The following is a 72,089-nucleotide window of genomic DNA, read 5'->3' as shown; positions in this document are numbered from 1 at the left end:
TAAATGAAATTTAATTTAGAACTTAAATGAGTTGCAATTATTTTAGATTCCTGAAGAATGGGGGCATAACTATTTCATAACCATCCACTGTACACCAGACATGTATTAGTTACTTTTCATATTGTATCTCATAGCCCAATTAGCTCATTGTATTGAAGAAGAAAATAGAGAATCAGAAAAGTAGTAATTTACCAGAAAGGTAAGCAGAATACAGACTTTATAAATAGGAGTGTTGCAATTAGATTGCTAGGTTCAAAATCAGCTCAACAAATAAAGACCATATGAATTAAAGAAAGTTCATAATACCTTTGTGTCTAATTTTTCTTATAAAAATGGTTTGAAAAAATAATGCTTACTTCACCAATTTGAAATTAAATATACAAATACATATGAAGGACTTAAGAAAGTACCAGGCATTTCTCAAACATATCATATTTAATGACAAGCAAGAAATGTTAGTCATTATAGTAATGAAAGACCGCATAGCTAAGTGGTGACAGAGTAGGGAATTAAACGTCATCAGCCATTTCAGAAACCCTCCATGTGCCTCATTCGTAATCAAAGCCCCTTCTTCCCTTCACAGGTAACCAGCATACTGGTTTCCAAAAAAGCAGCTTCCTTGGTATATACGTGGTTTTAGCATCCAACTATGGATCTATTGATAGTGTAATTTAGTCTTGTCCATTTTTTAAACTTGATATATCTTACATGTTTTTAACATATAAGCTCTCCTCCCAACTCTTTCTTATTTCTACAATTTATCTATTGAAGACCCAAGGCTTTGTGACCTGTAGATTTCACCACAGTCTAAATTTTGCTAGTTACATATTCATGGAATAGTTTTCCATGAGTCTCTGTCCTCTATGTTTCTTATAGACAGCTGGATCAAAAAAATTAACTAAAGTCAGATTTAATCATAATGGTAAGATTATAGGTGATACTGTGTTCTTTTATCCAGGACATATGATACTTGGTTGATACTACTAAAACATGTAATAGAAGCAATCATGCATAAACTCTAAAGCCATTACTTCATTGAGGAATTGCAAGATGATGGTATCTAACCCTATCATTAGATTTAAATTGTTAGTTGGCATAATTTCATAAGGAGCAATGTTTCTTCACATAATACTTGAGTAGTATTTATAAAGGAGGTATAGAGGAAATGTTCTTTTTCATTGCTTATCCTGTTTTCAAAATAATGTGTTGGTCCATCATGCTCAGAAGAGGACTAATTAATTTAACTTGTCTTCTTAGTATCATTATGACTTGATGAATTTAAAAATATTTAGTGATTTCTATAAATTGCAATCAACCTTGCTGAAGCTTAAATTTTGTCATCTTATTCAAGGGGACCCTCATAAGTATAGCTCTGTCTTCTGTGGCTTATATCAATTATCTCATGCTACACATAAACAGTTTCAGCTAATGATGCTACAACCACTAATTATGATTATTAAAAACACTGAAGTTTTTATTGTTTCATTACACTGTCTTCAGTTTCCCCTTCTATACACCCCCATACAAGTGTTATATACTTACTATTTTCTTTGTAACCCTTGTTTGGTGTTACGTTCTATGTATATCTATATTACCAGTGCTCATGTTGCAGTCTTGCTAGTTATTTTGTTGTCTGCAGCTCATTATTTATTAGACTTCTAAAGAAGGATTAATGGGAAAAAATTCTCTGAAATGTTGCATGCTTGTACCCTTTATACTTAATGTTGTCAATTTTTCTGGACATAAAATCATCTTACATTTTTATTTTTTTATGTTTTAATTTTTCTGTTGTTCAGTTAGAGTTGTCCCCACTTTCCCCCCATTGTTTTCCCCTGCCCTGCCCACTGCCCCTTTAAATATTTTAGTCTATACTTTTTTCCTAGCATAAAGTATTTCTTTTGAAAAAATCTGATGGGATTCTATTGTCTTCCTGCACACATTTTAAATCATGTGTTGTTTGGCAAAGTGACCACGGGATTTTTTTTCTCCTTCATTGAAGTCCAATAATTTTACTAGAATATGTCTTGGTCTTGTTCATTTGGGAATGATATTCTTAAGTATGTGCAGTGTTCTTTAACATGTAGCTTGATTATTAATTACTATTACTATTATTTAAAGGACATTTTCTTGACTTACAGTAGAGTTTTATTACTTGTTTTAATCCCTGGTTTTGGTTTTTTATGTTGGGGATTTCTGTTATCCATGTGTAGCATGTTGATTTATCTTCATTATTTGTGACTGTCTCTTAAATCTCTTTCTTAAATTTCTTCCCATATTTTATTTTTAAAATTTTACTTTGTCTCACCTCTTTTGAATCTTTTAAAAAATCCTATATGTTTTATTTTAATAAATTTTATTTATCTCACCATATTTGCCTTTCTCACAGAGCTTATCTGAGACATTCATTTTTCTTATATTAATGTCTTTTCCCTTTGAATGTATCATCTTCCATGTCTCCAGTGACTAGAACACTAAACAAGTATTTATTGAGGGAATGAACAAATAAAAGTTTGAATTGATGACCTTTTCATTAGTACATGTAAATATCATCATGTCATTTGAATAAGTTTCTGATTACAATTGTAAATATCCTAAAGTTAATCCTTAATTTATGATAAACCAATATTACCTTAGAATGGGAATGCTTTGTTTTTATTTTTAATTTTATTATATAATATATACATGTAATTGCCTATACATAAGAATGCTCTCAAAATTTAGTAAGAGGAGAATCTGAAATGGTTTTGACCTGAAAAAGACTCTTCCCTTTCACTACTTGCCCTGCTCTGATTTTTTCTTTTCTGAGTCAGTCACTTCAGTCACTGAGGCCTGTAGGGAGGTCTATGGGCAGTCAAGGTGAGTGTGGCTAACGCCCTGGTGTCAGCTTGAATCCCGGCAGAAGGTTCCAGTGCAGGTTGTTTTCCTTGTGGGATTCCTGGGTGAGACTTCTAAGGCTTCTGGTGGTGCATGAAGGGATGAGGCACACACATACATGCATATGTGTGCATCGTTTAATGTAAGAATATTATAATTATAATATGCCTGTGCAAACAGGGTTCTGGCAAAATCATGTTTAATGTTCAGAACATTCTGTAAAGCCAGATGCTGGCTCTGATAACCCACTCTACCAATTTCCGTGTACATTACTTTAAATGAGCTACATATCAATTTACATCTTCATTTCTGTATTTATTTCCTATTGCTATTGTAACAAATTAGCACAAATTCAGTGCCCTAAAACACCACACATTTCCTGGTACAAGTCTGAGGCTAGAAGTCCTGCAGTCAAGGTGTCAGCAGAGCTGCGTTTCTTCTGGAGGTGTTAAGGGAGGAGACATTCACCCGCTGTTTCCAACTCCCCCTTCTGGAGGGAACCTTCATGCCTGCTTTTCTCCGTTTCCACTGCACACTGTGCAGCGGTTTCGACTGTCTCTCTGACTTCTGCTTCTGTCCTCACATCTGCTTCTCTGACTCTGACCCTCCTGCTTCCCTCCTTAAGGATTCCTCTGATTACCTACGCCTGGCTCACCTTGGCAGTCCAAAGTAATTTCCCTGTATCAAGATCCCTAATATCTGCAAAGTCCCATTTGCATTTAGGTAACATAGAGCAGTGAGCAAAAGTAGTTTTATAGTTGTGAGTTTTCTTGAATTATTTCTATTAATTATTGTGCTATTTATTTGTATTTTCTCTCTTCTTCTTATTATTGTTATTATTTTGTATTCTTATTTATGATTTATCTTTTAGGTAATGATGGCTGGTAGTTTACCTATTCTTGCCCACTCCTATGTTTACAATTCCAGGGATTGAAATGTGGACATCTTTGGGAGGTCATTATTCTGTCTACTATAGTTTTTTCTTAATGAGGATAATAATTAAATTGGCTTATAGGATTGCTGTGAGATTCCAGTGATTTACTACATGTAAGACACTTAGAATCTGACTCATAATAATGCATTAATGTAGTAATTTGTGACCTGTTGGGGTTTGTGGGTGTTGTGTATGAGTGTAACACATTACATATAGAATTGAGGAATGTGTGTAGATGTCAGTGTGAACTTGTTTGTCTAGAAGTGTTTCTGTGTTTATTTATGTATCCGATGAGGTTGTATCTATGTGCATGGATATGCCCATCTGAAGCTGGGGGTATTTGTCAGGTGGGATTCTATGTAGGTGGGCTGATTGGCCCTGGCTTCTGCTTCTGTGTGAAGCAACCAGGGAATAATGAATCTTCATTATGTGTTTTAGGAGGTGAAAGGCAGCCTGTAGCTTCTGTATCATCTCACACCAAGAGTAACCACTTCACTTTCCATCTTTGCTAAGAACCAGGCTATTTCAGAGACCATCCTGACTCACAAACAGCAGAGACTCATTAAACAGTATTCTCTGATAAAAAGAAGCAAATTTCTGAATACTGAAAGAAAAAAATTTGTATAATCATGCATTTTCAAAAATCAGTCATTTATTAATCCAAGAAACATTTACTGTTTTTCTGTTTGTCATTTCTAAAATAATTTCATGTTTTTAGTACTAACAATTTAATAGTTTCCTCTCAAAATTCTTTTAAAAAGGTAATTCATTTAGAATATTCTGGTTAATAATGTAAGAAAGATTTTTGATTGTTGTATACAAACTAGTTACTTAAAAATAAGCCTTTAACAAGTGCATTACTCAGATTAGATTTGTTTTAATTTTTCTGCCCTTCTGGGTCTCAGACAGGGTTTACTGTGAGGATCAAAAGAGAAAATTTATGTGAGAATCCTCTGTCCAAAACAAGTATAGAAGCAGCTTATATTTCATGTTCTCTGGGACTTGTGTGACAATGGAGTACACATAGCAATAAAAAAAGCTAAATTAATGAAAAAAATCAATGCTTATGTTACAGATCCTTTAAAATTACATGTTGAAAATTCCCTCAAATTGTTCTGGAATCCAGTATTTTTGCCTGCTGACTGCTTTGTCCTGACAACTGCAATCACATTGTCACATGATCATGTGATCACATGATCACTCATACCACAATACTCATTGACTGACTCAAAATCCAAGGTGTGACGATCCTAGAGTTGAATGACCAACTCAAGAAGAAAACCAGTTGTTATTATGATGGAATGGTCTCAGGTCTCTCTATATGTTGAGGGTGGCAGAGCTGCCCTCAGGGTCTGTAGTCAGACTCAATGTTCTATTATTTTTCCTTAAGCTATTATGGTTAATTGCATTGAACTTCTAAAAATACCACCAGTGTGCTAAAAAGAAAAAGGAATGCTCAGTCTCACTCACAGTGAGGAAGAATACCAATTTTAGAGGTCAACACAGTGTCCCCAGAGAGGGAAATCAAAAGTTAGATATCTGTAGGACTTTGGGGTCTGGGGCATTAATGAATATATTATTCTTGAATCATTTAGTTGTTATAATTACAAACACCTAATCTTGGTGGTTTAAATGTACAGGTATGGTATAATTTAATTGGTAAATAATTGCATTTTTCATAATTTTGTCAATTAGACATTTTAATTCTAATTTTTAAATTTAACTTTTCATCACAGGTGCTTATTTAATTAAATTTTTACAGTTATTGTCATAGAAATATGTATACTAATTCTTAATATTAGATTTATAAAAGTGTGTTTGTGTATAGACTCCTCTGAAATGTTATTAAAGCTAAGAATTTTCTCTCTAGGAAAATGCAAATACATACAAAATACTACAAAAATAATTTCAAGGAGGTCAAGGTGTTTCTGAGATTCATACATGAACATTTTTGTAATGATTTTATTTAAGGATAAAACACTAGAGAAAGAATCATTAAAAATTGAGATTAAGGGAGTATGTCAACACTATTATCACATTTTTTCAAAAGCTTCCAATAGTAAGAAATTTACCAAGCAGAAAACCATAATAATTAGAGGGAGACAAAATTACTTTTTTTTTCAGACATAGTAATTATGCACTCAATCCCAAGAGAATCTTGAATTCTGAAAAAGATTAATATTAATAAATTCACTTAAGCATCTAGATACAAATAATATATGCAAAAATTAATAGCTTTCTCATATCCCAGCGATAACTAGGTCAAAGATATAATAGCAAAAAGATAGTATTCCATTCAAAATATTAATGAAAAATGTGAATGCCCAGGAATGTATAATAAGAAACGTGCAAGAATTATATAAAGAAAGCTACAAGCTAAAAAGTTGACTGAGAGATGTAAAAGGGGATTTTAATAAATGTAGTGGAATAGTATACTCTTGTAAAATAAAACAAAATGGTACAAAGATAATAATTCTTCAAAATTGAATCAAAGCTTAATAAAATTTGAACTAAAATTCTGATAACTTCTTGTTGTAACTCAAAGACATATTTCTTAAATTAATATAAAATTAAAATAAACTGAAAAAACTATGAGCTAATTAGAAACATTATGTTAAAGATTGCAGATATCCTGTCTAACATAATACCATATTTCATACAACTATAACAATTAAAACAGAATGAACAAAGTGGGTACTGGCAAAAGAACACAGAGAGACCAATGGAATTGAATACATAGCCTTGAAATAAAACATACTACAACGTGATCAATTATGTTCTTTGAAATTATACAGAAGGCCTCATTATTCTTTAAAAGGGGGTTGATTTTGAGAAAGGGATTAAATTTAAGTGATTTTGGAAAAGTTTGGATAAACATAATTTAAATTCTATATGTTAATACATATGGAACTATAGACTTACATAATATAAATTTCTAAAAAGGAATACAATTAACAATTTTTAGAAAACGGAGATATTACTTGTAAAGAATCTTCCAAGATGTCCATTTAAACATTTAAAATAATGAATTTCTGTACAACCATACAAATCATGAATATCACTGAAAAATGAAAGGGTAAAGTTAGAACAAATGTGAAAAACAGAAGGTTACTGTCCATAACAATCTAACTTTAATAATAATGAGAATAAATGCATTATTATGTACTTACTTTAATCAAAACAATAATCCCAAATGCATAAATTTCTAAAATTTAAGTTAACTACCCTATAAGCCTAATTTAAAATACTTAATGAATAAAACAAAACAAAATAAAAATGCAGCTAGAGAGATAGAACTTTTTAATAGGAAGAGAGTTGGTGGCCAAATAGTATCCAATGCTAACCCAAAATTGGTATTGGATATCTCAGGAAGTTTTGAAATTTTGACATTGTTGATGTCCTCTAAGAAAACAATCTCAGTTTAAATGTTAGAAAGAATGATAGTTGGTAAGTCTTTTGCTCTTGGGAAGTTTGGGGAACAAGATAGCAAACTAGCATATAATGCTGGCTTTTTTGCCTAGAATTTCTAAAGAAGTAATAAGATTCCAAAGAAAATTGATCCTAAAGCCATGTTCACTAACAGACATTATGGGTGTCTCTTGGGGAGACAACAGTGATTGTGGAAAATGGTACCCTAAAACTGAAAGTGGCTGAGGAAAACTTACTTGATGTGTCCCTTTGTTTCTTTGACATAGCCCTGTGTATAATTAAACTGTTTAGGGCTGTGTTGACTCCATCAAATGAGAAATTTCTGTTTAAGAATGCCATAGACAAAGTTTAAAGATTGGTATTAGACTGGATGAATATATATTTTTAAATGTCTAAAGCTAATGAGGTATTAATATACATATTGTACATGCTAATCCTTTGTTTTTCTTAATTAAATAATCATTCTTTATTGTTATTTTATTACATTGTCCCAATTTTCCCCCTTTGCTCTCCTCTGCCACCCCTGCCCCCACTCCACCAGTCAATTCTGACACCATTGACCACGTCCCTGGTTCAGTCATACATGTTCTATGTCTAGTCCCTTCCCCTTCTTTCCACCATTATCCCCTCTCCACGCCCTTCTGGTCACTTTCAGTCTACTCCATATATCCATGCCTGTGGTTCTATTTTGTTCATTAGGTTATTTTGTTCATTAGATTCCTCTTATAGGTGAGATCATATGCTATTTATCTTTCACTGATTGGTTTATTTCCCTTAGCATAATATTCTAAATAACAGGGAAAAATTATAACTCCCAATATAAAAATAGGCAAAGAAAATGAAAATGCAATTCATAAAAAATACTCCTGAAAGACATGTAAGTGCTCCATCTCACTGGTAACCAGAAAAAAAAAAGTAAATCAGACAAGGAAATGCCATTTATCACTGTTGACATTAGTAAGCTAGATATTGGTATCTGTGGTAACTATGTGAAAAACAAGGACCCTCAAGCAGTGCTAGAATATATGCAGATGTAACCATTACAAGAAAAGAAATGGAAAGAAGGAAGGAAGGAAGGAAGGAAGGAAGGAAGGAAGGAAGGAAGGAAGGAAGGAAGGAAGGAAGGAAGGAAGGAAACCATAATTTAGAGATTGTTCTAACTGTAATCATTGTTGATCTTGCTATTATAACATTATAATTCCAGTCAATATTGGTTGTGGAAGGGGATAACATTTTGAATTTTTTCTTTAAGTTTCTGCATTTATCCAGGACTTTTTTGTTGTCAACACAGTTACCTTTGTCATCAACATTACTGTCATCATCATCCCCATCATCATTTCTACATATTGACTTTCAAAGTAAAGCACAATTCCTATGCAGATATCATATTTTCATCAAACTTTTTATGAAATTTTATTTAATATTTAGAGGTAACTTCTATAACAAATAAATCAGGTTTTTTGTTTTTCTTTTTATAATGGCATCAATTTAATATGTAATATGCCGAGTTTATTTCAACATGGCCTATTTGTATAATGGAGTTTAGTTTTCTTACGTTGGTAATTTTACAGAGATAACCTAGTAGAGGAACAAAGACCTATCAAAGAGATGGTTTGCCTCATTCAGTGTTTATATCTCTGTTTTGTTTAGGTTAAATATCAAGATGTTTAGGAAAAGTTGGTGAATTCTCATCATGATCATATTGATATGATAAAAGCTGAGTAGAAATGCATTGATATATTTAGATACTTAAGTTTGATCTCAGGCGCTGAAGAAATACCATGAGATTTCAAATGAGTGAATAAATAAGTGGATCTCAAAGTAAGTGAGTAGATTATTATTTTGTGACACCAGGGTTTGACAGACAACAGTTTGTTTGTTTGTTTGTTTAGATAGGCTCACCCTGAAGAACCAAAAGATAACCTGGTTACCACAAAGTTCATATAGAGACTTCAGTGAGTTGAATATATAACCTGGGAAAATTTCTAATTTACATTAGTTTTTTTAATGTTATGGTTTATAATCTTGTTATTAACTAGTAAAACCCTAATTTTATCCTTAATTCATATAAACTTGTTCTCAATTTAACTATACTAAGAACTAAAGTAGCACTTCAGAAATATAATTTCTTTTATGCTAAAAGAACATCTGTTAGAATTGATAAAGGGCAGGCCATTTCCATGTCATGACAATATAGAACTATACTCCCTAATCATAACATATTTAGGTGGCACTTGAGCCTCCTATATCAGGAGTAAACAGCCTATGGATTAAAAGCTGTGTTTATGGTTTTATGTCATAAATAAATCTACCTTCAGAGTTTATAGATGTATAACCCCCTGGGTTTTATGCATGAAATTATTAAAATATATGTGTTAAATGAAAATGGATTTACATTTTTTACCTAGTCATATGGCTTCCTGTCTCAATGTTCTTGGGTGTGTGTATTTGTGTGTAAATACTTTTGCACTAAAATTATTTCTATTACAATCTTCACTGGATAAATGACAGAATTTGGGCTCAAAGAGTTTAAGAACTTTGCCTAATGTATTAGAGATAACAAAATCAGTCTTAAATCACAGTCCTCTTAATTTCTAGTCCACTAAGTCCTCTCTATTTTTTGACTCCAACATTGTACCTGTAAATTAAGGGATACATTGACCTTAATATAGATAATGATTAAGCTCAAAAACTTATTTTTTCTTGAGCACCACTTGGTGCCAATGAATGTGCTCAGAATTGGTAGGACAACAATGAGTGAGACATTACCTTTTCTCTAACAACTATACTTTTCCCTGCAAAAGAGAAGCATTTCACAATGTAATATAATGATAATATTATTATTAATAGTAAAGATAAAAATAAAGAGAATCATAACTAACATTTTTCAGTGCTTTGTGATAGTAATTCCTATATGCTTTGTTTGTAAACTAGATAAACTAAATAACTCAGTTTATCCTTACAATATCTTATTAAACAGGTATTCAATCTCATTTTCTTCTGGTTGTGTATAAGAAACTGTCTCCCTGTGGTTAAAAAAATATTACCTAAGTAAGTGGCAATGGAATTATTCAGCTGAACACTATTTTTTCTGGACCTTAACTTGAAACTATTATAAAGTATTATACTTCATAATAATTGAAATACTTAGTTTTATACAATTTACATTGAGGAGTATTTAACAATTAAGGAGAAACGATCTCAGGAATACTTCATAGAAAAAATAAAGATAAAATAGGTCTTAAAGCATGTGTTTAATAGGGTATACACAAGGCAGATGAGAGTACTGTACTTGTGCAGAAACCACACGGTGAAGAAAAGCATCAACCTGTGAAAATACATGGCCTTGTGGCATTAAGTTCCATGACAAGAGAGGATGTCTGATTCACGCGTTAGTAGATCTCCAGTGCATAGAATGGATTCTAGGTTATTGGTAAAGGGCGTTAGGAGCAATAAACACATACCACCAAATTTTATATTTTGAGGCATAAACAAAATTTTTGATATGGCACATTAAAGTTTGCACTGCAAGGATAATCTGCTAAATGATTTGAATATTATATTCTGTCTTAATTAAATACAATTTGAAAAAAAATATTTTTTCTCAAAGCTTTCTCTCCCTACCCATATATACCAAAATAAATTTAATGAAAATACCAACCATATACAAATAAAGCCTTTACGATCTAAAATTCTCACTATGCTATGCAGTTTTGCAGGTTCTTCAGAGTGAATGTTCTTATATAACTACTGGAATTTTTGAGGTTCTATCTTACATATTCTCCCTACTTTTTATTTTATATTTTTATTGTTGTTCAAGTATACTTATCTCCATTTTTCCTCCCATGAGTCTCCCCCATCCCATCCACACCCACCTCCCATCCTCAGTCCTACCCCCTTTGGCTTTGTCCATGTGTCCATAAATGTTCCTTGATGACCCTTCTCCTTCTTTTCCCTGTTTTCCTCCTCCCTGCTTCCCTTTGGTTACTGTCAGTTTGTTCTTTATTTCAATGTCTCTGGTTATATTTTGCTTGCTTGTTTGTTTTGCTGATTAGGTTCCACTTATAGGTGAGATCGTAGGGTATTTGTCTTTCACTGCCTGGCTTATTTCACTTAGCATAATGCTCTCCACATCCATCCATGCTGTCACAAAGGGTAGGAGCTCCTTCCTTCTTTCTGCTGCATAGTATTCCATTGTGTAAATGTACCACAGTTTTTTGATCCGTGAGTTTACTGATGGGCACTTAGGTTGCTCCAAGCACTTGGCTATCATAAATTGTGCTGCTATGAACATTGGAGTGCATAGGTTCTTTTGAATTGGTGTTGCAGGGTTCTTTTTTAAAAAAAATATTTTATTTATTTATTTTTTTAGAGAGGGAAGGGAGGGAGAAAGAGAGAGAGAGAGAGAAACTTCAATGTGCGGTTGCTGGGGGCCGTGGCCTGCAACCCAGGCATGTGTCCTGACTGGGAATCGAACCTACAACACTTTGGTTCACAGCCTGCGTTCAATTCACTGAGCTACACCAGCCCTGACTGGTGTTTCAGGGTTCTTAGGGTATAATTCCAGCAGTGGAATTGCTGGGTCAAAAGTCAGTCCCATTATTTTCTTTTTTGAGGAAATTCCATACTGTTTTTCACAGTGGCTGCATCAGTCTGCATTCCCACCAACAGTGTAGTAGGGTTCCCTTTTCTCTACAACCTCACCAGCACTTTTTGTTTGTTGATTTGTTTATGATGGCCATTCTGACCAATGTGAAGTGGTATCTTATTTTGGTTTTAATTTTCATCTCTCTGATGACTAGTGATGCTGAGAATCCTTTCATATGTCTCTGGGCCCTCTGTATGTCCTCCTTGGAGAAGTGTTTGTTCAAGTCCTTTCCTCATTTTTTTTCAAGTGTACAATTTTTTTAAACATAATTGGTCTATATTATTGTGTTTTCATTATCCAAAGTTAAGTCTTTTTCTATCAATAATTATATTGTCCCTTCTCTACCCCCTTCTCTTCTTTGGTCATCATACATTTTCTTTATGAGGTTTTTGTCTGCCTATTGTTTTCATTTTTTATTGTTATTCAAGTACAGTTGTCTCCACTTTCACCCACAACTCCCCCCAACCCCAGATATCCCCACCTCCCAACCCTGATCTCACCCCATCTTGGTTTTGTCCATGTGTCCTTTATAGATGTTCCTGAAAACCCTTCTCCCTTTTCTTCCCATTATCTCCTCCCACCTCCCCTCTGATTACTGTCAGTTTGTTTTTAATTTCAATTATCTTCCCCCATTTTTAATTGGGTTGTTTGTCTTCCTGTAGTGGAGTTGTGTGAGTTCTTTATATATTTTGGAGATCAAACTCTTGTCCAAGGTATCATTGGCAAATATATTTTCCCATGTCGTTGGTTCCCTTTTCATTTTGCTGATGTTTTCTTTAGCCATGCAGAAGCTTTTTATTTTGATAAGATCCCACTTGTTTATTCTTTCCTTTATGTCCCTTGCTCTAGGGGTCCCTTGCAATAGGTGAAAATATAGCTGCATAGAATATCTGAAATTTTCTTGCCTATGTTCTCCTCTAGGACTTTTATGGTATTGCGACTTATATTTAAGTCTTTTACCCATCTTGAGTTTATTTTAGTGTATGGTGTAAGTTGTTGGTTGAGACAAGAAAAATAAAGTACCTAGGATTAAATTGAACCAAGGTGGTAAAAGACCTATACTCAAAAAACTACTCAACACTGAAGAAAGAAATTAAAGAAGACACAAATAAATGGGAGCATATACTGTGTTCAGGGATTAGAAGAATTAACATCATCAAAATGTCCATATTACCCAAAGCAAATTTTATAGATTCAACACAATCTCTATTAAAGCACTAATGACATATTTAACAGATATAGAACAAACATTTCAAAAATTTATATGGAACCATAAATGACCCTGCATAGCCACAGCAAAATTGAGCAGGAAACAAAGTAGGAGGGATCACAATACCTGATAACAAACTATGTCACAAGGCCACTGTATCAAAACAGTCTGGTACTGGCACAAGAACAGACACATAGATCAATAGAACAGAACAGAGAGCCCAGAAATAAATCCATGGTCTCTATGGCCAATTAATATTTGATGAAGGAGGCAGGAGCATAAATGGAGTAAAAATATCCTCTTCAACATTTGGAAAGCTGATGAAGTTATATCTCAAACAAAGACAAATCTAGAATATAAGCAATCTAGGTTATCAAACACTTTGTCACATTAAGGAAAATTAATAAATTCTTGATATGAACATAGCTGGGTATAGCAACTTAACTATTATCAATATAGAAACAGGTCCTAGATAAATGACACAAAACCATAATCAATCTTGAGTGGCATACCAATGGTAATTTAAAAATACATTTTTATTAAACTATAATCACTGTGCTTAAAAAAATAAATCATTGTCAGGCCAATGCAGCCAAGGTAATTGAGCAGGAAACTTGTTATCAAGAATTGACCAGGTCAAGTTTGCTAGTGCCATAGTATCACAGGGAAGATGTTACTATTGGATAATCAACACTAACAACTGGCTTTAATACATGTAATTTCCAATAAAGAAGTGTAGTTTCTTAGAGTTCTAGATTTTTGGAGCATTGAGAATACCTAACATGTAAGTGACTTTTGGAAAGTCCATTTTCAAGCTCTCCTTGTCAAAGAGTTGTTGTATAAGGAAGATGTCATTTTACTCCTCTCTGAGAAGGATTTCCAGCTTTATAAAAATTGTTCTTTAAATATGCTCAGCTGTTGATTTCTGTAGGAAAATGCTAATGCTTCAATGATTTTATAATGATTCATGAAAATAAACCTAGGAATAGATGAAACATAAGATAACTTTTATATTCAAAGTCATTAATAGCCATATAGGGAATTCTGAAAGGCCCATTAAAAGATTATTTTAACAAGGCAAATTAATGGTTTCTTCAAGTTTAAAAAATAAACTTGATTAGTTACATGAAAAACTCATTACCAAAAAAATAGTTTTCATATCTGAATAATCGATAATAGGCTGTGTACAACTAATTTAAATCCTTTTTAAATGTAACATATTTGACCTGCCTCTGTTTATAAAATAAATGCAGCTGCTAAATGTGTTTTTATAACAACCAATTAATGTTTGATGGTCCATCAACTTGATCTATGAATTTTGTTGTAAAGAATGCAAGTAAAAACTATTAAACTCATGGTATTCCATGAGGTAGCCAATACTCTTCTGGGGAAAATAATTTGAAATAATTTTTTCTATTTTTATTGCATTTTTTCCATTACCATTTAGTTCCCTTACACCACTTCCCCACCCCAGCAATCATCACACTGTTGTTCATGTCCATGAGTCCTTTTTCTATTTGCTCAACTCCTTCACCCCCTAATCTCCCCTGCCACTAGCTGTCATCTATTCTTTATCTATGGGTCTGTCTCTGTTTTGCTTGTTCATTTTGTTCATTAGATTCCATATATGAGTGAAATCACATGGTATTTGTCTTTCTCTGACTGGCTTATTTCATTTAGAATAATGTTCTCCAAGTCCATCCATACTGTTGCAAAGGGTAAAATTTTCTTATTTTTTACTGCTAAGTAGAATTCCATTGTGTAAATGTCCCATAGTTGTTTTATTTACTCATTGAAGGGTGCTTGAACTGCTCCCATATCTTGGTGATTGTAAATAATGCTGCACTGAATATAGGGGTCCTTATATTCTTTTGAATTATTGTTTTGGGTTCCTTTGGACTTACTCTCAGAAATGGAATTGCTTGGACAAAAGAAAGATCCATTTTTAACCAGAGACATTGAAATTCAAATTAATTTTTGAGATATTTCCATATTGCTTTCCACAGTGGCTGCACCAGTTTGCATTCCCACCAACAGTGCAAAAGAGAGTTGCAATACATCCTTGCCAGCACTTGTTTGTTATTTATTGATAGCCTTTCTGACACATGTGAGATGACATTTCATTGTGTTTTTTATTTGCATTTCTCTGGTGATTAGTGACTTTGAGCACCTTTCCATATGTAGTATTTGGAGAAGTGTCTATTGATGTCCTTTGCCCATTTTTTAATTGGGTTTTTTTTATGGTATTGAGTCTTGTAAATACTTTATAAATTTTGGAATTTAACCCCTTATCAGATGTACCAGTGAATATGTTCTCCCAATTCTGTGGGCTATTTATTTTGTTGATGATTTCCTTCATTGTGCAAAAAATTTTTAGTTTGATGATGTCCCATTTGTTTATTTTTTCTTTTTTTCCCCTTGTCTGGGGAGCTATATCCAATAAAAAAATGAACAAGCCATGTCTGAGATTTTGATGCATAAGTTTTCTTCTAGGATTTTTATGGTTTGTGGGCTAATATTTAGGTTTTTGATCCATTCTGAATTTATTCTTGTGTGTGCTATAAGAAGGTGGTCTAGTTTCATTTTTCTGCCCGTATCTGTCCAATTTTCCTAACACAATTTATTGAATAAACTATTTTTAGCCCATTGTATGCTTTCTTCCTTTATTGAATATTAATTGACTATAAAGGTGTGCATTTATTTCTGGGCTCTCTATTCTGTTCCATTGATCTATGTGTCTGTTTCTATGCCAGAATCATACTGTTTTGAATACTATGGCCATGTAGTATACTTTGATACTAGGAAGAGTGATTACTCCAACTTTGTTCTTTCTCAGGATCATTGTTGCTATGGGGGGCCTATTTTGGTTCCATATAAATTTTTGAAATATTTGTTCTAGTTCTGTGAAACATGTCATTGGAAACTTGAGAGCAATTGTGTTGAATCTACAGATTGCTTTGGGTAGAAAGGATTTTTTTAAAAATGTAATTTCTTCCTATCCATGGACATCATATGTGCTTTCACTTATTTGCATCTTTTCAATTTCTTTCTTCAGTGTCATAATTTTCTGAGTGTAGGTTTTTACATCCTTGGTTACATTTATTCCTAAGTATTTTATTCTTTTTTAAGAAATTGTGAATGGAATTATTTTCTTAGTGTCCCTTTCTGTTAGTTCATTATTGGCATATAAAAATGCAACTGATTTCTAAATATTAATTTTGTATCCTGCTACTTTGATGAATTTGTTTATCAGTTCTAGTAGTTTTTTTTTTTGGTGGGATCTTGAGTGTTTCTATGTACAGTATCAGGTCACCTGCAAATAAAGACTGTTTTACTTCTTCCTTTCCAATTTGGATGCTTTTTATTTCTTCATCTTGTCTGATTGCTGTGGCTAGGACTTCTAGTACTATGTGAAATCAGAGAGGTGAAAACAGACATCCCTGTCTTGTTCCTGATCTTAAGGGGAATGCTTGTAGTTTTTGCCCCTTGAGTATTATGTTGGCAGTGTGTTTGTCATATATACCCTTTATTATGTTTAGGTATGTTCCCTCTATTTCCTCTTAGCTGAGAGTTTTTATCATAAATGATGCTAGTTTTTACCAAAAGCTTTTTTCTGCATCTATTGATATAATCATGTGGTTTTTATCCTTCATTTTGTTTATGTGGTAAATCTCACTTATTGATTTGTGAATGTTGTACCATTCTTGTGTTCCCAGAATAAACCCCAGTTGATCATTGTGTATGACCTTTTTGATACATTGCTGTATTTGGCTTGCTAGTATCTTATTGAGGATTTTAGCATCTATGTTCATCAGTGATAATGGCCTATAATTTTCTTTCTTTGTAGTGTCTTTATCTGGTTTTGGAATTAGGATAGTTCTGGTCTCATAAAATGAGTTTGGGAGCATTTCTTCCTCTTGAATTTTATGAAATATTTTGAAAAGGAGAGTATTAATTCTTCTCCGAATATTTGGTAAAATTCACCTGTGAAGCCATCTCACCCATGTTTTATTTGTTGGTAGTTTTTTGATTACTGCTTCAATTTCACTAGGTGTAATCTGTCTATTCAGATTTTCTGATTCTTCCTGATTTATTTCTGGAAGATTGTATGTTTCTAGGAGTTTATCCATTTTGCCCAGTTTGTTGGCATATAATTCTTCATAATATCTTCTTACAATCCTTTGTATTTCTTTGGTGTTTATCATTATTTCTCCTCTTTCATTTCTGATTTTATATATTTGGGTCCTTTCTTTTTTTTTTTGATGAGTCTAGTTAAAGATTTGTCAATCTTGCTTATCTTTTCAAAGAATCAGCTCTTGGATTCATTGATCTTTTGTATTTTTTTAGACTCTATTTCATTTATTTCTGTTCTGATCTTAATCATTTCTTTCTTTCTACTCACTTTGGGCTTTGCCTCTTGTTCCTTTTCAAGTTTCTTATATGTGAAGTTAGGTTTTTTTAACTTTTTCTTGTGTTTTTGAGATAGGACTGTAATGCTATGAATTTCCCTCTTAGTGTTGCTTTCCTGGTCTCCCACAGATTTTGAATTGTTGTGTTTTAACTTTCATTTCTTTCAAGGTGTCTTGTGATTTCTCCCTTGACCTCATTGTTGACCCTTAATTGTTTAATAACATGTTATTTAGCTGCCATGTGTATGTTTTCCAGTGTTCTTCTTGTGATTGATTTCTAGTTTCATAGCATTGTGAACAGAGAAGATGGTTGATAGGATTTCAGTCTTGTTAAATTTACTGAGTCTTGCTTTGTTTCAGAGCATGTGTTCTATCCTAGGAAATGTTCCATGTGTACTTGAAAAGTGTATATATTCTGCTGCTTTGGGATGAAATACTTTGAATATATCAATTAAATCCATTTGATTTAGTGTGTCATTTAAGGCTGCTTTCTCCTTATTAATTTTCTGTCTGTTAGTTCTATCCATTGAAGTCAGTGGGGTGTTAAAATCCCCAACTATGACTTTATTTCTATTGATCTCTACTTTTATGTCCATCAAGATTTGCTTTACATATTTGGGTGCACCTGTGTTGGGTGTGTACATGTTTACTAATGTTATATCCTCTTGTCTGATTATTCCCTTTATCATTATGTAGTGTCCTTCTTTATCTTTTACTATAACCTTGGGTTTAAAGTCTATTTTGCTGGATATAAGTACTGCTACCCCAGCATTTTCTTTTCCATTTGCATGAAATATCTTTTTCCATCCCTTTACTTTTAATCTTCATGTATCTTTTAATCTGAGATAGGTCTCTTTAAGACATGATATTTATGAGTCTTATTTTCATATCCATTCAGGTACCATGTGTCTTTTGGTTGGAGCACTTAAGCTATTTACATTTAAGGTGATTATTGATAGATATGTATTTAGTGCCATTTTATTATTAGACTGTTTTCCTCTTTTTGGTTTTTTTCCCTTTCTCTTTTTCTTCTTCTTTTTAAAGCAAGCCCTTTTACATTTGTTGCTGTAATGGTTTGGTGTTAACAAACTGCTTTAGCTTTTTCTTGTCTGGGAAGCTCCTTATTTCTTCTTCAATTTTAAATGATCGCCTTGTTGGGTAATGTAGCCTTGGTTATAGGTCCTTCTTTTTCATCATTTTGAATATTTTATGTCACTCCTTTCTGGCCTGAACTGTTTCTAATGAGTAATCAGATGACAGTCTATTTGGTGCTGTCTTGTAGGTTACTACCTGCCTTTCTTTTCTGGCTTTAAGGATTTCTACTTGTCTTTAAGCCTTGTTATTTTAATCATGATGTATCTCATTCTACGCCTCTTTGGGTCCAACTTGTTTGGGACTCCATGAGCTTCCTGGTCTTGTGTGACTTTTTTCTTTACCAGATTAGGGAAGTTTTCATGCATTATTTCTTCAAATAGGTTCTCAGTCTCTTGTCACCCTCTTCTTCTGGTATTCCCATGAGGTGGAATATGTTATGCTTTGTATTGACTAAGATATTTTTAAGCTCTCCTCATTTTAAACATTTGTTTTAATTTTATTGCCCTGTTGTTTTTTTCTCTCTCTTAGCTTCCCAAACACTGATTTGATCCACTGCTTAATCTAACCTACTGTTTATTTCCTCTAGTCTATTATTCATTTCAGGTATTACATTCATAATTCCTGACTGACTTTTTTTTAATGGGTTCTAGGGTTTTTTTTTTATGCTGTTGAGTATTCTTATAGTCATTACTCCAAACTCTCTATGTGATAAATTGCTTGCCTCTGTTTCATCTAGTTCTTCTGGAAAATTCTCTTTTTCTATCATTTGTGGTCTGTTTCTTTGTCTTCCCATTTTGGCTGTTTGTTTGTATTTTCCACCTTAAATGTTAAGCTAATCAGCTGCTAACAACTGATCAGTTGTTAATCTAATCAATCTGTAATTAGCAGCAAGGCTTAAGCATCATAGGGTGGCAAGGAGTAATTCTTGTAGGTGTGGCTATTGATTTCCCTCAGGTTGATGCCAATAAAAGAAGTGTGCTCTGCCTGAGAGAGATGGCTTCTGTGTGTGGGAAATGACTTAGCACAGGAATCCTGGTAGCTGGTCTTTCAGTTCTTTCCTCAGAGCCACTAACCCCAGACTCTCCTCAAGCGTCTCTAGGGTACTCTCTCCTCCCTTTGCTGGCATCCAGGGTAAGTGACTGCAAACAAAGTTTTGCACTTTGGCCTTTAATAGGCCCTCTGTGTCTCCAGCCATCTTTTCCTGGCAGACAGAGACCTTGCTGCTCTCTTCATAGCTGGATGTTATCTGTTTTTTTTTTTTCCTCCTCTGGGGCTATAGGCTGGGAGTCCAGCTTGGGGTTTAGGGCACACACTTCTTAGGGTGAACCCCCTGGATGCTGAAATATCCCTGTTACTCTCAGCTACCTCTGGTGGGAGTTCAGCCATCCCTCTCACATCTCTGCCTTCCCTACCAGTCATGCTGTGGTGTAGTGGTTTCTTTTGTCTGTCCATGGTCATGAGGCTTCTCTAAGTTGATTTCTCAAAAATTTAGTTGCAATTGCAGATCGATCCTGAGAGGAGATTAGTATAGTTTTCAGTTATTCCTCTGCCATCTTGTCAATAACTCAAAATAGTTTTTTTAACTAGGTATGTTTCATTATCTTGCACAATAATATACAGATTAAACACAACATTTCAGAAGTGCTGTTTTTTCGTGAATAGAACCTTTACTCATCTCTTCCTATTTAAAAGTAATGCATACTAATTTCAAAAAATCACTTTAAAATAATGTATGTAATGTGAATAATTTATAGGGGCCATATGTATTTAAGGAGAACAATTTTCTTTTTTGTGTTAGAAAATTGTATACATATATTGGTATAAATGTTGATTATTTATAGTAAGAATATAAATGATAACTTAAAATTTTTCTATTTAATCATGGCTGGAAGGTGGACATTTTTTTCTCTGCCGTCTGAATCCCCATTTTCATTCAGTGAAAACTACAAAAGAAGTAACCCCATCAAGCCAAATAGAAAGCATATGATGTGATCATCAGCAGATGAGAACTCAATAAATTTCTGGAAAACAGTATGTAAACTAAAGTGATAGGTGAAATGAATAAAGTAAGCCACTCTCCAGGATACACATAGCTTATGTGAAAAATGGTTAGGTCAGAAGAAGTCTATACAAAGGGGACTGGTTCTGTTTAACTATGAAACAACTAGACAATTCAATCATCCTACCTACCTTCCTTAATATGAGAACATAGAAAGCATTTTTTTAGTCCCTAGTCAAAAACTATAGGGATTTTCTCTAAAGAAGTTTAGTACACTGTTGGGTCCTAGTATCTGAGTTAACACCTCTGAATTATGTGCTCTTTACCCGGTCATTACCTACACAGTAATGTAGTAGGAAGCACATCAACTGGGCCCTTCATTCTTGCTATGAATACTCAATCAAAACCAGCAGCATAAGAGAAAAATTTTTTAAAACTAAAAAAACAGTTAATTTCATAATGAAAGGAGAAAAATAATTTGAGATAATACACAATATCAACAAAAACAAATACAATTTAAAAGAAAAGGGAACTAGAAGGATTTTTTTGAAGTTACTTTTTCAGAGCAAAGAGGGAAAATATAAAAGAAATAACCCATAGACACAGGCAACAGTGTGGTGATGGCCATTGGGAAGGTGGGTGGTGCAGCAAAGCGGGGGATGTGAGGACATTTATAATAGTGTAAACAATAAAAATAAAGTTAAAAAAAGAAAAAAGAAAATTACTTGGAATTCAGGAAAAAGTGAAACAGCAGTTGGTGAAATATAATTTTAGGGTGACAGCTGTGCTGCTGCAGGCCCCAATGAAAATAGGTCTCAGTAGAGCAGAAGTTTGAAGGTCTAGGAACAAAGGTCTGGGAAATGGACTGGAGACATACATGAAATTTGGGATAGGGTAGATATAGTGTGGATGTGGAGAATTTTCATATTCCTTTGTAAATAGATAAGAACGGCTATTAAAAGTGCAAGAAACAAAATATTTACATGAACATTATCATCTACATAAAATATTAAATATGATTTGAATTTAAATGAATGATGGAAATTAAGACAAAAAATATACTGTTTGGGTATCAGAAACATTTTCTTTAAATGGCAAAAATGCTATGACGGAAGGTTTAAAGAGAAAGAAAGTAATTCTAATGTACCAGTTAGCTTTGCTGTTAAAAATTAACACAATAATTGATACATAATAGAGTATATAATTATAATAAAATTGCATTATATATTTAATATATTATATTTCAATAATATATTTATATAATATTTAATAATATATTACAACATAATTTATATAATACATTATATATGTATATAATATTTTTTAGAATTTGGAGATGAATTGTAGAGAAAGCCAGAAGACAGGCAACAAACGTAGTGAGGATAAATGCAGGAGGAGTTTGTAGGAAAAGGTGGCTGCTTCATGATTTTCATCTTAAATAGAGAAACATTTACCAAAAATGTCTAAAGTAGGTGATGCAAGGAAGACATGTTTAAGCATGTCATTGTATATTTGTGATATTTAAGAGAAGCATACAAATAAATAATGCATTCCACAATCAACCACCACTAGTGCACACTAATATTCCATTGTCTGGATGTACACAGTTTATTTATCCATTCACCTACTGAAGCACATACTGGTTACTTCTAAATTTTTGGCAAGTATAAAAAGAAAGTTGCTATAATCATCTGTGTGCAGGTTTCTGTGTAGACATTAGTTTTCAGCTCTTGGGTAAATGCTAAAGAGTGCAATTACTGAATTGTATGGTAAGCCTATGTTTAGTTCTATAAGAAATTGCCAAACTGTCTTCCAAAGTGACTGCACCATGTTATATATCAATCAGCAATGAATGGGTGTTCCTGCTGCTCTACATTCTTGCCAGCATGTGGTGGTGTCAGTATTTTGGATTTTAACTATTTTAATGATATGGTAGTGATATTTTATTGTTGTTTGAATTAGCATTTCCCTGATGCCATATGAACTTGATCATCTATTTCATGGTTATTTGAGATCTGTATATATTTTTGGTGAGGTATCTTTAGATCTTTTGCCCATTTTAACAAGTGGTTTTAACAGTTCTTTGTATATTTTGGATAGGAGTCCTTTGTCAGATACATGTTTTACAAATATCATCTCTAGGTCTGTGGCTTGTTTTTTCTTTCTCTTGATTGCCTTGATTGTGTCTTTAGTGTTGTATTTCAAAAGTCACAGCCAAACCCAAGGTTGTATAGATCTTCTTCTATGTTATCTTCTAAGAGTTTTATAATTTTGCATTTATACTTAGGTCCATAATCTATTTGGAGTTCATTTTTGTGAAGGACCTAAAGTCTACATCCACATTCTCTTTTTTGTGTGTAAATGACCAGTTGTTCCATCACTATTTTATGAAAAGACTATCTTTGTCCCATTGTATTTTCTTTGCTCATTTGTCAAAGGTAAAAAAGTCTATAATTGTATTGGTCTATTGAATGACATTTTAAAATCTGGTATAACATGCATAATGATCATTTTTACTATATCCTTTGGGGATATTTCTAACTTAATATCTGGGAAAGATTTAAAAAGGAAGAGAAACAGAAAAAAAGTTTTTAAAAATTTAAGTCTAATTTATTCTTACCCTTTATTCTTATTTATTCTTATTTATTCTTATTCTTTATTCTTAAAAATTGCCCACATATGAAATTATTGACTAAAATGTACATAATACACATCACTTTCTGTTCTAAGGAATTATTCCTTGGAGTAAATGCTGGTTAGAATTGTGGTTCCAAGATTATTTTAATGCATAAATTATGTATGTAAAATGTATGCATGAAGTTCCTATTTACTTCATGTTCTTCTAGTTGACACTGATATAAAACAGTAGTTTTCTTGTTTTAAATATCAAATTCTTTTCACTGTTTTGGAGCAAAAAAATACACAATGAGAGCAGAGCTATTGATTCTTGAAATCAAGTCCCTGGATGTAAAAGGAGATTTAATACACACAGTTTTGTAATTAAACTTTTCCAGTTATTTTGCTTTGTTTTTCTTTCCCTGAATTTAACTAGTATAACCTGTCATAGAGTCCAGCATACCTAATACTTGCATTATGTCTTACATGTGATAAAGGGAATCAATATGTAAGAACTTCATTATGAATGTGATTGTTGGGTGATTCTATATCATTAGGATTCAGTAAGTATTCTATATTTACTGGAGATTCAGAAAGTATAATATTATAGAAGCACAATTTATATGCATGACCTAGGTTTATATGCATAATATGCATCAGAACTCAAGTGAGAAAAATGGCAATGAATTATGTCAAATACATATCTATTTTTAAAAAATGAATCAAAGGGGATGCCAAAAATCTAAGTGGAACAGCACTTTCATCCCCCAGCAAGATTTGTTATATTTGATTGAATGATGATTTTTTTAAAGAAAATTTATTTGATTTTAGAGAGGGAGTGAAAGAGAGAAACATCAATTTGATTCTTGTAACGTGCCATGGCTAGGTATCAAACCCACAACCTTGGCACACAGGGACAATGCTCTAACTAACTGAGCTACCCAGTGAGATACCCAGTCAGGACCAATTGTATGATGATTTTATTCTCTCCACTTAAATAGTATTATTTAGTTGTTATTGATGCTTTACATGCCCTTTATTTTATTAATATTTCATTGTCCAATGGGATGTTTTATAAACAATAGGTGATTTCCTTTCCCCCCTTATATTGAAGTTGGATAACAACAGTTCCTGAAGGACTGCTTCAAGTATTACTTACAAATCTGATTGTGCCATGATAAAAATTAGATTTGAATGAGTGATTTCTCTTTCCCACATTTGACAAAGTCGACACAGTTGCTTTTTCTATATTATGTGAAATTACTTTCTCAAAGAGCTTATGTCATCTACATACCCATAGTGCTCAACACAATGTCTGCCTTGAATTTAGAGCAGGAGGGGAACCAAGTGAGCATGCAAGAGATGTTTTGGTGGCCAACCTCACCTTCTCCCATACTTCATGGTAACTTGAAATATCTTTAGGAACTACAACAAAACATGGAATATGACAGACATTATATAATGTATACAAAATAAGATATGTATAATAATACTCTATTTTGGATGTGTAAGAATTTCAGTTTTATTAAACAAGAAATAAAAGTAATAAATTATGAGAGTCAATGAATGGAAACATATATCACTCTTTTATTAGATTATTTAATCCCCTGACATATTTTCCAAAACCTTGATCACATCTCATTGGTGATAGCAAGCATTTCCCCAGGCATCCCCAAGAGGGGAAAATAAACTATCTGTCCAATCTGAAACACAGATTCATTGGCAATAGGAGAAAATTTCAAAGATGGCAGAAGCTTCAAAAAAGCACTGATTATTAACTATCTCATTAGTATCAATAAGTACACTATGGGTATTTGACAAAGCATGCTTTACCCAGTAATTTACTAACCTGTGCTTCTCTGTTCTCCATGTCCTTCTGATGGCTAGGTGTGCATGGCATCAGTTTTCCTGCACTGTCTGGTGAACCTCTGGCTCATTTCACCATATGTAGAGTAGATCTATTATTCATTCAACAAGCAGAGGTCAAACACCTATTTATATCAGGCACGGTGCTACAATAGTGCATCTCTCATGACTGACTGCAAGAGACAGAACTAGTCATGTTTTAGATATCCTCTGTAATTCAATAAAATCAGAGCACTGCATATGATATAATGGGACATTTTTCTTATTTAGAACATGGAAAATTGACTATTTACAGACTGTTTTCTATTAATATTCTACAATGAAAAAGAAACCCAACAAATTGAGAAGAGTGATACTTTCTATATGGTGATATGGCAATATTTATATCTCTAAAATCCCTGTCAGGATTAAAAATACTATTGAGTAAGTTAAATTTCTTAGTATGTTATTAAGGAGAATTTCAAATGTTTGTGTGCAATAAATAAACTCCACAATGAGTATTACTTTGATGACTTTTTTCTACATTTACTTTGTATCTACCATTATAAAAAGGAATAAACATATTTTACCTAAAGTGTTCCTCATTGTGTGTGTGTGTGTGTTTGTGTATATGTGGAGAGAGGGAGAGATAAAGGAATGGACATTTAGAAACTTAAATTTTATTATCATATATTTTCTTTATGCTTATTTATTTGATGAGGGTTTTGACATTATTGTTATTATACTGAAATCTTGGAAAAATTTTAGCACATAAACAGTACAGAAAAATTTTAACAATTAGTGTCTGTTTTCAAATATATGTTCCTCAGCAATGGAAATTTTTACACATTTATTATGACTTCAGGTTGACTGCATAGTGTAGACTTTGAAACAGTTAGGCAAGTTTTATACCAGAACTTTGTAATATAATTTAATATTAACTATTACATGTCCACAAAGTTAAATGGATTATTTATGTAAAAAGCTAGGAAATCATTTGTATCCAAGAAAAATTCACTTCCTTTTGCATATTTCTTCACTAGCTGAGGGTTGGGAACATGACTATTAAGGTTGTTTTGACACCTAAGATGCTCTGATGGTGTGTCTCCTCCCCACTTACACAAACATCTCATTTAGCTGTAGGTTTGTAAGGTAAATGCGACCTTTTGGATATGTGCTGTGGGCTCCCACCAAGAGAAATTATTCTTTATATTAAGTCACAATGCGCGCCATGTTTATAGTCTATAAATTCAGGTACATTTTGTTGCTCAGCTTAAGATTTATTTGACAAACTTTCTAAGGATTTCTAGGGCTCCATTCAAGTATGATCATCTCTCTGCAGCCTTTCCTGCCACCTCCCATTTTTAACCAAGTAATCAGCTTTTTAAAATTTGTTTGGTTTGTATTCTCACTGCATTTTCAACAAATCTCTTCTCTCTTAATGAACATAAGCTACCCAGGGATAATATCTTATTCACCTTTCTGTCTCTAATCTCTAACATAAAATCTGGTGCCTACTATATGCTCATAAATTATTTTAAAAATGAATAATATGTAAATAAGTAACTCACAAGTTATTCCTATAAATTTTCTTTTTAAATGAGATTCTTTAAATCTGTAAATTAAAATTAAAAAATGTGTTTTTCTTTTTTCTAAAAATTAATCTCCATCATAAAATAACTTGATAGAATACTAATTACATACTCTGTGATTTATATTAAATATCAACAAGGAAAGGTTGCTTGTAACTAAGCTTTTTAATTATTTTATTCTGTTATTAAATATTAATCAACTTTAAAAACTGCTGTCGAATAATGTAAATAAAATCTCCTTCAAATTTAAAGTAACTTAGTAAAAGAAGAACAAATGACATTTGCTGGTACATTGTTAGGATAAAGTTACTGACCAGGGGTTAGATGACAATATTACCAGGGATACAGGCTTCATATGTGCTTCCATGTACTATTACACTTATGCCATTTCTTCTCACTCAGTAGTTCACTTCTGAAAGACTGGCAATAAAGCTTATTTTAGCTTGCTGCTTTTCTATGTGGTTTTGCAGAAGTATTTCATAAGTAACACACAAGGTATTCTTTTTTTTTCAAAACATATATTTTATTTTATTATTTTTTTAATCATTGCTCAAATACAGTTTCCTCCTTTTTACTCCCAATCCATTCCCCTTCTCACCCCTCCCCACTTCCCTCCCATTCAAGGTATTCTTTAAAATCCATTGTAAAATGTTTTGATGCCCACTATCAATAATAATGTGCAATATAAATCACTTACTATTTTACATGTTTGTGGTTATTATATATACCATCTATTTGTGTATTTTAAAATGGTCACTTTTTTGCTAAATGTGGAAACTTTTTATTAGATCTGATTGTATTCTATCATAACTAATCCAATCTTACTATTTCCCTATTGAAACTTTCAGAGTTCCTTGCAATTTTTAGTCTGCAAAACATCAATCCAGCCCTTTCATTTCCCAGGTGGCCCCTACTCCTCCCTCAATCCTAGATCCATCGTGTATTTCTTTTGTGCTCATGACAGCAAGACTCATGTCATATTGTTGCCCCTTGTGTGCACAACAGCAAGTCCTATTTGCTTTTTATATCCTCACAATGATCTGGAGAGATGTTCTTACAGGAAAAACAGTTCAGCCAGCATGCTGACCTGGTGAGGAGAAAGCACAATATCTGTTGCTAGAGACTAAGATGCCTGTGTTACATTTTTTATGACTGTCTCCCCAGTACAAAGAAGTTTTTTTTGTGAATGGCAAAGATGTCCTAGGTTTAAGTTGCATTCACCTCATATGGAGAAAATGTTATGTAGTGAGTAAGTGTTTAAATATGTGAGTTATGTATTATGTGAGTAAATATTTAAATACATGCATATAGTTTTTAACAGTTTTTTTTTTTAAATTTGGTACATAGCATATTTTAAATGATCATGAGAAAAATGTTACCCTGCTGTAATGATTTTCAACTTGGTAAATCCAGTGCAAAGAAAAAAATCTTATAATAAGAAAAACAATTACAAATATACAAACTAGATTTTACTATAATTCACCGTGGGACTTCAGGACATCAAGGTGAGTTTGCATTTTCAAAAGTCTGCATGTGACTGAACTATTATTCATCAAATAAAAATCAGTGATCACAAGAGAATTATTACAAATGATCTGATTAAATTAACAATGCTTTCATAAAGTGGTTCCAATTTATCATTGAAAGTATATTAACATATTAAGGACATATTTTGTGCTTTTTAAAAATATCCACGATGTTGTCTAATGGTATGTTTTGGTTACCAGTATATCTGATAATCAAACTATATTTGTTAAATGAAGAACATTCTGTGGCATTAAAATAGAGCAATATGAAAATAATATCTTGAAATCATCATGTCTATCAGGGGTTACCTAAATACAATAAGTGGTGAGAAACTTTCTCAAGTGACTTTCATATTTTGCTAGAACCCTGGTCAAAAAAGATTATTCAAAAACAGCAATGTCTCTACCAACTCTCAACTTATTATTTCTTCCTGGAAAAATGTTGTCTGCTTTAAATCTTGCAAATAAAAGAGCATGAAATTGTCCTATACAATGCCTATGAGATGTCAGCACATAGAAAGTCTTGTGAATCCTCAACACTTGGAATGTCAAAAGGTATGTGATTCTACCTTCTACCTCAAACAACTTTTCTTCATGTCTCTAAGCCTTTCAGAGTAACTTCAACTTTCTGGTCATTGTCCTTCCATTTGATAAGCAGAACATAAAAATAGATGGCATAAAAGTTTGTGCCCAAATCAGAAAATCTGTCAGGACTGAAAAAGCAGGAAGTGACAGAAGGTCAATAAGTTATATAAATGTAAACTGGAGCAAAAATCATTTGAATTTCAATTACTTCTCTATCTTTTAGGCCTGTTTCTAGCGGGTAAAATGTAGGGTATATAAATATATATGTATATATAAATATATATATTCTATGTATAAAAATAAAAATTCCTTTAAGTCTTTACATTTCAGCCCTTCAGTTTGAGAATTCTTTAGTAAGAAATTATGTGTATAATACCAGTGAGATATTTAATATGAGTACTTTAGTTTGTCAGATTTTAGATGAATAAAAAATAGGTAAAAAATATTCGTTGAAAAAGTTGTTTCAAAAAATTATCTAATTTCAGCTTTAAGATGTAAAATAGAGGCAAAAGAGAGGCTTCTGAAGTCTTTCTGCTTGAAATTTGTAAGATATTCTGGGAAAATTAATGTCAGCTTTGTATGTGTATTTGTCTTCTGATAACAAAAGTAGTGAACACTTATAATGAAATTATTAAAAATAGTACTTAAAGAACTTTTAATATTTCAGCAATTCATTTATCTCTGTTCATTAATACTCTGATATATGAAGTCTGTCCAGAAGGTACCCAGCCATATACTATGAATAAAAGAGACGTTTATTGAAAAAGATACAAGAAATATTGTACATAGGACAATGATGCCTCAGTCCACTTCAAAGTAGGTATATTGGGACCTAGCACAATTCTCCCAATTACCATCAGTTGCTCCATCATATTTTCCTGAATCTCATCAACAATCTGAAATCTTTTCTCTTTCAAAGGTGATTTAATTTTGAGAAAAGCCAGAAGTCTGGGGTCCCAAATCTGGCCTGTAGGGGGGTTGAGTTGCCTGGAGAATTTGATATTTTGCCAAAAAACTCTGCATGAGTTGTGATGCAAGAGCTGGTACACTGTGAGGTTAAAGTTATCAATTATCAGTTGCCCACAACTGCAGTCTTATGTGAAGGAATGTTCAAGCTTAACACAAAATTTGATGCAGATTTGTTGCTCTACTTGCTCAGTCAATTGAATGTGACAACCACAAAGTACACATGCTCACTCAACAGCATCTACCACCCCCACTGACTAATGAGTGTAGTCATCATTATTCACACACAGGCAGGCATTCCAATCCACTCTCCTTGGTTGCCAGGTTACATTGATTATATTAACAATATTAACAATATTGACAATAGGTAGACTTTTTTTGTTATATTAACAATAGCTGGAATTTTTCTGGACAGACCTTATGTAGGTGTGTGTATGTATATATACGCTCCTTGAGAAAAATATATATTTGTTCCTTATTTTCCTTTGTGCTATTGTTGTCCATTTTATTGCTTCAGAGGTTATAAACTCCATACTATTTTGTTAATATTTTTAATTTTTAATAGAATTGCCTCCATACCCCCACTTTGCCTGCCTCCTAGTCCCCAACCCCCTTCCCTCTGGCCATCACCACACTGTTGTCCATGTCTATGACTTATGCATATACTATATTCTTTGGCTAATCCCTTCACCTTCTTTCATCTAGTCCTCTCTGCTCCTCTCTCTTCTTACAGCTGTCAGTCTGTTCCGTGTATCCATGCCTCTATCCCTGTTTCTATTTTGTTCATCAGTAAATTTTGTTCATTAGATTGTATGTATAAATGAGATCATATAGTATTTTTTTTTCTGCCTGACTTATTTCACTTAGCATAATAATCTCCTGGTCCATCCATGCTATTGCCAAAAGTAAGACTTTCATCTCTTTTTTTTTTTTTTACAGCTGTGTACTATTCCATTATATAAAGGTACCACAGCTTTTTTATCTGCTTATCTACTGATGGGCACTTGGGCTGTTTTCAGATCTTGGCTATTGTAAATAATACTGCTATAGAGGTATGTGTATTTGTTTTTTTCAAATTGATGTTTTGGGAGTCTTAGGATATATTCCCAGATGTGGGATTGTTGGATCAAAAAGCAGTTCTGTTTTTAATTTTTTGAGAAAAATCCATATGTTTTACACAGTGGCTGCAACAGTCTACATTCCCACCAACAGTGCACTAGGGCTCCCTTTTCTCCACAACCTTACCAGCACTTCTTAATTGATTTATTGATGGTAGCCATTCTGACTGGTGTGAGGTGATAGCTCACTTTGGTTTTCATTTGCATATTTCTGATGATTAGTGAAGCTGAGCATTTGTAAGAGATACCATGATCACTCAGATATATTTTAAAAAATATTTTATGTGTTATTGTATTGCTTTGGATAATTAGGGTTTAATTTTTTATTTCTTTTCTTACTGTGGTTTTTCAAATTGTATTATCTTTTTCTTCTCTTTTAAAGATATATATATATATAACATATATTAAATACACAAATTATTTATAATACATGTCAAACTATAAAGAAAAAATAAAACAAGCTTTTATATGCCTAAATTTTAGTTTAAGAAACAGTATTTTGCTGTGGGACATTTCAGATTAAGCTGTACCATAGACATTTTAGAATGTGGCTATAGAACAGCAGAATTTATGTACACTAACAGTCTTATGACAGCCTTATAAAGACTATCAAATAAAATATTATAAAACAAAAATGAAATTACTGAGGAATATAAAAAGTATGAAGAGGAGCATCAATTAATTATTCTAAAACCCATCTAAAATTTATTTTGAAACTTGCTATATCATATTCATAATGACTTGTCCCTAAATCATTTAGATTTTTATATTGTATCTGTTCCCTTAGTGATTGCCCTTTAAAATATGATGTTTCCCTAAAATGCTTCCATTTTTCAAGGAACAATTTAAATTCCTTGGTATATCTTTTTATTAGTGTATAATAGCACACTTCAAAAAATACATTGAAAAATATCTGGCATGCCATGTTACAGCAATTTTTTATCTTTTTAAGATTTTGTATAGTGATTCCTGCAGCTTTAGAATTCTATATGCAGTTTAGTATCATTTTGCCAAATCACCTCTTGATTGCTTTTAATTCAAAAATTATTTGTGTAAGAACTTTGTGATAATATTCTCCTGATCTTTGACCCAATATTTATTAATGAGACTATATTTAATTTCTAACTCTGTAGTGTATATTGTTTATAAATTTGCAATTAATTTGAGATATTTTACATCCTGCTGGTTCAAGAATGTGTCCTGCATATTAATATGTTCAAATTTCTGAATCTCTCATCACCAATCTTTTAATATGTAGCATTCATTTCATTTTCTAGCTGGCTTTCAAACATCCATCTGCTTTTCTCTAAGTTCACCACCACTTCTCAGTTCCTATTGTTTTTATGGCTTTTACTGAAAGAGCTTCCTAATTAGTCTCTTTTGATCCTCATTCAGTCTCTTCCCTTTCTTTTTTCTCACCCCAACTAAAGTAATTTGGAAGATCTTTTAAACTTTTAACCTATTCAGATCTTTGTAAACAAGAGCTTCTTCAGCAAAGCCTTTTCTGATATTCATGGGTTCTTTAAATTTCCCTGTTTCATTCTTTTATAAAACAATACAGTTATCTTTAATAGCACTTTCCTTAGTTATAATAATATATTGTTTTTTGTTTATTATCATATATTTCCTTCAACAAGACTGTAAACCCCGTGTTTGCAGAAGCCTTATCTTTTTTTTTTGCCAAGCATATTATCCTTTTAATTAATTGCTGTACATGTAATTGCTTAAAATATTTGATCAATGAATTAATACAACATCCCCTTTGGAACTAATTTTGTTTTCACTATGGCCTGGTGGTTGGGTTTCAAATTGTGATCTAGAAGCACAAAGTTTCTACAGAAGTGCCTGCCTTAGACAGTATCATGGTAAACGCAGGCACAAATATGCTAGCTAGTATTCCTGGACTATTTTTCACATAAAATGATCTTGAAAAAATTATGTTAGTACTAAAATTACATATTTGAAATCCTTGGGGAATAGTCATTTTAAAATATGTGTTCAATCATTAATTAAAAAGGACATAATACTAACAATACGAATTTATAAGAACCAAAGGGAAATGTATACATTTTTGTTATTTTTAAAAAGATTTTGTCTTTTGTCTTTTGTCTCAAAAAAAGAAGCAACAATTTAAATACCTGTTACGTGGCTGAGAGAGGAGTGTGTGATCAGTGATTTAGGTATATTTGGTGTATGCAGATACTGTTAGATATAATTATACATCATGAAGATAATAGTAAGAAATGGTATTCTATGAAGTTTGTCAAGGAGGTTAGTATTGTTTGATGATCTACCCACCTCTTGAAGCAACACTTTCATGTGGTAAGCAAGCATCATAGCATTTGTAGTAAAAATGCCCCTCTGTGGCATCCACTGACAGAACCTCAAGAAAATATTTTGTTTCTTTTATTTTTGTCATCTTTTATATTTATCCTGAATAAAAAAGGTTTACCTATGTATAATGGCTGCCGATATATAGTGAAAGTTCAATATGTTATCTACCTACTCCCCTTTATTTTAATTCTCTTCCTCAGTAACTGTGGGTAGAAAACCTATTTAAAAATTAATTTGGAGCACCATGTCTCACCCATTAGATTATTTGAATATAATCTTGAATAACACACTTAAATTAACAAACATTTATACTTTGGAACCAAAGGTGTTTTCACTGAATTCTCATTAGTTTTAACTTTGTCAATATATTGATATACTTTAGTTACTTCTTGAAAATTCCATTATCAATAAAGGTGATGTTTGTAGAAAGTGTTTACACATAAAATCAGTGATTGTTTATATGACTTGACTTCTTTGAATAATTGAATGGTAATAATTGTTTATTAGTTTTGTAATTCATGTAATTTTTGGTAATTAATTTGGTCAGTTTACTACCAAATATAATGCATTGAAGTACCTTTTTATCACCCCTAGTAGGACTTAGAAATGATAATCTGTCACAAAGAGTGATTTACTTTATTAGTTTGTGGACACATATACAATAAGTCTTATAGAGAAGATTTATCAATGTTACTCATTCCTAAGGAGTGGATTTTAAACTTATCAAGTGCTTATATTGAAAAAATATCCTCAAAAACCACTTGTCTTTAAAAATATAGACAGCTATGTCTGAGGTTTTTGTGTAGGGATGATAATCCAAAAGAAATATACCATTCAAATGCAAAAGAACACATATTCAAAGAAAAAAGTAAACGTCTTTTCAGAAATAGAGACCTGATTCTTAAAATTCAAAGACACATCTCAGAAAAAAATATGTAAAAACTAGATTTATACTAGTGATAAAAAACCCCAAACTTTAATCCCATAATCTAATAAAAGTTTGCTGGTAATTTATGTTACATATTCTTTTCATTGGGTTGAAATATGTAAGATTGATGCCATTTACTGGGCCAAATGATCAAACATAAGCAATTTTATGTGATTCAAACTGTAGGATGACAGTGGGCTCTGATTCATAATCCAGTAGCTTCAACTGGAATATGGCAGCTACTTGTTGTCATGGTACTACAGAATATGTATGAAAACCCACTCTTTTGGCATAAAAGTTTTATTTGTCACACTATTGCCTAGGCCTATTCATATGGTATTCCTTTTTGGCAAATAAGCTGGGAAATATAGTCATCTGTGTTCCCAAAAGATAAGAAGAACCAAATATTGACAAATATTAGTAATGTCAAGACAGACAATCAAGTATAATACAGGGGAAAAATTTAAATAGTCCTCATACTTTATAACAACATAAGCCAGAAGATGGTTGAATAGTAACAGATAGTTCCAGAAGAAGTAAAATAAAATCTAATACTTTTCTACACAAGTGACTTGACTTGCAATTATAGAGGCAGTATGTTCAAGCCAATGGCAATTCAGGGGATACAGAGAATCAATAGGACATTCATAAAAAACAATGTGAAAACTTAGATCAACAAAATCCATCAACATAATAAAAATAAATAAACAATTTAGAAAGAGGTATATCATGATTTAGAAGATAAACCTATTCACATATAAGCAAAGTTTAAACATCTATAATCAGTTTATATATAAAAGGGAATGCCAAATTTTTAAAAATTAATTTTGTAAAGGTAATAATCAAAATAAGTTATTAGTAGGAAGAAGATTAATTAGAAATACAGTTAAGTGTAGTGATCACATCATATTTTATCTTAAAATCAGTGGATATTGCTTGATAGAATTATTAAGATTTTTTAAAAATAACTAAAACCTATCCCTGGTTGGCGTAGCTCAGTGGATTGAGCGCAGGCTGCGAACCAAAGCATCGCAGGTTCAATTCCCAGTCAGGCCACATACCTGGGTTGCAGGCCACAGCCCCCAGCAACCGCACATTGATGTTTCTCTCTCTCTTTCTCCCTCCCTTCCCTCTCTAAAAATAAATAAGTAAAATCTTTAAAAAAAACTAAAACCTTTATATATTTTTAAACCATAGAGGATCTTGAAAATAGTATCTCCTTTGACAAAGAATTATAGCTTATTTTAGCAGCTTTTTAAATTTGAATTGACTTATATTTTAGTAGATTAAGATTAAAATCAATGTATTTTATTTTAAAGATAACTTACACAACAGTTTCTGATTTAAACAACCCATCTTTAAATTCCTACATTAAACTAATATTTATTATACACCCACTTAGTGACACTCTATTGTTGCAGATAAAACTGAAAATGAAAAAAAAAACACATATTGTCTGCCTTTTTACTGTCTGCATTCTATAGGAGTTGCAATCAATAAAATTACCCAAGTAATCATACAACATAACTTTCAGTAAATATAAGTGTCATGAAGAGAAATAAAGTGGGGGAAGGAATAGGATGTACAGCTGCCTGCTTTGGGACACTCAAGTAATTCTTCCCTGTAGTTATATTTTAGCAGAGATCTAACAAAAATATAAAAGCCATACATTAAATAAACCTCGAGGATGTATAAAAGAGCATGTTTCAAGGCCCTGAGGAAAAATAACCTAAGGTCATTCTAGCAATGGCAAGAAATTCAGTGTGACTAGACCGGAGTGTGTCAGAGAACTGTTTGAAGATGCTCTTAGAAAGACCATGCTAAGGAGTTGCATTTTGTTGTAGATGTGGCAGGAGGCCATTCTAGGGTTTTGACTGAGGAGACAAGAGGGTCTGATTTTTATGTTTAGTGGGTAATTCTCACGATAGTGGAAAAATATGAAAAAGAGAAAGAGATGAAGCAGGGAAACCAGAGGCCTATTGAAATGGTTCAGGAGAAGCATTACTGGGAACTTGAAATTACTGGTGGCAAAAGTGGTCAAAATCAGAAAAATGTGATTTCTTTTATGAAAATGTATACATTTGGGGGTCCATAGAAAATAAATGCCATTTAAAGTAACCGAACCGAATAAAATCTTTATTTGGGGCAAGGGGCAGAGGAGCTCTTCATTCCATACACCTATCCACCCACCCATCCATCCATCCCTCTATCTATTCATCTATACATCCATATATCTGCGTATCTACTTATTTGTTTGTTTTACACACACACATACATCTGGAAACATATTCTACCATTTATTAAATTTTGAATAACTTTTTCTCGGTATACCATTTTTGTCTTACTTAATGAAAAAGATGTGTCATTTTTTATGAAACAGTGACCTCAGTTATTGAAGAAAAGAGAGAGAAAAAAAGGACACATAATGATCATTAAAACGGATGAATTAGTGTGTCCTGGAAAAATGAAGTAATTTCATCTAAACACTTTTAGTGACAAAGGCAGTACTCATGAAATGAGAATGCTAAGTGCCAACAAATGTCACTATCTGGACATCTGTGCTTAGGGTTTGCCATTGAGCATCTATAGAAAGAACAGGAAAAATAGGTAATAGCAACAGCTAACATGTGATAGGAATTAGAGGAATAAATTTTCACAGTTTGAGGAATGCGATTTTATTTATAGTAAATTTTAATCATATAGGAATAATGCCAAGAAGTAGATTAAGAACTTTTTCAAAAATTGAGGATAAAACTTTTGTTTCAAAAATAACACATTACCAAGTAAAAACCCAAGTACACCATGATGCATATTTAGAGTGGAAACGTTAACATGCAACTTTGTCATATTTTGACAGATTTAGGTTGTGAAATTTGGAATTTCACGATTACATGAAATGAATTCACAATAACATGAGTTAATTAGACCTGGGTGTTAGTCACAGCTCTGTAAATACCTAAACTGGGGAATAGATCAAATGGCATATTAAAAAAAAAGTATGTAACACCACCAGCTTGAAATGTGTCACAGGGGATCTATAAAATAAATGTTGAAATAAAAAAGTGTACATGACAGCATTTTGAAAAGAATATGGTAGTCTTATAATAGTGACAGTTGTTATGTAAATAAAGTTCTATTTCCTCTCCTGTTTTCATTAATTAAAAAATAAAAGCCCTGTACAACTTTCACCCCCACTGTTATCTTTATCCCGTTTTCTATGTCTAAGTACTTCATTTGTCATCAAGCATAGTTACTCTAAATATCATAACTTAAAAAAATAGGTTTTTAGGTTTCAAATTTTATTTCCTTCTTTTTTTCCTATTCTCTTTATCAGTATTTCATATAAAACCATTAGTGAAGCTGCGACTAATTAATTCTCATTGTAAAGAATTCAGGGCTCCATGTGAAGTATATTAGCTATTTAAAATCAAGGGGGTGTCTAAGATAGTTAAATATTCTGGTTAAGTGTCCTAGATAAAGTTGCAACAGCTGAATACTACAGAAATAAAATTTGATTGTGAGGGAGAAAATATCATTTAATTAGAAGAGCTAAATTGACCAAAGTGTACCAACAGAGAAAGAAATTAATTTCTCAAACTGGGATAGAAATCATTATATTTAAGTGTATTTTTAGTTTTGTTTATTTGGTATATATTCCATGCCATTCTGACATAAATCATGATGCCTGCCAAAGAAGAATACATTCTTTGCCTCACAGAAAGTTGAATGAGCTGAAATGTACTCAGTATTTAACTAAACAGAGGTTTAATAACAATGATGATGTTTAAATTTACACACTACCTTTCCCTTAATGTAATAATGCAAATTCAAAACTGTTTTTATTTTTGAATCTTTGCAAAAATATTATTAGATATTTGGAAAAAGATTGTCACCTCTCTTAAAAATAGTAACAGCTAAAACCATTGAGAGCAGTATACAAGGCACTATACTGGGTACTTTCAACACATTACTCATTTAATTCTCAAAATTGTCCCACAAGAAAATAACTACTGTTTTACTATTTAAAGATATAGTTACAGCCCTGACTGGCATAGCTCAGTGGATTGAGCCCGGGCTGTGAACCAAAGTGTCATAGGTTCAATTCCCAGTCAGGGCACATGCCTGGGTTGCAGGTCACAGCCCCCAGCAACTGCACATTGATGTTTCTATCTCTCTCTCTCTCCCTCCCTTCCCTCTCTAAAAATAAATAAGTGAAATCTTAAAAAAAAAAAAAGAACTGAGTTGGGAGCCTCCTTGCTCCTTAAAGAAAAAAAAGATATAGTTGCAGAGACTTAAATATAAATGGCAGATCAGATAACAAAGATTCACAACCATGGAAATGCACTTAATCATTATGTGAGGCTGCCTTCTGAATGGGAACCTGAATCCCAACAGCTACTGGTAGAACCCATATTTCTAATTGCTAATCAAACAAATTTTTACCCCTGCTTCAAAACCATATTTTCTTGTTTTTATGTAGTAGATTCTCCAGCAGTTATATAGCCTTCTACCATGTGTCCTTTCATTTCAGAGGGTACATAATATATTTGTTCAGGCATAAAGACCACATTGGCGATTGCTGCATGCTATCATAAACTGCTTACCATCCTCAGTCACAAGTAAAGACAAGAGTCCATTTTATTGCACTTACTTTATTGTGCTTTTCTACATAGTTTTTTTACAACTTGAAGGTTTGTAGCAGCCTGCATCAGGCAAGTCCATTTTCCAATAAAGCGTGCTCATTTTGTGTTTCTCTGTCACATTTTAATAATTCTTACAATATTTCAAGCTTTTAAATGATTATTATAGAGTCAAACCTCAGTTCTTGAACATCTCCTGTCTCGAACAATTCCATTCCTGACCAAGTTATTCATAGCTGTTAAGTTAACCTTTCGTTCTTGTCCTGATAATGCTTTCATGCTGATACCTGTATGACCGGTCATACATACATCTCTCAGGTGACAAACAAAGATTTGGTTTTAGAACCAATCACTTCTTGAACAGCTTCCTGGAATGAATTAAGTTTGAGAACCCAGATTCCACTGCATTTGTTATGAGGATCTGTTATCAGTGATATTTGGTGTTACTATTATAATTGTTTAATGTGCCATGAACCGTACTCATAGAAGATGGCAAACGAGATATTTTGTGTGTCTTCTGACTGCTCTGCTGAGTGACTCCCTCTCCTCTGGCCTCCTTGTTTCCTGAGAAACAATAACATTGAAATTAGGCCTATTAACAACCCTACAATTGTTTCAAAGTGTTCAAGTGAGAGAATAGTTTCATCTCACTATAAATCAATAGCTACATATGATTAAGTTGAGCGAGAAAGTGGTGTTAAAAGGCAAGACAGGCTTAAAGCTAGGCCTCTTACACCAAGTAGTAAGCCCTGTTCTGAATGCCATGGAAAAGTTCTTGAAGAAAATTTAAAATGCTACTTCAGTGAACCCATGAATGATAAGAAAGTGAAACACCATTGATGCTGATATGGAGAAAGTTTTAGTGCTCTGGATAAAAGATCAAACCAGCTATAATGCTCCCTTAAGCCAAAGCTTAATTCAGAGCAAGGCCCTAAATATCTTTAATTCTATGATGGCTGAGAGAGTGAGGCAGCTGCAGAAGCAAAGTTTGAAGCTAGCAGAGGTTGGATCATGAAGTTAAAAAAAAGCCATTTCCATACCATAAAAGTGTAAGGTGAAGCAGCATGTGCTGATGTAGGTGCTGCTGCAAATTATCCAGAAGATCTAATTAAGATTTTAATGAAGGTGGCTTCACAAAATAATGCATTTACAAAGCAGCCTTGTATTGGAAGAAGATACTATCTAGGACTTTCATAGCTAGAGAAGAAAAGTCAATTCCTGGCTTCAAAGCTTCAAAGGACAGGCTAACTCTCTTGTATGAGGCTAGTGCAGCTGGTGACTTTAAGTTGAAGTCAAAGCTCATTTACCATTCTGAAAATCCTAGGGCCTATAGAAATTATGCTAAATGTTCTTTCTGTGCTTTATAAATTGAACAAATCCTTAAGGATAGTGCATATTTTTTTGGTTTGCTGAAGTTTTAAGCCCATAGTTGAGACATGTTGCTCAGACAAAAGATTCCTTTCAAAATATTACTGCTCATTGGCAATATTCCTGGTCACCCAAGAGCTCCGGTGGAGAGGTAAAATACAATTAATGTTTTCATGCCTGTTAACATCCATCCTTTAGCCCATGGTTCAAGGAATAATATTGATTTTAGAGTCTTATTATTTAAGAAATACATTTTGTAAGGCTATAGCTGTTGTAGATTGATTCCTCTGATGGATCTGGGAAAAATAAATTGAAAACTTTCTGGAAAGAATTTGCCATTCTAAATGCCTTTAAGAATATTTGATTCATGGGAAGAGGTCAAAATATCCACAATATGAGGAGTCTGGAAGAAGTTGATTCCAACCCTCATGGATGATTTTGAGGGTTTTCAAAACTTCAGTGGAGGAAGTAACTGAAGACATGGTAGACATAGCTAGAGAACTAGAATTTGAAGTGGAACTGGAAGACGTGACTGAATGGCTATAATCTCATGATAAAAATTTAATGGATAAGAAGTTGCTTCTTCTGAATGAGCAAAGAGAGTGACTTTTTAAGATGGAATCTGCTCCTGATGAACATTCTGTGAAGATTGTTGAAATGACAGCAAAGGTTTTAAAATATTGCTTAAACTTAGTTGATAGAGAAGTGTCAGGGTTTCAGAGGACTGACTCCAATTTTTAAAGACATTCTACTGTGGCTAAAATGCTATCAAATGAGAAACCAAAAAGTTCATGAAATTTTCTTTAGTGAGATATTTGCTTTATTGTAATGGTCTGGAACTGAACCCATGATATCTTTGATGTATGTCTGTAACCTTTAAATAGTTATCAAACACTGTTGAGTATTTCTTAACAACTAATAACCTCGAAGAAGTTACTTAGTGTATTTACCCACATACCTTTTTACTTGTTTATATCAAACAACAAGAAAACAAATATTTACCATTCTGAAAATTTGAGATCCAAACCTTTTTTGTTCATTGAAAGAATATTTGGTTCTGAAATAGTTGTAGACACAATTGTTGATGTAATACCAGTAAAAGAAAGGAATTTGAACAGCAGCTATGAGTCTTACCTGAACTGTGTCCACAGCATTAATATAAAATATTAAATTGTGAGGCTTATATGCTCATTGCCTCACCACCCTTCCTATCTTACTGAAAAGATCTAATTGTTAGAGTGTTCTGAATTGAAGATTTATGATTTTCTTATACATCAAATAAGTTAAGGTCCTACTGTCCTGTTCTAATAAAGCTATGAGATTGAAGTGTAATTTTTAATTTGTACTCAATTTTCTTATAGCATGCACTGCTATAGGAGCATGCACTCCTTTGAGTTGATTAAGCAAAAAGGAGAATTTAATTATTTGTAAAGTTATAAAGATAAACATCTGCCTGTTCTTTGAAATAGATAATGCATCCAGAATTAAGAAGCATGGCAAGAAATTTAATTGCATAGAATTTAGATGTGTTATGTCATTGACTGGCCTGAGGTATATGTTTAAAATATCAGTGAGGAAATCAGTTGTTACAGAAGAGAGAAAGTTGTATCTGGAAACATGATATAGTATAGTAAAAAGAGGTGAGAATGAGTGAGAAAATTCTTTATATTTCTTTTATATTCTTTGATAAGTTTTAATTTCTATCTTATCTGTAAATCTGGGATAATATTTATTATAATGATTGAGACAGGGTTGATAAACTCTTATTGTACAAGCTAGCATAGAAATTACTTAGAACATAATTGCCTTTAATAGTATCATTTCCAAGTCCTGGCTGGCGTAGCTCAGTGGATTGAGAGTGGGCTGCGAACCAAAGTGTCACAGGTTCGATTCTCCTTCAGGGCACATGCCTGGGTTGCAGGCCATAGCCCCCAGCAACTGCACATTGATGTTTCTTTCTCTTTCTCCTTCCCTTCCCTCTCTAAAAAATAAATAAAATAAATAAATTCTTTTAAAAAATAGTATCATTTCCAAATGTCAAATGTCCAAATGAATTTCCACAGATATTATGTAACTAAATGAAGTATAACATAAATTTTATATAGATTATTATAATTAGAAAATATCAGAATATAGTGAGTGCTTACCCACTTTAAGTTTACAAGAGAAATTATTTTTCTAATGTTGTTAACATATAAAATAGTAAATATTATACTGAGCATAGTTGAATAATATAATCAACATCTCAAAGTTTGAACAGATCTTAATATTTTTCCATGTTTCTTTAATTACATTTTTAGAAGTGGAAAATGGGATTCCTAGTATACCTTTCTTCAGTCCCATACCAAGAAGGCCTTCACGTTCCTATAACATGACTACATTTAGACAGGCTTTTTCCTGACTCTAGGTCCCTAACCTGCCTTTCTAAAAAAACATTTACTTTAGAAAACTTGTAACTGTAAAATTTTCCCTGCTTATTTGAAATGTTTGTATATTTTAAAAGCCACAAGCAAGTTTTAAAAACTGTGAATGTCTTTCTCAAAAACCTGGAAAACATCTCTTTGAAATGTATTAATAAGGACCGAAAGAGATAGCACCCCTACCTTCTAGTGGAGGAGTTGAGACTGACTTTGATGGGTCCCTTGCTCCAACTTGCAAAACTACTTCCTATTAAGATGATAAAGCCAATTAGCAAATTCAGATGGCTTAACATTCTACAGTTCTTTCCCACTAGCTCACTGCATCTCTTAAAAAACCTGACCACTGCTTCAGTGGAGTTAAATTCAGACTTAGTTCTGTTTTTTCTCCCCTGTTGCAATAGTCTGAAATTTTTCTTACTGGTTTAACATTCTCTGTGAAATTTTTGCTTTGATAACAATCCCCTAAATTTTGCTATGATGCATTATCTTTCATCCCTAATTCCACTGAGAAAATCAGACAGTATTTTCAAAAGATCCAAAAATTTAAAAAAAACTAAAGAAAGACAAAAATACACTGGATGAATTGATAGTTTTCTCAAAGACACAAATATAATACTCTTTCTTTTAAAGCAGGGTTGCAATTTTTCAGGTATCATTTCTAACGTATTTCTCATCATGTAAGATTTTTTTCAACATATATTCATAATTTCATCTTTGCCTAGTATATAGTATAATTAAGGACACATTTAAAAGTGTGGCATATATATGTTATAATCTCCATGCTTTCTTTCTCTGTTCCTATCAGTTTTAAGGTGGAACAAGGAAGGACATAAAACCTCCATATAACAGGCCTTGAGATTTAAGTTTGAAAATATTGGATGTAAACAAAAAATAGATCATGTTTTGACAAGTTCTGCTGAAACAAACTTACCACCTACTGGGTCTTCCCCTATAATTAAGCTTTTAAAAAAAGACTACATGATAATGCCAGATCATCCATTTATTCAGCATCTTTAAATGACTCACTAGGACTCCTTCATTTACAATAAAAAGAGCTGAGAAAGCTAATTACCAAACTAAGCTAGACACAGCAGGAACCACTAATCATTAGTCACACCTTTACCACACCTGGTACAGGAAACACATTTAGAAAAGACAACTCTTGCTTCCTATTATTATTTAACATGAACTTATGTGAGATTCTTGACACAAACTATTGGTGAGCAAATGTCCTCTCTAATTAAAGACAAGGTAATTTCAGTAGCATTTTTATGGAGAGTAAATAAGGAAGTTAAAAACAGGTGATAAGTGAAAGTGTTCATGAATTAAACAGGAAAAGCCAGTGCTTCTCTTTCAGTCTCTATCTTGACTACCTTTTGAATCAATAAAAAATATTAGCATGAATAGATTTTTAATGAATAAAATTGCTTATTTGGTTTGTCATTGTGGCATAACAACCAAATTTACATTCATTATTGGACATTTACCAAATACCACTATTTTTTAATCCTGCAAAGTGCTTTCAGGATTACTTCTAAAATATAGTACAATTGATTTCCTTCATAATTTAACTGTAAAAAATTTTTAACTGTAAAGCCTAAATTTTAAATAGAATAAAAATGAGGGAAAAGAAAGAAAAGCTCACCATTTCTACAAATGGACACAGATCTTTATCAGGTAGCTAAATAAGGAGCAGGAACCCCTGGCTGGTGTAGCTCAGTGGATTGAGTGCGGGCTGGGAACCAAAGTGTCCCAGGTTCAATTCCCAGCTAGGGTACATTCCTGGGTTGCAGGCCATAACCCCCAGCAACTGCACATTGATGTTTCTCTCTCTCTCTCTCTCTCTCCCTCCCTTCCCTCTCTAAAAATAAATAAATAAAATATTTAAAAAAAATAGGAACAAGCAAACAAAAATATTTGTTAATATTTTTTTCTTTTTTTTACACATTCTATATCTCTTTATGTTGGCTACAAAGCCCTTTTAGAATACATTATCAAGTCCTGATTGCATATCCTGTCTATAATATCACTGCTAATATCATTTTATTAATTCTATGAAAGAAAGCAGCTAAAATAGTTTGGCAAAAATGTTCTTTCTGAACCAGTATTGACTGTAATAACAATCTTTAGTTTAGTAAGTGCTCATGTTTCACTAATTTAAAGGTTCAGTTTAGAACCATGTCTATGTAATGCAGAAACATATTTAATGGTACTCAACTCTGAAAATCAATGATTAAAGTTTTAAGTGATCTATTCATAATATAATGTACTACAAAATTCCCTTACTTGTGCATTATTTAAAATCAGCACTATTTTAAGTAGTCCACAAATTACTTTTTTTCTCCAGAATGTACTTTGATCTTCCAACATTGGCATGTGCAAAGTGTGAGCCCAGCCTCTGGACATGAGAATTAGTAGCAGAACAGAGGTGGGCACACAAACCAAGCTGTGATGATCAGATATTCATTCTTTCCCAAGAATACAAAATATGGGCTGAAAGACAACCAGTGAGTTCATATGCGGATGATTGAAATTTAAATATACAATCTCTGGCACAATGGAGTGTCCAATTTCTATGACTTAGCTTGAAAATAAATAAAGCTTGTCTTCAAAGAGAAGAAAAAGTGATGTAGATGTGCTAGGTAGTAGCTAGGAATGAGTGGCCAGAGAGGAAATAAAGGCAGGGCCCTCACCATTACAATCTAACAAAGAACTTAATGCAGGAGGCTAGAAACAAAAGAAGACATGTCTCACCTGTTGACCCAGCAGTCCTGAGCCTGGTCCAATAAGATTGCAGCACATTTTGAACAACACAAACAAAACCGTGATAGTAAAGAGGAGGGGAAAGTCCTTGAGACTTGGCTTTTGTAACAGTGTTACTGATTGCCAAGTGTCCTGAACAATCCAAAGCCTAGAAGGCAGGAGGGGAGTCCTTGAAATTCTATGTACCATTTCCACTATGTGATAAAAAAAACCCCACAATTACCTATGTTTGGGTAGTCACATCCTGGAACTACCTTTACTCACCAATCAATCTGTAACTCTCCCACCCCAATCACACCAACTATGTAAATCCTCAGAACAAAGGACCTGATGTCTCTTGCCACTCTTGCTTTTGCCACCCAAACTCTTGCCTTTCACACCCACTTTAGCTAAGCCCATTCTCTTTAATAAGAATTTAGTACTAATAAACTTTGCACACTGATAGGCTTGCTGATCTGTAATTGTTTACTGTGTTGGCAAGAAGCACTGAGTTTCTCCTATAACAGATACACAGAGAATGGCTAAAGCAAGAAGTATGCAACAGGTTAGGTGCCCATCTCCAATTGCTGGTGTCTATCTGCAATCATATTTTATAAATGCCACTCCTGCAGCTTGTAAGTAAATTTCCCTTTTGTTCTGACAGTTTCTCAAGTTGTTTCTTTTCTGAATGAGATGACCATAAAACTGTGCAGAGTCCTGTTTAATATGTCTGTTGCCCAGATATCTTAAACAGTGCAATATTTCATACAATTTTGTATAAAATATATTATTATTAAAATAATTTAAACAAATATTATTAATGAGCAATTAATTTAAATTATTGTTGTAAAGAGTATTATTTTAAGAAAGCCAACATAAGTTTGGTTGACCTTCACTTCAGTTTCCAATTATGTAAATATATTTCAAAGGTTACTGAACACTTTGCTTTCAGTAGAGAGCAGTATACACTGAAAGAAGAGAAGTATATTCACAGGTGAGTAGCTATCAACAGCTTATTTGATATCACTGCCCGTGTGAACTATTAGTTGTACCAATCAATTGTGCCATTGTAGTTTTTGGAAACTAGAAACTAGGAAGCAGCTCATTACTACATGGCAGTATCAATGGAAAATGTAAGCATTATGTTGTTTATGTGAAATATGGGATGAGCAGTTTCAACTGCTATTTTATTTATTTGGTTGTTGGGTAATTATTGTTATTATTTTTGTGATAAAATATTTTTGCCAGCAATGATCTGAAAAAATAAAACTTCACAGTTACTGAGAAAGCAAGTACTGAATTTCCCTCTTTTAATATCAAGATTTTTGACTTAGATCAAATGACTGTTGTTCTCAATTAATTTTACACATTTTAAATTTCAAATTTTGCTATGCACTTATAAAAACATGAAGCAATAGTTATTAAAGTTTTGTACCATTGGCAAAGTTTTGCAGATATTTAAACAAAAATATCAATGTTGTATTAGTCTGTGCTCTCCAAAAACAGAACCAATAGGAGATGCACACACCAATTTTTCTATTAGGGACTGATTAGGGAGGCTGAGAAGTCCAAGATTATCTGTGATCGGCACGCTGGAGTGCCAAGAGATCCTACTGTATAAGTTCCTGTCAGAGTCTGAATCTGAAGTCAGGAGAAGGCCAATGTCCCAGCCTGAAGAATTCTTTCTTACCCATACTTTTATCCGACTTAAGGACTTCAAAGGATTAGATGAAGCCACCCACATTGGGTAGGGCAATGTGCTTTGGCAGATTATTTCCTGATTGTTAGATTATACTAAACTTTAATTTTCTTCTTTATAAATTGATGTGTGTTTTAAGACTTAACAAAAAATTATATTTTTATCACTAGAAAAACAAAAATAATTTGGCATAAAATAGAACTATTTATGGGTAGAATTTAAACTCATGAAATACTATTTTTATTTCATATTCTTGATAGTTTAAACTTTGCTTAGCTTTTGATTTTGGTTGGGATAATGCAAGAATACAATGGTAAATAAATTTCATAGTATTATATTTGCTATCCTGATTTGATTATATAAAATGTTCAGAAAACACTGAACAAAATGATGAATTCTGATGTGATATCTCATTGAAAATTCATCTAGCATGTTTTACTAAAACGTATCTCAACATTGATCAATTTAATTGATTTGATGACAGTGGATCCAATAACCACAGTATCTACTAGGTGGGTAATGGGCAGGCGACCTATATACAATGTGGATACACTGGACAAAGGGAAGATTCATGTCCCAGGTGGTTCAGTGCAGATCAGTGTGAGGTCTCATCATGCTACCCAGAATGGTGGACAATTTAAAACTTAACAGTTGTTTATTTCTGCAATTTCCATTTAATATTTTTGGACTGCTATTGACTGATGGTAAATGAAACCAAGGAAAGAAAAACCATGGATAAGAAAAATCCACTGTATTCTATTTTTCATGCAGCCTAATACCAATGTAATATGATAGCATGCTTACCAAGGAGCAGGGATTAAGGGAGGGCCATTTGAAGCATGAATAAATGATGAGATACCCTTAAAGTTATACAATTATTGAAAATAATTGTTTATGCTGACAACTAGAGAAATAGACTTCCAAAATATATTTGAGCAATGGTAATGTCAGTGTTTTTGAAAATAGAGGCTTCTACACATGCCTAACCCAGGATCCTTTCAATATTCAATAAGAGTTTGAAGTGTCCCAGGTTCGATTCCCAGCCAGGGTACATTCCTGGGTTGCAGGCCATAACCCCCAGCAACCGCACATTGATGTTTCTCTCTCTCTCTATCTCCCTCCCTTCCCTCTCTAAAAAATAAATAAATAAAATATTAAAAAAAAAAAGAAAACTTTGTTTAAAAAAAAAAAGAGTTTGATTCTGGGGCTTTTTTATTGCTTCTAAAACTGAAAAATGTACTTATATGGTGCTTGATAAGATAGTTCATACAGAGTTTCTTCAGCCCTGAAATTACAACGAAAAATACTTTTCCAAATATTGTAAAAGTCTGTGTAATATTATTCAAAAATGTTGAGTCTATTATCACATCGTCTTCTGCTAAGCTGCATTAGATATGGACATAGGTTGTAGTTTTTTTGTTTATATATAAGAATAAAACTGAAAATATAACATTTACATTCAATCAGGATTTATCGATGGTATCATGGAAATTATCATGCTCACCCTCTGGTGGAGATGACAAAATTAAAACACTCAAAGTTATATATAAAATACTCACTATATCATTAATTACTTAACAACTTGTCATAAACCATATCTGCTACAGGGGCTGACAAAGATGGCATCAATGAGCTATCTTTTCCCAGTGTAAATATAAAGCTAGAACTAGAGGAGATGTCAAAAATTGTGAGGACTATGTTTGCTTGAGGAGGCTAGAAAACAATTATGGACGAACTTGAAATATATTTAATTATATTTATTTAAATTGATATAATGTAAATAGGGAACAAATATATTTAAACTGTTATAATGTAAACAGGGAGCAATTGTTGTGGTTGACCAGAACAGTAAGACAATAAAATTACCATAATTTGCAGTAAGACAAAGCATTTTTTAAACATTTACATTTAGATCAAATATTTAAGTAATTAACAACAGCTTACTGTGGAATGATTCTGGAAACTGTTGGAAGAAACAAGCTGATTAAGATGCTTTCATTTTTCTATGCATGTATTTGTTTTTAATTCGATATGAATGAATGACTGCTGTGCTACGAACGTTGGAAGCAGCAATAAAGAAGACACATAGCCTCTGTTGCCAGAGAATTTAAAGTAGAGTGAGAAAGGCTGAAAAAAAAAAAAGATTTGCAATTCTGTAAATGGAGCGCTATATTAGATCTACCCACAGATTGTCACCAAAGAATAGAAGTAGAATATAATCTAGATTGGAGAGTGAGAAATCACAGGGAAAATATTGAAGGGTGGAATATATGGATTGAGTCCTAATGGGTAAATAGAAATTAACCCAGTAAAATGGTGTGTGTGTGTGTGTGTGTGTGTGTGTGTGTGTGTGTGTGAGGGGAGAGGGCAGATTGATGCTATAATATTAACTTAAAACCACACAAAATTGTCTTATTGTTTTGAAGGTCAGAAATACAATATGGGTTTCATCAGGTTAAATCAAAGAGTCTTTAGGGCTGTGTTGTTTTCTTGGTGCTCTGGTGAAGAATGAATTTCCTTTTTATCTGAGTTATTAGCATAAATCAGTCCCTTGTAGATAAAGGACCTTAAGCCCATTTTCTTGCTATCTGTCAGGGAGAGTTGCTCTCAGCTTTTAGAAGCTGGCATATCTGTTGTTTTATGGCCTTCTACTTTATCGTCAAAGCTAGAGTATTAGTTTCTTATTGATGCTGTAATACATGATCATAAACTTGGTGGCTTAAAACAATACCAATTTATTCTCCACAGTCAAAACTTTGGGCAGGGTTACATTTCTTCCAGAGATTTAAGGGAGAATCCTTGCTGTTGTGAGCTTCTAGAGGTTTCTGGCTTTACTTTACTTCCAGCTCCTTTTTCTGTTTTCAAAGTAGGTCATTCCAAAATCTCATCCCAGTGTCACATCTTCGCCACTTTGATCCTCTTGCCTCCATCTCATAAGACTTTGGGCTCACCTGGATAACCCAGGATAATCTCCCCATCTCAAAATGCCTTTGTAATATTTAAGTAACATATTCCAGAGATCAGAAAGTAGTCATATTTGGGGTGAGGGCATTGCTTAGCTTATTACCTCCAGCAATGATGGGTCAAGTGCATCTTACATTGCAATTTCCTCTTCTATTCTTATTTTAAAGATTTGTAATTTGTTTGAGCTCACCTAGAAATCAAAAATAATCTCCCTACTTCTAAGTGTTTACCCTTACTATGATGGAGTGAAGAGCAGGCCACCCCAAAGTGTGCCACTTTGGCAAATTAATTATTTTGAATTAAAGTTATTTGACAAATACCAGTGCAAGAAGGGCATTCTTACCCTCTTTTCTGTTCTCCTGAAAGCAGGAAGTAAATCTCCCAGGTGAAAGTTTTCCTCCCTCTACCAGGAAGTAAAGAAATATCTTCACCCTGGCTTGTGATGCTCAGTGGATTGAGCGCCATTCTGTGGACCAACGGGTTGATGGTTTGATTCCCAGTCAGGACACATGCCTGGATTGAGGGCCAGGTCCCTAGCTGGGGGCGTGCAAGAGGCAACTGATCAAAGTATCTCTCGGGCATCGATGTTTCTCTCCTCCTACTCCCTCTCTAAAAATAAATAAATAAAATATCTTTTTCTTTTTCTTTTTTTTTTAGAGTGTTAGCTCTTTTTTTTTTGAAGATTTTATTTATTTATTTTTAGAGAGGGAAGGGAGGGAGAGAGAGAGAGAGAGAGAGAGAGAGAGAGAGAGAGAGAGGAACATCAATGTGCAATTGCTGGGGGTTATGGTCTGCAACTCAGGAATGTACCCTGCCTGGGAATCGAACCTGGGACACTTTGGTTCCCAGCCCATGCTCAATCCACTGAGCTACGCCAGTCAGGGCTTAATAAAATATCTTTTTCAAAAAAGAGACATCCTCATCTCCAGACCTAGGGAATTCAGGACCCAGAAGACTATGTAAACAAACTCAGCTTTGTTCTTTCACTAATCAGTACCCAACGTAACTTCCTTTCTCTTGTCAATTATTTCCAAATTTATTGTTTCTTTGTACAAAGGGTATATAAGCTGCCTATTTTGGTCATTTCTTTGAGTCTTATATCTCTAAAAACTTCCACAAGGACAAAATTAATTTTTTTCTTTTATTAATTTATATTACATTAATTTAATTCTTAGACCAGCTAGAAGAACCTAGAAAGTTAGAAGAAATTTTTTTTTGCTCCTCAACAACTACATCCAGGTCCTATTTGGCACTGCAGGAATTAAAACATAAATAAGTTTGTGAGGTATTATCCTGCCTACCACAGGTATGTATTAGGTTTTACATAGAAAAAGAAAAGCATAGTGAATGGAAAAAAATAAAGCATATACTACAAAAATATACAAGTAGTCCCAGAAGTTTGAAATATACAGTACGAGGCAAAGAGAATATGTAAGAAATCATATAAAGGATTTGTAATGTTAAAGAATTTGTTTTTTATTTTCTTTAGCAAAAAGGAAGCCACTGAAATATATAAGAGGAGTAACTCTGTTAAGTGAACAATTCTAAATAGATTATTTTGGCAGCACAATTGTGGGACCCAATTATAGTACATGGCACCAGAATATAAAGTCCATTAAGGTCAGAATTTTTGTCTATTTTTTTAACTGTTATATCCCAGCACCTAGACTAATGACAGGCATGTAGTTGATGACACAAGTATTTGCTGAATGAAAGCATGAATGACTGAAGAAATAACTTGCCAGTGAGACACTAACTTGTTCACACAGGGATATAGACATAAAATGGTGAGTATCACAACTGAATTATGGAAGTGAAGATGTTACAAAAGGATTAAGAAATGGAATTTACCAGTCTGAGACATTAGTTTTAGATTGGGAATAAGAAAGAAAAATGATTTTGGATGGTTATTTATATTCTTGTTTAGAAGCATTGTGATACATTCACAGAGATAACAATTATGGAGAAAAAGCAAGTTTTAGGGAAATAGAACTGTGGTTTGGACATTAGTGTATCCAAGAGAAGAGTTATTAGTCAAATAAATATCTAGGTACAGAGGTTAGAAGAGAGACACTGCTGATGCAAAATAATTTATTGGCTTTTTTTTGGAAAAAGTAAGTCTGTACAAAAGATAGTCTCACTCACACAATAGCAATTTTCAAATTAGATATGGATATATGATCTTGTGAGATGTACTTAATATGTTGTATTTAGTGACTTATTTGTTAACATGAATTTTTCCTAATACTTACAAAATTAGAAAAAAACAACTAAAGTATTAGATAGTATAACAACCATGAAATATAAGTGTAAAGACTTTATCAGTTCTATAGTTTCTCTTTAGGAGAACAGATTTATGAAGTAGGCAATGTTAACTATTTCTAGAAAGAATAAAACAAAAAATGGAGAGTATTTTATAGAAGATAAGTACACCCTATAATCCTATTTGATTTTGAAAGAATGTTTCTTTCACTTAGTACTGGTAACTGAAGAGTTGTCTATCATTGATTGGATTTTAATATAATTTTTATACCATATTAGACAAAGTTTTATTTAAAATCTATAAGAGCCTATATTATGGATAAGTTTCCTGGAGTTATAAATCAAATCATTGTTCCTGTGGTTTTCAATTTCCATTACATGTTATGAAGAAGACAATTATTACTTATAGCATATTCTTCTGAATACAATATTTTAGGGATCAAAACATTCTATCAATAAACTATATTAAATTAATACTTTCCCACTTTCAATTTTAAAGCCTTATAAAAGATATATACTTTGTTATTTTGTTATATTACAGTGGCTTTAAGTATACAGAGACTGAGCCAAAAAGATAGTGTATTTTTAAAAAAAGATTTATTGCCTTCTTAAAATCAGAGTTAAATATGAAAATGAAAGAATTTCTTATAAACGTGAATGATAATAAGACAAAAAGTTATTATAAAATTATAGTCAACATCTCTCTCTATGTCAGTACAATCTATTTTGTGTCCTAAATACACAGAAACTCCCTAGCATCTAAATTGAACTAATAATACTGAGGGTATTTGTTTTTTTTCAGTTGTATAGGTTTCAAGTACTTAAACTTTATTTACTTATTTTTAGTTTAACAGCTTCTTATAAAAATTTAGAATATAAACAAATATAAAAGAAATTCATCTCAATTTAATTTTGCATATCTTCAATAAACACCAATATTTTTCCTCTTGTTATATCTGCCACATTTGTTTCTGCTGAAGCTTTGAAAGAACTGTGACATTTGTTGCTTCTTTTATAAATACTTTACTATGGATCTATAATAAATCAAGACTTTTAAAACTATCTTCATAATACAAAACAAATAAACAATAACCTCTTAATATTTTCTAATACTTAGTCTGTGTTCAATTGTTCCTGATTATCACAAAAGTTTACTTTTATTCTTGATTTGCTAAAATCACTATCCAGTTTACTGACATGATTGCTTTTTTTAACAATCCCTTTTTAACCCTAGTTTCTCTTTTTAGACTGATTTTGGGTTTGAAGAAAAATAGATGGGTAAAGATAAAGATCCCCAGCATACCTCCTTCCCCCACACGTGTATAACGTGTCCTTTGTCAACATCACTCATCCAAGTGAAGCATCGGACACAATTAATGAACCTACATTTACATATCATAATCACCCGAAGTCCACAGAGTACATTACAATTCACTCTTGGTGGTGTACCTTCTATGAGTTTGGGCAGATGTATAATGACATGTACCCATAATACTGTCATACCTGCATACTCATTGGCTTCAGAACTTATCAAACCCTGTACTCCTTGCATTTTAAAGAGAAAAGAAATGTTTGTCACACTTGCTAAAACTTATATGAGTTACCATGCTGCCTTGCAAGAGAAAATACTTCATCACTCAGCACTTGTTGGTTTTGGCACTCGTCATGAGTTCCAGAATGAACTAACCATGAGTACTGAGGTACCACTGTAATAGTTTTATATGTTATGTATATCATACATATAATATATATGATATCTGATATACGATATCCTCATCTGAGAACATGCTTATTGATTTTAGAAAAAGAAACATTGATGTGAAAAAGAAACATCAATTGGTTGGCCCAACCTGGAATCAAACCTACAACCTAGGTATTTACCCTGACCAGGGATCAAACCCGCAACCTTCTGGTGCTCCAACTAACTGAGCCACCTGGCTGGGGCTACATGTAGTATTTTCACTGACCTAAAAATCTTCCATACATTGCGTATTCATGTCGTGCCACACCTCTTCTCCCAGACCATGGCAGTCACAGATCTTTTCACTGCCTCCATAGTTTTGCCTTTTCTAGAATGCCATATACTTTGATTTATAGTATGTAGCCTTCTCAAATTCATGTCTTTCACTTAGTAATATGATTTAAGATTCCTTTATGTGTTTTCATGGCTTGATATCTTTTTATTTTTTAATTCTGAGAAACATTCTCTTGCCCTGTTGTACCACTGTTTGGGTTAATCTATAGATCACATTGAGAAGAAATGACGTCTTAACATTATTGAGTCTTCTTATCCCTGAACATAGAATATTTATTTATTTATCTTGATCTTTGATTTTGTTCATAATAATTCTTAAGTTTTCTGACATAAATCTGGTACATGTTCATTAGATTTATACCTAAATTTAATTTTGGTTGTGATAATATAAACAGCATTGTGTTTTTAATTTAAACTCTATTTATTCATTGATAGCATAAAGGAAAATGATTAACTTCTGTATAATAACTTTGAGTATTACAGTCCTGCTATAAGTGCTTATTAGTTCCAGCAATTCTTTGATTTTTAATATACCACAGTTTGCCTATCCAGATATCTTTTCTGAATTCTCCATCTAACTGATCGTGATTTGCAGATTTTTAACGTGTTGGTTAACATGTTATATTCCATATAGTTTCATCAACTGGTATTTAGATCTAGAGGATTTATTAAATTAATATTTTCTCCTTCATTGCTTTCTGTCTTTTTTCCTTTCCCAACCATCCCTCCCTTCTTCATTTTTTCTATCTCTTTTTCTTCCTTTTTGGTAAGTATGCTATACAGGTGATCCTGCACACTCATTATCACATACCATTAGGAGGCATGTAAACTCTGGCCATTCTGATTTAAATTTGTGTTGATCCATTGAAGTGTTATCAATTTGATCCATTCATCATCAAGTCTTCTATAAATATTTACCTATTGGTTTTAGCAACCCTTGATGGATTGCAATTTGTTTGCTTTTCTTTTTTATTAAAAAAATTTTATTGTTGTTCAATTACAGTTGCCCTCATTTTTCCCCCATTAATCTCACCTGCCTTACCCACCCCCGCCCCCACCTCCCACATTCAATCCTCCCCTCACCATTGTCTTTGTCTGTGGGTCCGTTATATATGTTACTTGATTGACACTCCTTTTTTACTTGTGACCCTCCTCACTCCTCCCCTCTGGTCACTGTCTGTTTGTTCCTTATTTCAGTGTCTCTGGTTATATTTTACTTGCTTTTTTTTTATTATGTTCCACCTAAAGATAAGATCATATGGTATTTGTCCCTCACCACCTGGCTTATTTCACTTAGCGTAATGCTCTCAAGTTCCATCCACGCTATCATGAAGGGTAGAAGTTACTTGCTTTTCTGATTCTGACATGATTTTCATACTTATATTTTTATTTACATGTATATTCTTCTAGAATAAAACAAATAACTTTCCCTTGTAAACCATTTGGTTTCCTTAAAATACTGTTCTTGAAGAATAATTTTAAAAAGTTAAAAAAATAAAAACAAAATAAGGTCCATATGTGACAAAAATATAAATGCTCTATTATTTCACTTTACTTTTATATATTCAGAATACTGGGTTGGTGGTCAAATTAATTCCAAAATTTACCAATTACTTTTTAAGTATATTTTATTAAGCCATTATCATAAATTCACAATTTTTAAATCAATTAACATGCTATATCCACTGTAGTCATTATCATTTAGAAAGCTTTAATGAGTTATAATTATGTTACAAAAAAAACAGATCACACTTAATGTGTGCAATATGATGAGTTTGGGCATATTTAATATGCAAATATCCATGATACTATCACTACAGTGAAGTATGGACACATTCAAAACTTTCCAGAGTTTTTTATTTTGTTTTTTTTGTTGTTGTAGTTGTTGTTTTGTGTTTATGGTAGGATAACAACCTGAGATTTACCCTCTTAACATATTTTGAAGTGCAGAATACCTTATTGATAAAATTTCAATTACAGTAAATGAGTAAGTTCTAGAGATCTTTACCACTTTTGAGACTCAAACTGTCTGTTCCCCTCCACCCCACCACTGGGAGCCTTTTCAGATTATTTCCATGTTCCTAAAGACATGTCATCATTAGTGCTTCTGCTTTTAAGCCAGAGAAAATGTCCCTGCCTCACATTGTATGTTTTGTTCAAAACAAACAAGACACAATAAAAAAATCCACTCATTCTCCAAAGAATATTAGCATCTTTTAGTGAGAATTATTATTTAGGAACTACAATTAGGTGCTAGAATTGCTCATTGCTACTAGGCTGTTATTGATGTTTTTTCTATTTGTTGAGACAGGAACTGTGCATTTTTAGGAAAAAAAAATCATATGCTCATGCTGCATTTTCAGTTCACTGTTTAAATTTATAGATTTTTAAATATTATTTTAGTTCAATATTTATATCCCTTTACATTATGCCAAAAGTCTAGATGTATACACAAAAATATATGATAGGTATGGCATACCAATATTACTAATAATGTGATATATAAAATAATATAGTTTTAAATTTTGTTATTGTCATTAATTAAAAATATGTGTATATATATATTTACCACTATGTATATTTTCAGTTATACAAAATGTTATTTCAGTTATTTTACAGTTTTTGTATGACTTTACCACTAACTTGAGATAAAATTTGACATAAATATTTATTTTTTAAAATTTTACTGATGGCTTTTTTTAAATGTTAAATTTGGACTTTAATTGTGTAAAATATTTATATGGTTGTGAAGTGTAATAATACATTATATGTAGTCTAATCTAACCTTTATCTCTATTTCATAGGCCTCATTCTCTCCCTTTGACATAGATGACCATTAATATTCAATTTTTGACTTTTTAAAATATAAATATATAATATATACATATATATATGCCATTCATTTTCCTATACATTTTCTACTGTCAAAATGACATACCATATGTTTTGGACTATAAGACATACTTTCCACCCCCCAAATTTGGGAGGACTAATGGTTACTAATGCTGCTGTTGAGTTCTGGTGAAATATTTACATTGGTGAAATATTATGTTATTTATGTTATTAAATATTTTACCACATTTTTTTGTTTCAAAATTTTTTTTTCCTATTTTCCTCTAAAACATAGGTGCGTCTTATGGTCTGAAAATATGGTAATTAATACAATTCAGTAATGAGCTTGCTATCCTTTATTCAAGGGAAAACAAGCCATGGGCTTGGGGAGTGCAGGGCCTCGCAAGCTGTGGAGCATGCTTCCCTAGAAATTTTTAGCGAGGGCAAGTGATGCAGACACCAGTCCATAGTGTGGATGAAATGAGACATTCACACAAACTACCGAGTCCAGAGGAGGAAAAGGGACAGCATGGCTTTTCTTTCAAGGGGAGCAAAAGCCATGGCCTCCACCATGACAGGCCTTTATTTCTCTTCTCTGCACATTACATGATGGTCCTCATTTACTATGCACAGGTCCACTTTAGGTGGTTACCTTTCACAGAAAACAAAGGAGCCAATGCTACTAATCACATCACAGAAGAGTGATATTTGCAAATGAAAAGGCAAAAGTGGTTTAACTGGTTCCCCTCATCCTTAGAGGGTTTATCATGGATTTTAGGAAGCTACTTTGCAGTAAATATCCTCAGTTCAGGTTAAGAGAGTTTTTAGCAAGAGCAACACTCAAAGCAGCCTAGCCACATTGAAGGCCTGATTCCCTGCCAGAGAACCTATCCGTGGGCGTGGGTCCCGAGCATCTCTGAGTGGGAGCTGGGTCCACACCACACAGAAAGTTCTCCTACAGGCAAGTTTCATAGAACATTAGAAGAGGCAACCTGGAAATAGGTCATGATTGGTTAGAAGGTCAGGGATTTTCTTATAAGGCTAAGAGGTTCTATTTTTAGGGTAAAGTAAGCTAGCTAAAGCTGAGTTGGAGAATTAGGATCAGTTTATGCCTGCATTCCTTGACAGTCATTTTCTGTGTGTGTGGGCTGACTTAGGTTTAGATTTATGACAGGGCAAAACATTGGTGTGGCCTTTATTTTGTGGATCCTGATATATGAATTAACTTTCTGATTATGAAGGGGAGCAGAATTTACCACCTTAAAATGTGTTACTTTGATATGAGTATTATTTTGAGCTGAAGCCAAACAAAACCCAGTAGATTTTGGAAAAACTCTTTTTCCTCTCAACTGCCTAAGTTTGCATTGGAAAAGTGCTATTACCAAATATGCCTTTTTACCTAAGAAACTTATCTGCATAATAGAACAACCTTGGGTTTCTGAACATTTTCTGTCTTGTGAATGGCCTGACTTCCCTTTGTATCCCCTAGCTCCTTACCTTTTTCCTTAACTCAGGATATTAGATAAACCTCAATAAACTGGTTCCCCTTTGGGTCTCATTTTTTATGGGTTCTTGTATGTACAAAGTTAAATTTGTTTTTCTCCTGTTAATCTGCCTTATGTAAATTTGATTGTTAGACTTGCTAAAATAACCTATAAGGGTAGAAGGAAAATTTTTCTGCCCCTTCAACCAAAAATACTATATTTTCTCTTCTGCCATTGTTTTCTTATACGTATATTATATACATGTAATATATTATATATAAAGAATAATATATAAAGATAATTTCTTTTTTAAAAGTTTTTTGTTGTTCAATTACCGTTGTCCCCATTTTCCCCCCATTACTTTCACCTTCCCTGCCTCCCTCCCACATTCAATCCTCCTCCTCCCATTGTCTTTGTCCAAGTGTCCTTTACACATGGTCCTTGACTTGACCCTTCTCTTTCTTTTCCAAATTATTCACCTCTCCCCTCCGGTCATTGTCAGTTTGTTCTTTATTTCCGTGTCTCTGGTTCTATTTTACTGGCTTGTTTGTTTTGTTGATTAGGTTCTACTTATAGGTGAGATCATATGGTATTTTCTCTCACTGCCTGGCTTATTTCACTTAGCATAATGCTCTCCAGTTCCATCCATGCTGTCTCAAAAGTTAGGAGCTCTTTCATTCTTTCTGCTGCCTAGTATTCTATTGTGTAAATGTAACACAGTTTTTTGATCCACTCATTTACTGATGGGCACTTAGGCTATTTCCAGATCTTGGCTATTGTAAATAACACTACTGTGAACAATGGGGTGCATGGATTCTTTTGAATTGGTGTTTCAGGATTTTCATGGTATGATCTCAGCAGTGGAATCACTGGGTAAAAGTCAGTGCCATTATTTTCTTTTGGGGGGAAATTCCATACTGTTTTCCATATTGGCTGCACCAGTCTTCATTCCCACTAACAGTGCACTACGGTTCCTTTTTCCCCACAACTTCACTGGCACTTGTTTGTTGATTTGGTTATGATGGCCCTTCTGACCTATGTGAAGTGGTATCTCATTGTGGTTTTAATTTGCATCTCTCTGATGGGTAGTGATGTTGACCATTGTTTCCTGTGTCTATGGACCCTCTGTGTGTCCTCCTTGGAGAAGGATCTGTTCAAGTCCTTTTCCCCTTTTTTAATTGGATTATTTGTCTTCCTGGAGTGGACTCATGTGAGTTCTTTATATATTTTGGAGATTAAGCCTTTGTCTGAGGTATCATTGCCAAATATGTTTATTCATACAGTTGGTTCCCTTTTCATTTTGTTGATGTTTTCTTTAGCCATGCAGAAGATTTTGATTTGATGTAGTCCCACTTATTTATTCTTTTCTTTGTATCCCTTCCTTTAGGGAACATATCAGTGAAAATATTGCTGCATGGGATATCTGAGATTTTCCTGTCTGTTTTCCTCTAGGACTTTAAGGGTATCATGACATATTTAAATCTTTTATGCATCTTGAGTTTATTTTTGAGTATGGTCTGTCATCTAGTTTCATTTTTTTGCATATAGCTGTCCAGCTCTCCCAACACCATTTGCTGAAGAGACTATTTTTACTCCATTTTATGCTCCTACCCCTTTTTTTAATGAGATGATGTCTCTTTATAGCTGCAAATGCCTCATTATATGGATGCATCATAGTTTTTCAACTGGTGCTGTATTAAAAGACATTTGAGTTGCATTCTGCCTTTGCCTCTTATTAATATGCTTCAATGAATTACTTTGTGCCAAATTCATTTTGTGTTTTTGCTAATCTATCTTTGGGATGGATATTAGTTTGTTAGTGACAAGGAGACAATTCTGAGATGTCTTGAATTAAATTACAGCAGGCCAGAGTGTGGAAGAGTCAAAAAGGTATTAACCAGTTTATAACTGCATTGCAAAACCGACAAAAGACTACTCACACTCCTTAGTGTATGTTGGAATTGTTAAATTAATCTTCACAGGAATATATTATGGAACCACTTTCACTCCAGGGGCTGGCCTGGATCTGGCATGGGAATTTGGTGAATCAGATGACCTCCAGGTCCTTGACTCACCCAGGAAAGATTTTATGGACAAACTGGAATGAGGATAAAGCAAGATTTATTCCTCTAGAGAAAAGGAAAGAGTCCAGGGTAGTAATATCACTGTGAAAGAAGTGAAAAGTAACTATCAAAGAGAACATGGGCCAACTGGAGAGTGAGTTGAGTACATGGCTGATTAGCTCATGGGACTTTATGTGTTTCCAAGGGTGAGGCATTGTTTCCAAGCTTTGTGGTGCCAAATTATGACTCTGCCTTTTGGTTGGGAGGGGACTTTGTTGTTGTGACTTCCATGACCACCTCAGGGATTTCCTGCCATTAACTGCTTCCCTTTCATAATGCCCAGAGGTGGGGGCTCTGGTGAGCAGATGTGGCTTTTGGCTCCTACTTCCTCACTGCAGTGTTGAGATCTTTCTCTAGCTTCTTTCTATCTTGCCTCAGCTATTTCCAAAATTATCTAGGAAGAGAGAATAGCCAGGTGCTACTGAACTCCAGGAGCCTCTCTCATTTACACATGAGCTTTAGGGAGTCTGCTGTGGACTCTGCTGCAGTCTCTATCCCAGAACTAGCCCTGCTTCAGCTTCTCGCATACCATTTGTCTATAGCTAATATAAATTCTTCCAGACAGCTTACACCTCCCCCCCACCATAGTTGATATATAGAAAGATGTGCAAAACTCTGGGATGATGAATATGTCTTTCATTCTAGCTAACCATGTTACTGGTGGTTTAGACTCCATGCTCTAAGACTAGACTTTTTTTGCTAGTACTGCCATAAAAAGTCCTTTCTTTTAAAAAGATTTTCAACCCCAATAAATTCAATGAGAATACGTTTTTAAACTATAATAAAAAACTTTTGGCTGTGGAAGTTAAAATTTGTTGTTTAATATTATCTATCTTTTTTTTTGGTTATGTGAAAGGTTTGGGGTATTTTTTTAGTGTGTTAAAATTTTCTATCTTTTCTTTTTTTTTCCCCCTGAATTAAAGTTATAGTAAATAAATTATTCCTTATGTGGACAAAAAAGGGCCACATACTAAACCTGATGAGCTCAGGGGAAGCCTAAAGTAACCACATAGGATGGTCTGAAATTAAAACTTTCTAACTAAAAGCAAGTTATGGTGGGCAGTCATATGCTAGACTAGAATCTTCCCTGACAAGTCAATCTTTACCTCAGTTGAGCTAGTCTATTGTCTTTTTGTATCTATGACAACACACCTTTTGAATATCAAATTTCCTTTTTTCAGACACTTAAAAGCACAAGCACCTGCCAGAGTGGAGACAACAAATCTCCTCATTTTTACTGTTATTATGTTAATTGTTAATTGTTAACTATCCTGTACCCCCCTATATAAAAGAAGTATATATCTATTGTTTTACCTTTTATCTAATCCCAGAGGTTTCTCTGCTTTGCTTTCTCCGGCCTCCCTAATCTATCACCACTGGATTTCATGTAACCCCCCTTTCTCATCCTGTTTTGTTTGCAATGTATAAAATAAGGTTCAAATCTGCCAGTTTCTAGAGCATTTTCTCAATTCCTTGAGGTTTTGCTTTAGGACAGTTGTCATCAGTGTGGCTCAAATATACACAAAAAATTCTTACACATTTGGATATTTCTCATGTTGACACTGACTATAAAGAAACTACCCAGATTTTATTTCAGTACTTATAGTTTTTCTATTTAGATTTTTAAAATCTATTTAGAATTTGTTTTACAGTATAAAAATAAATTCACTTTTTATAATTTTCCAATGAACTATCCAGTTGTTTCTACATCACTTACTACAACTCCTTTTTTCCTACATTTATCTCAGATGCCACCTGGGGCTGTCTAAACAATAATGTGTGTGCTGTGTTGCTGTTAAGGAGGTAGTTTGCTTAGAAAGATAATTTGCTTTGGCTTATCTCCCACCACTACAAACTGAGGAACCTGATAACACTGACTGGCCAAGAGAGTGGTTGCTGTCCTTCTGCTCTTGCCATATTGGACTTGTTGAGACCCTGGGTTTCTGTGATGCTCCTCTCTCTGCCAGAGGAGGTCAGGTGATGGAACACAGAAGGGGAGTAAAATTGCATATGATGAGCAAATTATTTTCTTTCTTTTCTCCCAGGTGGACTATTCCCAAGTGCAGTATTTCCTTTGGTTTCTCTAAACAAATACCATGAGTCAGAGGCAATTTCAGTAAGGAACATCCTCAAATAGGTCCTGCCTTACTTTTCTTTTCCTTTATTTGTTTCCTTTAGGTTTAAATTCTCTAAAATTCCCTTATCTATAAGCTGATGCTTCAGGTTTTATTTACTTGGAAACCTGGGCTGAAAATTGTCTGTCTACTCATATAGCAATCACAATTTCATTTATGAAAGCTTTGTATTATTAATTAATAATGACCAACATAGCCTAATATTCCCCCCAGTTTGACTAAACTTTAGACAGGCTTTTTCCTGACTGTGGGCTTCTGATCTCCTTTTTTTTATGTTACAGTGGGTAGTTGGTTAGTTATTAAGAAAGAAGGCAATAAATTTAATCAGATATTAAACTTGATTAACTAGAAAGCTGAATCAGACATTAAGCCTGATTAACTAGAAAGGGGCAGCTTCACAGATCCCTCAGAGAAAAGCCACATCCACCACCATAGGGACCTTCATCTCCAAATAGGCAAGAAGAGCCAGTCTTCCAATTTCCCCAGGGCAACCTGCTCAAGGCCTTTTAGCTGAGGCTGGGGGCAAGGGAGAGGGGAATAAAACAATAGGGGAAATTCCTTTGCTAGGCACATGCACAGAAGAAGCCAGATGACTAACCAGAGCTTTGAGGCATGCAAAGTAGGAGCTAAAATGGTAACAATAAAGGGAAGGAGTCTAGCCTGGAAAAAAAAATGGTAAAAAGACTGGGTAGAATAAGGACACAAAACCCCAGAAGATCCAGGTAAGGAGTTGGATAGGGGGAGGACCCAAAGCAAGCCTCAAAGAATTAGGAAAAAGGTTAGTTAGTTTGAAAGAAAGCTTAACTGTTCCTAAGCTCAAGGGAATATAATCAAAACCTAACTAACCCAAGGCCCAGGATTCAGCTTGTTTGTTCGTGGGCCTGGCAGCAGCTCAGGCTGAATTGTAGCACTGCTTGGACCAGAGAGCAGCTGGGAGCAGAGACTATGCTGGAACCCAGGGTGATGGCATTATAGTTTTGGATCCTGACTGTCCTGGAGGTTCAGGACCCACTTGTGCTCACCAGGCCCAGGACTTCTGCAGTGAAATGGAGCTCAGCAACATGGTCATGGATGAGAAATTAGGCACTTGGGAGCTGTCCTTTTGCCCCAGTAAATCTTGTTTTTTGATTGCTCACATTCTCCCATGCAAGTTCCTGGAATGCTTTTCTCATGACTTCATGGAAAAATTCTATGTCTATTGGCAATACTTAGGGCCTTTACTTTAGAAAATTTGTAATTATAAATTCTGTATCTGCCCTTTTGAGTTATAAATTTTTCATAAAACTTCTTGCCAGGTTTACAACTGAAGAATGTCTTTCTCAATGACCTGGGAACAATCCTTTTGAAATGTAATCATCAAGAAAGGTGGAGGCTCTCTCTTCCAGTTTCAGATGGAGAGTACCCCAAGCTGCAAAATTACCTTTTGTCATGAAGATACAAGAAAGTTTAATTTTCTTTGGGTAAAGTCAGTTAGCAAACATAGATGGCCACGATTCTCCTACTCTAACTCTTAGAAGCTCCTCATCCTGTTGTTTCAGTGGAGTGTAGCTGACTGAGCTTTGGCCTCTTTCACCTATTGTGATATCCTTGAATAAATCCTTCTTTGCCCACTTAATTGTGCTCCATGTAATTTTCTTTTGACAATTACATGGGGGGTAAAACCATCAATATATTTTAAGGTATCTTAGATATTCTGTGTGTATATTTTTCAATATTGTTATATTTAGCTTATCTCACTCTAGAAAAATTGTTCTATTAAGACCACTCTAAAGTTATGTCAATTTAAGGAGAGTTGTTGATTATATTCAGTCTTTCCAAAAACACAGTCCTTTCACATATTCTTTGTTAATTTGTTTGCATAGTATTTTTGTGTGAGTGATATCTTTATAAATTAAGGTATGAATTTTGTTATGCTACTTTATTATGTTACAATTTTACCAAAGTAGTACTTTTTCAATGATTATTTTAGCTTTTACAAATATAACAATATTTTTATCTTATTTTCCATGCATATATATTTATTCTTTTTGAAGTAAGACTGCTTTTGACTTCTCTGTCCCAATGAACTTTGTTCATATGAACCAGAGGGTAAAAATGTATATGATTTTGCTAAGGAACAAAATTAACCTCAAACAATTGAAAGGAGGCCAAAATTTCACCAAAAAATATCTCAGATAAAGTATTAGTGTTTTAATCAACATGATGCTACATAATCAATAAAACAATATTTTACTAGTGATATTTTATCCTCATTTTATACAGGAAAAAAATAAGCTCAAGTAGATAATCTAAAGCATCAATTGTCATACATCCAATGAATAGTGTAGTTGCAATTTACATCTCTATCTATTTGTTTTCAAATCCCATTTTGCTTCTACCATAGTGAATTATATTGTTTTCATAGATGTCTGACTTAGATATAAGAAGGTATATATTATGAATGACTCCGTAGCATTTTGGCCACAAGACGTTTTTAAATTCAGAAGACATCAGAATCTGGAAAATACAAATTTCAGGAATATTGTCTAGCAACCATTTGTGACTAAAATGGACAGAGAAGAGGTACGTTTTGCCTCACATGCACATAGGCCTCCACTTTTCAGTCTAATTGTAATAATGAGGTTTAGAAATCATTAACCTGTGTAACCTAATCATGATCCATAGGCTTGAGTCCTCCTAAGATGTATCTCTGTGGTAAGGGAATTAGTTTGAGCTACAGGATATTGAGACCCTGCAGGTTCGTGAGGAACTTTTACCTCTCCCTTAAAGAATTTAAATTAGGGGCCTTACTCATTATAAGAATTATAACCAGGGATAACTTTTTATGACTGTCTCCAAGGCAGGCACCTTCTAGTTGCCATACATCTGCTCTTCGTATTGTCCTGCAATGACCTTTCTCCCTTCTGCAGCCCCAAAGTGCCTTATCTCATCTTAAGCTTGGAATGTCATATACACTTCATTTTCTCTTTCTGGCCTTGAACCCTCTCATATGTGTGGCATATATCTGACTTTCTCATGTATATAGAGTTCCCATACATATATATGTAATTAAATTTGCTTATTTTCTCTTGTTAATCTGTCTCATGTAGATTTAATTACTAGGCCAGCATTAAAACCTTGAATGATAGAAAGATTTTCCTCTTCTATAGTGACTTATAGTGACTTAAACAACACATATTTATTTCTCATGGTCCTGGAGGCGGAATGTCCGAGATAGGTTGCCAGCATAGTTCAGTTTTTGTTGAGTAACTATTTCTTGATTTACAGAGGGATGACGTCTTGTTTCCTTATATGACAGAAAGAGAGCAAGCTAGCTCTGTCGCCCCCTCTTGTAAGGGCACTGACCCTACTCATGAGAACTCCACTATCATGACTTAATTACCTCCAAATACCATAACATTAGGAGTAGGCTTTCAACATATGAATTGGAGGGAGGCAGACACAGATATTCAGTCCATTTCAATACTTGAATAGTTCAGTAATAAGTAACTTTAGTCACAGCTTGATTCAAGGTCTCAAAAATATCACTAGGGCTTATTCCATTTTCTATTATTTCATCTCTATCTCTTGTATTTCCTTCCTTTGAGTCAGGTTCAGTCTTGAGGAAGCAAGACATCTACAGCAAACCTTGACTTAAATCAACTGCAGTTGGGCATATCTCTGATTCTGTTCTAGCATTCAAAGGAAATGTCCCATGGGTTTTTGATGTTTCTGCTGAGGCCATTTATCCATCCCAGAATGATTCACTATCATCAGTGCAACATGATCATCTAATTGATTTTGCTATAAATGACAAACTCAATCAGCTAAAGCTCAAGGTTTACCAAAATGAAGCACATATGCTGATATTGGGCAAGGAAGTGTGTATCTATAATTTTGGTTAGAGTCATTAGAAGAGAATGAGTTGGTTTTAAAAAGGAAACAGAAACTATCCATAATGACTGTTTTGATTCCCTAATTCTCAAAACTCTCTCACAGTGATGGGCATTTCTTCAGTCATACTAATTATACAGTACACTCAAGTGCTGATTGACTAACTTACCTATCCAAACCTCTTTGTGGCCAGTGGCATTGTCGGGCAAAATGCTTTAGTAGCAGTGCCTTTAATGGACAGAACACAAAGCTTAAAACTAGATTATCAGCATGAAGAATTAAATTCTTCACATTTGTCTCATGTCCCAAGACCAGTCATGCCACAAGGCCTATCATTACTAGCATGCTAATATAATGTTACCCAATTTGCATATGTGGGACAACTTCCAATAGTTTGCAGGGGAATCAAAGATGATTAATTCAGTCTTTGCTCAAAGAAACTGAAAAGAGTTGGGGAGAATTGTCTTTATCATTTGCAGATGACAGTGAAAGAGAGAAATGTATTTGAAAAAATGGGGGTCAAACACAGATGATTATATACTATATTAGAATGTCAAGAGGATGAAGTATATTATAGTACCAGTGAGGTGCATGGCGCTTAAAAGAAAAATTAAATTATGCTCTGCTATAGTAGATAATTTTCGGAGAAACATATAAGGATTTATGGTGGGTGTCTGCAGTGGAAAAAAGTCTCAAGAACCATAGAAAATCTAAAAGACATGTACTAATACAAACTCTGCAGGGACACATGGTATGATAGCAACATTGTCAAAATAGTAATTAATATAATCATGTATTGAAGTAAAAAATATACTGTAAAGTGACTTATGACAGTAACTTGGCAAAACAGCATGAGAGACATTAACTAAAGCAGTTTAAACTGGCTATACTAATAACTTTCCCTGGAGTGAATTTCTACTCAGCTTCACACTGACAGCTTTTTCTTTTCTTTCATAAAGTTTTTCAAAAGGTTTGAGTTTGACATAATGAGTCCTTCCTTCCTTCCTTCCTTTCTTCCTCCCTTCTTCCCTTCCAAACATTGTGAGTCTTGGAGCTCTTTGATGAGGGGTAGGGAAGGGCAGGAGAGATTGGCTGCAATCATCACCATTATAATTAAAATAATGACTAATAGGCATTGATTTACATACTGGAGGCCAGATTGTGCCAAGTACCTTGTAAACTTTATCTCATTAAGTCTCAGAATACCTCTAAAATTTATGTTGTTGCCTTTTCCATATTTTAGATGAATAAAAACTTAGAACCAAATTAATATATTAGTCTGATTCCAGGTAACAACCAATTTTTGGAAACATTCACTTTGTTTTTTTCCATTGGTGTATAAAACTAGTGGGATGTAATTGAAAACTATATATAAATATAAATATATATATAAAACCACATATATAAAACCATATATATATATATAACTGTTTCATTGTAGTACTTCCTGTAGTAGGATTTATACCACAGGTGTTGAAAGACTGGTGTAATAACCAAGGTCTTACACATGATCATTCTTATTTGAAAACTGTCTTTGAAACTGCAAATTTGTGGCAAAATTTACCTTAGAAAACTCTGGTTTTCATTGTGCCACAGTAACTAAGTGCATTAGCTTAATCCATTGTCTGTATAATTTAGGGTAAATTAGGATATCTGTTGAGGTGGGGATGGCTGGGGCAGGGAAGACTTGGGAAGTGGAATGGAGACAACTGTATTTGAACAACAATAAAAAAGAGAGAGAGTGGAGGAAAAGAAGGTAATGTCCCCTACTCCAGCTCCCATCACCAGGGCCAAGTTTTACATTGTCAGGCATTGTTTCTCAAAGTTGACAACTTCACTATCACATTTATAACATTGATTTTATTTTAGTTTGAAAAAAAATTCTGTCACATTATTCATTAATTATACATTATTGATACCTGTAACTATATCCTGAGGTAATTGTGAAACATTCTTCCCAAATTTCGTTTTGTAAAGGCAACAAATCTCCAATCACTAGAAAAAGAAAAAATATGCAAAGAGAGTCACATATTAACTACAGTTGCTTTAATAGGGCTTATATGAGACATGAAATTCATATTGTGTGCCACTTTTATTACTTTTGAAATACAGGTATTATATATTGATTTAAATTCTGATTAGGCTTTTTTTAATGATATATAAACATTTCCTCACCAGCTGCCAAATTTAATTCATGTCTACCTGGCATTCAAATTGAAAAGTAAAGTGACAGAGATGAATAGAAATTAGTAGTTTAAAACTAGTGTTTCATGCTAACTTTGAATGAGTCATTACATGTTATTTCCACAATCACAATAATGAGAATGTTGAGTTCCACAGGTTTGCAGTGAAAATGACTATGATTCTAACCATCAGTGAACTATTTTCTTTGAGTTAATGACTGTTCCTCTTTCAGTGACTTCAAACTAGCTTTTCTGAAAGACTTGAATGATAAACAAGGTGGTTAACATTTCCTAAAATCCCTATGAGCTTTTATGTATTTCAGCTTCAAAATTTAACATGGTTATTTTCAATACAGTTCATGATATTTATTTAGTATCTCACAACATTCATAATATTTATGAAAATAAATCCCCACTTCTTACATATATATTTTGCTTTAGGCTCTCTAAAATTTCTCCTGATCATACCTGAAAAATCTTTTGGGGGGATTGTGGTAATTGATCTTTACTTTCAAAACTGTGTTTGCAGAATCTTAAGTAGAATGTAGTGTAGAAAAGAAAGAATTAAATATGTTTAAGCAAACAATTTTTATACAATAATGTCACAGGCTCTTGGTGATCAGGACAAAGAATTGAACCAAACACCCAGAGTTTATAGCAGAGAATATGGGAACAGGCCATCTCCAAGCAGAGATTGACTTCATGGGCTGGAGGGACTCTATTCTTATAGGACAGATCCTTCCTGGCTAGTTTTGGTGGGCTTTTACTGAGCATGTACAAGTAATTGTATTACTTTAAAGCTACTGCACATGTGGTCTCCCATGATGTTCCCTGATTGACCACCAGGGAAGAGGGTCCCACAATGCTACTGAATTGACCCCCCTTTCTCCTGGGATTCCCCCTGTACTAGGTTCACCTTTCCCTTAGCCAGAGAATTATAGCTCTCCATGTTAGAGATTGGTGAAAAGGGAAGGAATTATTTATTCAAGTTATATAGACTTAAGGGTAATGCCTTAATGTCTTCATCAAAATCCCAAAGTCCCTTAAAACACCCACAAACACACACAGTCCTTCCTTCCCCCTTTTGCCCAGTCTGGGGTACTGTATCTCAGGAAAAGAAATAGAAGTCTGTGGCTCAGGCAGCCCCCGATTCTCCCCAGTAATCTGTGCTTGCCTGGGAGGCCTCCCTCAGTTCCCAGCACCATCAGCTGTGTCACCTGGATCTCCAGCTAAAGCCGCATGGTGGTTCTTCTCATGGCTTCAGGGGTTCCCCACTCTGCCAAAAGTGCCTGGATCTCCTCATTGCCACAGCCACATGGTCTTCCTTTCAATGGCTGCCGAGTCTGCATTTAAATCCCTATGCCAATCTTCCTCTGCAGCGCCATTCTCAACTCCTCCTACAATTGGTTACACTTGCCAGCACTCCCATATCCTTCCAGCTTTACTGGGCTACCATCATGAGTCTGGGAAGTGGTGGCCCCATGTTGTGGAGCCAATCATCTCCAAGCTCTCACACAGGCGCTGTAACTACGGGGAGTTGCCTCCCAGTTATATCTTGGGGGAAAGCTCCTTCCATCCCCCTGGCTCAAAGCATGGCCACAGCTATTTAACATATCTATGCAACCAGTTAAAGGTTATAGATGTGTTAAATGACCATGCCAGAGGTTAGCTGCAAAGCTGCTGCTATGCAAAACAGCTCTCAATGGCCCTGCACCATGTGCCCCTTCCCCCAACTCACACCTGTGGGTGGGGAGGAGGACATCGTATATAACTTTCTAATATTTCCTGGACACCTTGCGTTCTGGACACTATTACAAATCCTTGTTTTGGGGGCTCCCTGGCTGCACCCTCCTACAATAATATCTAAAAGATGAAGAGAGTAAGGGAGCACTAAAATTAAAGTTACCCCCATTGTTTTAGTCAATTCAGTGAGCTTCTATACAGAATATAACACATGCCACTTTCTTCACTAACTCTCTGTGCAGAGTATCTAAAAGGTAAGCAAGGAAATAAAATAATTATTTGAGCAAAATAAAGTTCAATGAAGTCAGAGTGGTAGTAGTTCCTTTATATATTCAATCAATAAATAATTATTGAGCATTTATTTATTATCAAACATTATTCTAGGAATTTAGATCAATCGGTAAATTAAGAGAAAATTACCAGCCCTCAGGAAGTTTACTTTTTAGTGAGGAAAAAGTACTTAACAACAACAAAATTAAATATAGTGTATTTGATAGTATCTTGTGAAGTATATTTTACAAATAATGTTTTAATTAAGAATTATTGGGATGCATCATATATACATATTTGCCTCAAATAGGTTTACTCTTACATTTTGTAATATTGTTACAGGGTGCAGTGAAGAGGGGGGACCCCAAATAGGCATTTGAAAGGGGGTCCAGAACTCAAGGTGTCCAGGAAATTTTAGGATGTCCTCACCCTCCACTTCAGGTGTGAGTTGGGGGAAGGGACACATGGAGCAGGGCCATTGAGAGCTGTTTTGTATAGCAACAGCTTTGCAGCTAACCTCTGGCATGGTCATTTAACATATCTGTAACCTTTAACTGGCTACACAGACATGTTAAATACCTGTGGCCATGCTCTGAGCCAGGGAAATGGAAGTAACTTCCCCACCAAGATGTAACTGGGGGGCAGGTCCCCCGAGTTACAGCACCTGCATGGAAGCTTGGAGAAGATTGGCTCCATGACATGGGACCACACCTGCCCAGACTCATGATGGTAGCCCAGTAAAGCTGGAAGGCTTTGAGAGTACTGGCAGGTGTAACTGATTGTAGGAGGAGTCAGAAATGAAGCTGCAGAGGAAGATTGGCACGGGGATTTAAACCCAGACGCAGCAGCCACGTGGCTATGGCAGTACAGAGAGAGAGCCACTTGGTCTTTAGCAGAGTGGGGACTCCCACAGCCCTGTGAGAGAGAATCACCATGTGGATTTAGCAGAGAATTGCCACTGGGCTTTAGCAGAGTGGCAACCCCCCTCCTTGCAGCCATTGAGGAGGGAGAACCACGGAGTTTTGGCTGAGTGGAGACTCCCGTGGCCCTGGGAGAGAGAACCACTCAGTCTTTAGCAGAGTGTAGACTCCCGCAGCCATTGTGCAGGGAGGACCACGCGGCTTTGCCAGAGTGGGGACCCCTGCAGCTTTAGAAGGGGGAACCACCACCCAGCTTTAGTAGATATCCTGGTGACACAGCTGAGGGTG

The sequence above is a fragment of the Phyllostomus hastatus genome, unplaced genomic scaffold (assembly GCF_019186645.2).
Source record: "Phyllostomus hastatus isolate PE091 unplaced genomic scaffold, TTU_PhHast_1.1 phas_contig_38, whole genome shotgun sequence".
In the NCBI taxonomy this organism is placed as follows: Eukaryota; Metazoa; Chordata; class Mammalia; order Chiroptera; family Phyllostomidae; genus Phyllostomus; species Phyllostomus hastatus.
Note: the sequence above shows the minus strand (reverse complement) of the source record.